Source organism: Nelumbo nucifera, chromosome 1 (assembly GCF_055504915.1).
Source record: "Nelumbo nucifera cultivar China Antique chromosome 1, China Antique-T2T, whole genome shotgun sequence".
Lineage (NCBI taxonomy): Eukaryota > Viridiplantae > Streptophyta > Magnoliopsida > Proteales > Nelumbonaceae > Nelumbo > Nelumbo nucifera.
Genome location: NC_142649.1, coordinates 105054683 through 105115630, shown reverse-complemented (window position 1 = coordinate 105115630; position 60948 = coordinate 105054683). Strand labels below are relative to the sequence as shown.

Sequence of the window (60948 nt, the reverse complement as noted above, 5' to 3'; positions counted from 1 at the left end):
CTAGTTGCAAATTCTTGCCCAATGCTTTATTGTATCCTAGGAAGCCCTACCCCACACCACACTGGTGTTCGTCTATTTGAAAGCCATTGGCCATCGGTGGCGAAGGCTGTAGCAGTATGTTTTATGGCATCCTCCTCCTCCTCTTCTTCTTCTTCTTCTTCTTCTTACAAAGGTTTTCTTAGTTTTCTTTTTTCAACGATCGAAGGTGACCCGAACCTCAGCTCACACCGGCGCTACGTTCTCTAATCCCAAGCCTCGGCTGACACGGGCGGTCATTCTTCAGGCGAATGAAGGTGAGCCGGTACTTCCCTTGGGGCTGCCTAGAGCAACAAAATCACAGACTGAGATGCCAAATCTGCAACTTGTGCTTTATGGGATGGGATCCACTCAACTCCATCAGCATACCAACACTGCTACCAAAGTCAGCTTATTCTGCTATGTCCCAGTTCCGCAATTCTACAGAATAGAACTCGTCACATCAAGGGACTTTCAACTAATAATTCCTATAAGACTTCGAGGATGCAGCCCACACGACAAAAGAAAGCCTTGGACTGATATCATTTCCTTTGCATCCATAAGCTCCAGCAAATTACAACCCTAACAAATTTCATCTAAGATTACCCTTTAATCTGCATTTTAGGACTAAATGTCAGACCCAGACCCAACCAAAGTTTAACAATGCAGACGCTTGCATTAAAGAGATTCATAAGAAGAAATTCAAAACATTATGAAACCACTTTTTGATGTAGAATATCTGAAATTTTTATGTAACTCACTAAGTACAAGGAGCTTGTAAGCATACATGGGAATAGGATCCTCATCCTCAATAAGAGGAAGTGAGTATTAAATATTAATTTTAAATCTTCCCTTCCCCTTTTTGTGATGGTTCCTTGAAGACTGAGCATCACATCCAAATACACTTTTAAAGCACAGAGCCCTACATATCCATATTTATTGTCATTGTAAAGCACACCTTCGTTCGCCTGAAGAATGACCGCCGGTGTGAGCTTAGGTTCGGGTCACTTTCATCTGTTGAAAAAATAAAAAACCTGATGAAGGCGGATTTGGCCCTCTAATGACATTATGACGCCTGGCACTTACAGGCAATTCGCCATAGACAGCTCGCCATCGTGTAGCTTGGCACCTTACAGGCAGCTCGCCACCATGCAGCACTTATAGGCAACCCGCCACAGGCAGGCAGTTCACCATCATGTAGCCTGGCAACTTAGACAACTCGGCACTACACAGGCAGCTCGCCACTAGGCAGCTCGCCACTAGGCAGCTTGCCACTAGGTAGCTCGCCACCAGGCAGCTCGCCATTTACGGGCAGCTCGCCTCCTAGTCAGACCGACCACCGCATGACAACCCCGAGGAGCTCACCACCGAACCCTGCATTTTACGGGATTGTGACTCGTAACGGCTGTATTAGCTCACCCACTCCCCGATTTAGGCAGAAATAGGCAACCTTACTGGTTGGTGGCTTTATGCCCACCTAACACGAAAGCAAGTCCCATCACAGCGGGAATATAGGAACTGCTCCACCAAAGCCACGAGGGCTTCAGTATATAAAGACCTCACCCCCTAGGGGAAAAGGGAGGCGAGAAAATGAGGTGGGAACCCCTGCTCTCTAGCTCTCTCATTCTCTAATATCATTCTCAGCTCACTACTAAGTGCTAACTTAGCCATCAGAGTGACATCGTCGAATATACACCCCCGGGCTCTCTGATTCAGTTCTTACAGGTTCCTCAGCTCCCGCCGCCTACAAAGATGAGCAAATCATCTTCAGCTCGGGAGTAGCCGGTTCAGTTCCCGTCGTTGCTGGTAGTCAGATCAGTTCCTGCAAGGAGCATCTGGGCTGTGCTACACAAGAGAGCTCTACTTCATTCTCTGAGTCATCGGCCACTTGAGAGCAGACGAGGTGATGAGGTACTTAACCAAAAAAATGATAAGTGATCAGAAACGGTCACATAAAAACCTTTGTAAGAAGAGGAGGAGGATGCCTATAGAACGTATTGCCTAAGCTCTCATCATCGATGGCTTCATGTACACATTAACGTATTGCCCAGACAACATGGTCGTCTCTCATTGATGCGTCTCGTGTACCCGGGTTCACAGAACCTAAACTCGGTTTCATGTACACATGAAAAGGATCAAAAGTTGATCAAGAAAACTAAAAACGAATACCTTGTTGGCGGGATTACAATTTTTTGGGTAGTTTGATTAAAAGAATCTCTTTTCAAGTTTTGTTCATTGTAATTGAATTTGATGAAGCCAAAAGCAGTTGGTAAAGCCGCAAAGGAAAACGCACAATCAGAAGTTCAGAACTATATACCAATGCTTTATGCTGAAAAAGACTTAAAGTCTAAAAGTATAGGTCTCATGAAACCTCTTCAACCGGTTTTATTTCACATTCTATGATGGCTTCTCGTTTAGGGGTGCAAATGGATCGGATCCTATTTGGTTGAATTTGGATCACCCTATCTAATCCGATATATGTTATATATTTAATTATATAAATATATAGAATATATATATATATATATTATTTATTTATTTAAAAATATATTATTTATATTTTATTTTTGTAAATTTTTTATAAAAGCATATATATATGATGAAAATAACTAAAAAATATTTTTATTTTTATTTTTTATTTAAATTGATATATTTTACTTTTTTAATAATTTATTAATTTTTAAAGAAAATAAATCAGATCGGATCAAATCTAAAGATCTGACTTCCCGATCGATTTCAAATTCGGATCCTTGCCTATCAGATCCGATCAAATCGAATCCGCCATAAATAGTGTATGATCAGATTTGGATATATCCTGAGTCGAATCTGACCCAATCCATTTGCATCCCTATTCCCATAACCTGGTCTAACAAGATTGTATTTGTTCAGGTCCACTGTCCGGTCTAGGAGAAAATTTTTGGTCTTTCACCCTAATGGATACGTAACCAGAATTATATTCAAGTTGAAAGTTTTTGTTTTGATCTGAAGTTGGAATTTATATTTCTTTCTCATGCTGACGTGAGAACAGCATACGTAGTATCCTTCCTGGAATTAGCGGAGTAGATGCTCAAACCATTTAGATCAGCCAGGTCCAATTCGAATCCTACCTGCCGACAGCCTTGCCTATGATATACGGCATCCTCAATCTTAAAATGCCTAACAGAAAAGGAATAGACTAGATATTAAAAAACGGTAATTTTTTAAATTATTCTTAAGGTTTAGTTAATTAAATAATTTTATCATTACTGTTTATATATTATCTTAAAGTATTCCTACTATTTCTGAAAATTGATAACGTGTTAGCTGTTAATAAAAAGAAATGAAATATTAAATTTGTCTTCCACTATTCTTCAAATTTTTAAAATAAAACTTAAATAATAAAAAATTTGCCCTCTCCTCTTCCCTTCCATCTTCCTCTCCCATTGTAAGGTCATGTTCATCGATGAACTTGTGCCATGATTTGATGGTCTAGAGGTCACAAAGAGCCGTGATGGAAGAAGATCTAACGCTATTGACGATGACAGAGGAGGTGTCAATCTGTACGGCATTGTTGCCGACAAAGTTGAAGCTTTTGGGAGCGGAGAAGAAGCACAAGTCAGCGGGAGGTGGAACAAAAGCTCCCGCGGGACAAAAGCTGTTAAATCTTTTATGATTAGAATAACTAAGAAGCTTTGATGGAAGTGATTTTTGTTCTTCTTCTTATGCAATAAGTATATAATTGACCATAATACATTGATCTAGTTCGTGGATTGCTCTTAGTTTAAATTTGAAGTGGGAATTCAGTTTCTCGTTATTGGTGTAATGCAAGTTATGGCAAAGTTGCTAGACTAGTAGCCCTACACACCTCAGCTCCAAGACTATCCATGATGAATCAAACAACTCATGGAAGAACTCTACTCCAATCTCCTCCGTTGCAGCTATGAATGCAACTTCAAATGCATTCCCCTAAATTGCTCCAAGATGCAGCTTGCCACATACCTCAACAATCAAACCTTATTGGGTTCCTGGGTTAAGCAAAAACAGATCAAAGGTTTCACTTTTGCACCTTTCTCCAGCAGAGCATCTATCAAGAAATAACAGAATTTGGTCAAGGGCCTCAAGGCTTGTGGATATCCCAACAGTTTTGTATTAGCAACATCTTCAATCTATAACCACCTGAATTTCCTCCTACTCATTATGGAACCACTCTTCGTTATAACAGCACTTCCTTATCTTAGGATGGCTCTCTGTATCATAATTGCATAAAGTCTGTACACATTATTCACACATTCAACTCCCTGAACTTTGCATTCATTCCATTTTTATTTTCTTCACCACACATTAGTTTTCAGAAGGAATCAAGTTTATTGAGAAGGTAAAAAGTACTTCTAGATGTATTTATGCAAATACATCAATCTAGAAATTGGATCTGCATAGCCTTTTCACCTCTAGTCATGGCATAAAAAGTTTTCTCATTACATGGATACCAAATGACTGCACAGTAGCTTTAGAAAAAATGGAGTTTGACCATTGAGTTGCTCCAGTTGAGGTCTTGAGGGGACAAAGGAAAGATGGAGATAGTGATAGGACAGAGAGGAATCGAAAGGAGAAGGGGTTCTTGACTTCTTGTCACCACCACTTTGTTCTTCATCTCAAGGTTGAGGATTATGAACAGTTCACAAAAAGGGTATTTTAGGAATTTAAAAAAAATTCTAATTACATGATGTTACATGTGAACGAAAATCTAATGGCAAGGGAGGTTTTAGACAATTGTCAAAAACAATAGGAATACTTTAAAACAATATGTAAACAGTAAGAGTAGAGTTAGTCAATTAACTAAACCATAAGGATAATTTAAGAAATTTAAACACGGAGGAGACTTAATGGATGCATTTACTTGTGTATCTCCCATCTTGGCATCTGCCCAACCCCCCTCCAATGGGTGGATTGGGTGATGAGAACACATCAACTGCCCTCCCAAATCTCTCTCTCTCTCTCGGGTGAGTTAGGTGGGTGGCTTGATCTTCAATCCCACCTAACCCAACCCAACCAGTTGCCACCCAATACACAAAACAACATAGCCATAGCCACCGAATGTATAAGCTCTGCATCTACTGTTACCAGTATCCCATTTTTTAGTGTTAATTTAATTCCTCGTACACTAACCCTGCATAGAAAAGGGTGGTCGATCTTGTTCCTTTAATACGTGAATCTGACCAAGCCCCTGGTCTACCTGTTATAAGGATTTTGCATATTTCCACGAGGCCTAGCCAAAAGCTATCTGGATCGAAAAGAATTTTCAGACCTATCAATTGAGTTGGAAGAGGTTGCACCATATGTGATGTGAAGATGTCAACGGTGTAAATTAGAGTCTTTTGCCCGCAAAAGGAACCAGAATCTCTTTTAAGAGGGATTTTAATGTCTAAGTAGGGACCATTCTGTAGTCTCAATTTGGGACTTACATTGAGTCTACCATGGATACCAGTTATTTTGGTTATGGATTCTTGTCTAGGCAAGAGACAAATGCTTGCGATTGTGAGAAATACTTCAGAACGTATCTTTCAATTAACAACGTGTTTTGAGAGAACTTTAACTCTTATCTGAACAATTGAACTTTCAAATACCACAAGCTTGACTACAACCACGGAACTATGTAAATGGTAACTTCCCTGAAGATTTTCAGAAACATGGATCGCTAAAATTCGGACCAAGATAGACATGATCAGGAATAAACTTTTTCTCTTCAAATAAAATGCATGCACCGGTAAAGTGCACCAAGACGGGTGAATGTGATTGAGCCTAAATTCTAAGATAGAGGCTTCAAAATATATTATTGAATTCCGTTTAATCCAAATTTGATTCCTTTATGTATCTGATTATATTCGAAATTCAGTAAACCTATACAAAACTAGCATAAATCTGCAAAATTAAATATGATACAAGAAACTATATATATATATATATATATATATTTGAAGTGGATAAAAATAAACTTATCTACATCCCAAATCCCACTTAATCCTAAATGATTTTAATTTAAAATTCTAAAAAGGGTCTGACAATTAGGGGTGAGCAAAAAAAAAACTGAACTGGCCAAAAAACCGACCGAAACCAAACTGAAAAATCAGTTAACCGAATCAATCGGTCCAGTTTTGGTTCAATATTCTTAAAAAACCGATAGTTTCAATTAACCATTTAAAAAAACCAGCGGTTAACCGAACCGACCTATATATATAGTAATATATATATTATATTATATTTTTTATTTTTGAAAATCAAATAAACAATTTTGGATATCTGAGACTTTCAAACTCTCTTTGAAAGTTTCAATTTGAAAATTGAAAGTTTGGCAGTCTACCTCTGCCAGTCTTTCAGTCTCAAAAATAAAAAATTCTCTCTTTTGTCACTTAAAAAATTTTCAAGCCTTTATTCTCTTTTGCTCTTTTGTCTCAGTGGTTTTCCATTGGCTTCTTCGAATCAGACTCTCACAGTCTCACTCTCTTAGACTCTCAGTTCTCTTCTTCCCCAACGGACCGACAGCTTCTAATGCTCCGATCATGCGACCAACTGTGCTTGTCTCACCTCACTATATTCTGTGTTCTCTCTCATACTCTTCTTCTTCCCCAACGGGCCAGACCTACTGACGGGCGAGCCTCCAACCGATGTCTGGCATCTCCTCTCAGATTCAGCCTTCACTCTCTCAGACCGGCATCTAGCATCTCTCAAATCTGAAATCTCAATCTCTCATCTCGCAGTCCCTTTCACTCGACACTCACTCAGCACTCACTCACTGATCTCTCTCAATATCTTCTCTCAGTCTCAATCACTCTCATCTCTCTCAATCTCTCTCTCTCATCTCTCTCGCTCCCAGTTCACAACCATCGACAGAAAAGGTTTTTCCCCCTTTTTTTAATATTAAAGGCATAAAAAAACTAAAAAACCAAACCACGATTAACCAGTTGCATCGATTCAGTTTCGATTTAGTTAAATTGAAAAACCAAACAGTTCGATTCAATCCAGAAAATCACCCCACGGTTCAGTTAACAGAACCATGAGCACCCCTAGTGATAATCAATATACATGCATATATATAATCAAATTAGATCCTAACATTTCGGATGAAGCAATATCCAAATTCAAGACCCCCGTTATTTAGCCCCCTTCAGAAGAAATATATATATAGATATATATATATCCATTTTCAAATCTTACGTATCTGGGGAGACACATGGATCTTTGTGCATGTAAAAGTCTCCTCCACTCCCACCTGCACCTGAGTTGGGGGATGGGCTACCCCACGTTGTGTAGCCCTTCAGAAGATACCAAAAAAAAATTATATGATTAAGCAGATATCCAAATCCAACATAAACAAACTGGATTTGAAATCCAATCCATTTTCAAATCTACATATCTGGGGAGACACATGAATGTTTGAGCATGTAAAAGTCCCCACTCCCCACCCTCTGACAAATTTAGCGTCGGTCCAAGGAAACAAAAGAATTGATCAGTGACTAACCAGGGGACGGGATCAAGTCTGTAGAAGTATACGACTCAGAAATGGATCACAGAAAATGTGAATAGAAAATAATATAAATAGCAAAACTACAAGATTAATTATTTTATTTGGGTTTCGTTTTCCCAAGCTACATTTATATTCTCTTCTTAATTTCTCAAAAAAAGAGTTCATGAAATGAAGGAGTGGATCAATATTGGTTCTCCTTTTTGCTTATTTAGCTGTATCAGTGGCCTCAGTAGTTTTAACTTCTCTTGGGCACTGAGAAACATATGGCTTCAGCTGCATCATATGGAAGGGATAGAATGATTAAGCAGATTGACATACAATATGCAACTTAGAAAGTTAGCATTCCACTACGTATCTAAATACAAAGAAACTGATATTTACACATCAAAAGTCAAAATAGGATCTTATTGATGTTAAAACCAAACTAGACTTCCAATATTCTCCTCTTTCTTTTTAAGCAACAATATATATATTAAACAAGCTGATTAAAAGGAAAGATGCAATATGATGCCAAAGTTCCCCCATAAAATGTGACCCATATCCAGACTTAAGATAGGACAAACCAACTAAAAGGCAGATATGAACAAGAAAACGTCCACTACCTTGGAACAGTATGATGCAAGCATCGATGAAGAGAAAGAAACCATGGAATAGGAAATCAATTTCTTCACATTCTCGCATCAATGGCAATTTCATAATTTTTGGGGTGATCTGACTTTTTGTCCATTTGCTTTAAATCTTATAGTTTGTTGGTGTTGTATGAGTAGGTTTAGTCGTGTTAAAGAGTCGAGCTAGTTTAAATGGTTATTTAGAGGTCTTTGAATTTTGAAAAGATACAATTTTAATCACCAACTTTTCTTGCAGTCCAAGTTTAAGGCGTTAAAATCAGAGAGTTTTGTATTAGGTATTAACAGTCTATTGTTATGGTTTATGGCATGGGAGATGAGGAATCATGCAATAAGCCCCTTGGAAGAGCTTCTGTGGTTGAAGAATGAAAAAACAAGGCAGCCTGGACTTATGAAGAAGTGGTGAAGCAGATCAAATGGGTATTGAGATGGAGGGGGAGGGGGAGAGGGGATTCAGAACCGTAGGAAGATGGAGGACCGAGGTGGTGATCGAAGCTAAGACCTTCAAGTTTGAAGAGGAACTGATCAAAGGTAAGGAAGCACTGAAGATTAGAGAGAACAGCAGGGCGACAATACTGGTACTAAAGGAGGTCACGGTATGGATGAAAGGTTTTATAGACGGGGCTATCAACTCCGGCAAGGTGAATGGCTGGAAGAACTTAATGTCAGTTCCAGGCAAGAAATATGTAATTGAACTGAAAAGATATTGTAAGGGGTGGTTCATCATGGTGGAGTTCTTTGGAAGAGCTGGGAAACAATTGTTCTGTGTGTTGGAAGGAAGAATGCAGAAAGGGTGGAGGATTTTTGTGAAGGTGTTGCAGTCCTTCCTTGTAGCATCGGAAAAAAAGAAGATAGGAGTGGAGGTAACTGGTCAAAACTCCAAAGACCAGGGTCGGATGGATCAGGAGGAGTCAGTTTCGAGTGGAACTACCGGGAGTGCAGAAGCTCAAAATACCTCAACCGCTGGTGTGGTGGTGGCTTGTTCTTCTGTGCATCGAAGAATTCTGGTGGGAGCAGGGACAGATGCTTGGAAGAAAAGAATGGTTCTGGTGGCTGACAAAGAAGTGTCAGACTGGAAGAAAGTGTTGAACGCAGTAGCCGGAGAAATTGGAATTGGAAACGAAGCATTGTTGGTTCCATTTACAGACTCGAAAGCCATTCTGGATGTTGGCGACCAGGAACTAAGTTTCAAAGCTGTAGAGATGGACGGAGGTCTGATACAGGTCCAGAATCGGAGTCCCATCTGTAATGAAGTTGCAGTACAAGATGGTTGTGTTCGGCTGAAGTTTGTAGGTCTCCCCTTCCACCTTTGGCGTGACTCTGTTCTTGAACACATAGTACAGAGTTTATGAGGAGTCTTGGTAGAAGGTGATAAATGCAGCTTGGTCGCCTCGAGGTAAAGGTGGCTGGGATTAAACACGAAGATATGCCTAGGTAATTCGAGATGCTCGAATGAAGTCTGGTATAAGGTGTGGGTAGCTACAGAAGTTGAACAGGTGTGGTGGGGAAGAGGGCCCAAGGTTGAAGACGATGGATGAGCTAGAAGGGTGGTGGACACGTGGAAGGAAGAGAGTGGGCGGTCAAAAAGAGGTGCAGGTGGAATTTAAGGAAAGGTTTAATGGGGTGGCTGGGGTAACCCAAACGACAAGTCATCTAATTAAAGGAAATAATTCAAATTTTTTTCAAAGGATTAAAGCTAAGGCGGGCTCTTTATCTTTCGCTGACGTGGTGAAGTGGAGTGGCCCAGGGTACAGTTTGGCTCGGTCCGAGCCGGTCGAGTTGATAGGAGGGTCGGGCGGACCGAAAGATAAACCAGGGCTGTTTTTAAGTGATCACGTGGGTCGAGATAAAGGAAGGAGTTTTGGACGGATGATAGACAGAAGTTTGGGTCAATCATCGTCCCAAATGGCAAGGGGAACTGAGAAAGGCTCGCAGCAGCGGCAAGCAACCAAACAAGGGAACCTCCAATGGGTCCCGCGTCGTAACAGTGAGGAGCTGAGCCCAGGGCGGCGCTTCTCAGAGAAGCCAAACCCAAGGTACGCAAGGGAGAGAGCCGAAGAGAAGGAGGCGGACAAAGGATGGGTACTGTGTAGTGTAGATGAAGAAGAATCAAATGACGGTACAGATGATGGTACCAGTATTGGCAGCGTGAATGATGAAAGCGGCTACGTTGCAGGTGACATGGAAGAGTGGAACATTGCAAGGCTGTTTCAGGGGGACTTAGAGAAAGAAAGGGAGGCCTGAATTAGGCGGCCAGGAAGGTCAGTTAGAGGATGAAAGAAGCTCGGGATTCCATAAAATAGGTGAGGCTAAAGACAGTGAACGGAATAACCCATTCTTAAGACTCCAGATTGGGCAAGCAACAAAAGAAAGGGCAAATCAGGAAAACCAAAAGCAGAGCAGGAACATACCAATCAGGGGTGAATTAGGGGTAGAGAGGAGCGATCACCATGTTGACCAAGGGACATATGGACTTCCCAACCAACTCAGGGAGACAGATTTTTACCAACCTCCGGAACTAGAAAGGGAGACCGGGAACAATCCTATCCCAACCTCTCTCTCAAACCCAGGTAACCTTGTGAATTTAGTTTATGCTACTAATGAGTCTTTTGTGTCCTTTGTTCCAGATTCTGTTCCCGATCCATGTCTTGCAGCACGTGTATGTGCAATCAATCAAGGTGGTGAGACTTCTAAAGCCTTGGGAAGGGGATTGGATGTTAGTCGAGAGGTGCGAGAAGGGAGGTATAGAAATGAGAAAGTATGGAAGATTATTGAAAGAATATTTAATGAAGTAGAAGGAAATATAAAGGAGAGAAGAGGGGAGGGGAGGGAAGGAAATGAGGGCTGAGGTCGAAAAGATAATATGGAGTGCACAAAGGAGGTGGGGGTATCATAAGGAGGAAGGATGGAGAGGAGAGAAGAGGGGAGGGACCTAAGGAGAGGAGGATAGGGTTGAAGGGGAGTGTGTAGGAAGGGTAGTGGGGGGATCTAAGTAAGAGGATTTGATAACGGATTTTGTGGGGAAGTTGGGATGCAAATTAGAAGACTTGAATGTGCTGAAAGATGGTCTACAGAAGAGGAAGAAGGAGGTTAAAACAAAGAAGAGAAAATTGAGTGAAGTTGAGAGATTGAAAAGAGATGTGAAAGGTGACAAGAAGTTCGGGGCAAAAGGAGAGAGAAGGAAAGGAGGAAAGTAGTGGTCAAGGGTAGAAGGGAATTAAGAAAGAAGTGAGAATGAAGATACTAAGTTGGAATGTGAGGGGGAAAGGAAGTGTGAGGAAAAGAGCAACAATAAAAGAGGTAATAAAGAGGTTCAACCCAGACATTGTTCTATTGCAGGAGTCCAAGAGAATGGAATTTAATAACAGGTGGGCAAGGAGTGTATGGAAAGCTAGGGGGATTAGTTGGGTGGCTGCTCCCTCTTGGGGTGCTTCAGGGGGGGGGGGGGGGGGGGGGGTAGTGACAATGTGGAAGAGGGAAGTGGTTGAAGGCTTGGAGGAACTGATTGGAAGATAGACAGTTTCCATGAAGTTCAAACAGCAAGAGGATGGATATGTGTGGGTGCTTACAAATGTCTATGGACCAAATGACTACAGAGAGATAAAGGAATTGTGGGAGGAATTGGCTGATGTAAGAGGACTGTGGGAGGGCCCTTGGTGTGTGTGGGTGGAGACTTCAATGTGATTAGATACCCAAATGAAACTAACAAGACCAATCAGAGGGGTGACAACAAGCATGAGGAAGTTTAACAGGTTTGTGGATGCCTTTGAGCTTAAGGAGATACCATTGGCCCAGAAGACATTTACTTGGTCAAATCTCCAAGCTAGACCCATATGCTCTAAGTTGGATAGGTTCCTATTTTCTGTGGAATGGGAAGAACATTAGGGGAACTTGACATCTAGAGCTCTACCTAAGGTGACCTCAGATCATTAGCCCATAGTGTTATGCAAGGAAGGAGTGGAGGACCTGCCCCATTTATATTTGAAAATATGTGGTTGTTCCATCCCAAGTTTACTGATAGAGTAAGGGAGTGGTGGAATGAGCGTAACCCATTGGTGGAATGGGAGGGGATGAGATTTCATAAGAAACTACAATTCTTGAAAATAAAGATCAAGGAGTAGAATATCTTAGAGTTTGGGAGGATAGAAGAAAGAAAGAGAGATTTGGTGGACCAACTTGAAAGCCTTGACTCTAAAGAAGAAATGGGAGAATTTGGAGAGGAAGACAATGAACTAAGAAAGGGCTTGAGAAGACAGTTAGAGGATTGCCTAGATAAAGAGGAAATAAATTGGAAGCAAAAATCTAGATGTAAATGGTTGCAAGAGGGAGACAGGAATACTAGGTACTTTCATTCTTTGGCAGATGGAAGAAGGAGAAATTTCATCTCCAAATTGGTTGTGCATGGAATTGAGTTAACTCAACAAGAGGAGATAGTTGGGGCATGTGTAGAACACTTTAAATCCATTCTAAGAAAGCCTGTAAATGGAAGGGTGTGGGTAGAAGGTTTGGACTGGCCAGATGTAGGGGGGACAATAGGAGGAGTTTGGAAAGGAACTTTGACTTGGAAGAGATTAAGGAGATTGTGTTTTCTATGGACAAAACAAAAACTCCGGGGCCGGATGAGTTCAAAATGGCTTTTTATCAGGACTATTGGGATATTTTGAAAGAGGACCTTCTGATGGTTTTTGAGGAATTTCATAGGAGATGAATTGTTAATCCAGGGGTGAATTCCACTTTTATAGCTTTGATTCCCAAAAAGAAAGAAGCTTCACATCCAAGGGACTTCAAACCAATCAATCTGGTAAATAGCCTGCAAGATTTTAGCAAAGGTGTTATCTTTGAGGCTGAAAAAGGTATTGCCAAACATAATTGAACACAATCAAGGTGCCTTTATAAGTGGAAGACAGATTATGGATCAAATCCTCATTGCTAATGAGAGTGTAGAGAGATATAAGGATAAAAAGAAGGGAGTGGTTTGTAAGCTGGATATGGAGAAAGCTTATGGCATGGTGGATTGGGAATTATTAAGGAAACTTATGACCAAAATGGGGTTCGGGGCTAGATGGTGCAAATGGATCATGGGTTGTGTTCGAAATTGTCATTATTCAGTGCTAGTGAATGGGACAGTGGTAGATTTATTCCCAACCATTAGGGGTATAAGATAGAGAGACCCCTTATCTCCTTTTTTGTTCTTACTGATTGCTAAGGTTCTGGGGGAATTGATCCATAGAGCAGACTCTAGGGGTCTCATTAGAGGCTGGAGGGTTGGAAGGGAGGACATCCCACTCACTCACTTATAGTTTGCTGATGATACGATCCTGTTTTGTGAAGGATGTAATGTGAGCTTCATTAGGAATCTGAAATTGGCGATCCATCTAATTGAGCAAATGCCAAATTTGAAGGTGAACTTTGGGAAGAGCTGTGTAGTGGGTGTGAATCTGGAGGAGAGAGAGATTAGGGAGAGTGCAGAAGTACTTGGGTGTGAAGTCTCAAGGTGGCCTTTGAGTTATTTAGGGTTGCCCCTAGGTGATAATCCTAAGAGACGGAGCTTTCAGAATCCGATGGTGGAAAGATTTGAAAAAAGACTTGTCTCTTGGAAAAAGAATTACCTCTCTGGGTGGTAGGATTACACTGATCAAGGCCACGTTAGCAAACATACCCATTTACTTCCTTTCAGTGTTTAAGATTCCAGGGAAGGTTTGTAGTAGGCTGGAGAGGTTGATGAGAGATTTCCTTTGGGAGCTGGGAGAGGAGAAGAGGGACCATAGAGATTTCCTTTCAGTGTTTATGGTGGTTTGGGGCTTGGGAACATTGGGAAAAGAAATTCGGCTCTTTTGGGGAAGTGGTTGTGGAGGTTTCCTTTGGAGCAGGAGAAGCTATGGGCTAAAATAGTGGCAAGCATACATGGGTTAGAGCAAATTGAATGGGATGTTGGAATCAAAGCAAAGACCACAAGCACTTAACCTTGGAAAGCCATTCATGATCTGCTTCCAGTTTTCTCCCCTCTTGTCGGGTATGATTTGAATTCAAGTAATTCCATAAAATTTTGGGAACAAATTTGGGTGGGGGATGCTCCTCTTAAGGACCAGTTTCCTTCTTTGTATGCTTTATTTTATTTTAAATATGAGCCAATTTATTCTTTCATCACCCATTCCTCTTCCAGTTCGGGGTTTGGGTGGAACCTGGGTCTGAGGAGGGCTGTGAGGGATTCAGACCTTGATAGTATTTCGAGCCTCCTTAAACTTCTTGATAATGTTTTCTTAGGCCCTTCTAAGGTGGACTCTAGTTGGACCCCTACCCCCATGGGCTCTTTTTCCTGTGCTTCCTTCTTCAAAGTCCTTTGCCAGTCCACCAGCCCTACAATCTCTCCTTTCCCGATTAATGAGGTTTGGTACAAACCAATTCCTCCTAGGGTTGGTGGTTTTTACTGGGAAGTCTATTTGGAAAGATTCAACACTGGGGATTTGCTCCAAAAGAAGAAACCCGATATTTGCTTGTCACCTCATTGGTGTGTTCTTTGCAAAGCGGATGGGGAGACTGGTTTTCACTTACTGGTGTCTTGCCAATTTGCAAAGTGAATTTGGGAGTAGGCTTCTCTTTGGGTGCAGGTTTAACCCTCCATTAGACTTGCAGAGCCTTTTTTCCCCTTCTTTTTTTAGGTGGCACATGAAAAGGGAAAAGACTATGTGGAGATGACTGAGGGCTGCAATATGCTGGTCATTATGGGAAGAAAGAAATTCTAGGATCTTCTCAGAAAAGGAGAGAGGCTGAAGAATTGAGGGTCGTGATCCATATAAAGGTTGTACAGTGCCTGAAATCACTAGATCTATTTACAAACTACACAATGGAAGACATGTTGAGAAAGTAGGGTGAGATTGCAAATTGCATACAGATCAAACCAATAATAAGGATGTCTTGGACTCTCCCCCACCTGTTGGCTTCTTAAAATTAAATTTTGAAGGGAGTCGTAGGGGGAATCCTGGACAATCAGGGATTGGAGGTGATTTTAGGGATGAGAACGGGATCAACTCTGCCCTGTTCTCAAGCCCAATTGGTGTGGAGGATTCTTTTAGAACTAAGATCTTGGCAGTTATGGAATGAGTTCAGAAAGCCAAGGAGATGAATGTTAGAAAACTCTAATTGAAGGGGACTCGAAAGTGGTGATAAGGTGGCTGATTAAAGACAACTGCGGCTTATGGAACTACAGAAATGAGAAGAGGAAATTCAGGTGGTTGGTGCGGGGGATACAAATCAGGATGAGTTGGGTTAAGAGATCAGCTAATTCTTTAGCTGATGGGTTAGCTAAACAAGGGATATAAAGGGAAGCAATGCTTTGGGCTAAGTTCTAACTTAACTGTTTCTTTTTTCCTTTTCCCTCTTTGGAGGGTTTAAGTTGTATTCGGAAGATAAGAGTGTTTGTCTTCCTTGTTGTAATTAGTATGATGCTTCAATGAATATAATAAATTTGTTATTGATCAAAAAAAAGTTTAAGGGGTTAAAAGTTGTCCATTTGACTTGATTTTTGTGTCATTTGGGAGATTTCTCAATTAGTCAATTACCTATCCAAGATACTAAGGGGCTTTTAGTTCCGATGGCATTTATTTAATAAACATTTGGTGGAAACATTAAAAAGAAGTTTCTCCCAACAGATAGCTCTCACACAAACTGAGACAAACATTTATTTGATAAGCGATTTAACCAAACAGCATTTCAAACTCTATTGGGGGAAACGCCTATGTAGCACCAAGCTGGCACCGTTTTTCAGATAACCAGCAATGGAACCAAACACCATCTAAGATATTGTAAATCCAAAGTATTCCAAAAGAGTTACAGCCATTTATCAATAACTTTTTAATGTCCATATGGGTTACCAATGGGTTTGTTTTAGGCAAAGTTTGGGAGTGCTTATTCTAATAAGCACTCATGAGTGTTTGGTGAAAAAGCACTTATTTCAAAAAGGGGTAGTATAGGTATTTTAGAATGATGTGGCAGGCCAAGACAGGCCAGAAAGGAAATAAGCACTTAAGATATGACCAAAATTTGGGCTTCTTGAATAAGTGCTTGTTCTCAGGAATACACACTTATTTGGGCTTATATCCCAAATACAATAAGTTCTTATTAGTGTGATCCTGGCCCAAAATAAGTGCTTTAAGCAGCCCCAAACTTAGCCTTAGTTTTAAAGCAATTAGAAGTTGCTTCTACCCAGTTTCCAGGTTAAAATTAGACTGTGTTTGGTTTGAAGGAATGTAGGGAAACCTTTACAAACCTTGTATAGGTTCCCTAACTTTCCCTTCCTTTCCCTACCTTTTTCCTTCAAACCTGTTGAGTTTGGGCCGATGTTGAGTTATTTGGCCCAGCATTCTTTTGTCTTGTTTTCTTTATTCAGATAAGAAGTTATTAGGCCTTAGGCCCATTAGTTTTTTGTTAAAGTTAAGTTGTGACTGTTCAGCTACTTCAAGTAGCCGACCTACTAAAGGCATTATTGTATTTACTTATTCTTTTTTATTAAGTATATAAATCAAAAGGAGGGGCAGATCTAATTCAATTCTGGTGACATCCCATTCTCTTCTACTTCTTCTCTTCTTTCCCTTGTTGAAACCTTTCGACTCCTTTTCTTCACAAGGATCACACTAAAAACAGCTTTCAGCAATTTCTACTTGGTATCAGAGCAGGCCGAAGGTTTCTTGAGCTGCTCCATCATGCAGCCCTAGATCAGCCGACTGCATGGTGAGGTGAGAGGCTGATCGAAGACCTCAGGTAAGCCCAGTTTATGGATTATTTTAGTGGATTTGCATTGCCTTGTAGCTGGTCTAGGGTTTCCCACCAAATTCAGGAAGAACAGGAGAAAGGGGGAGAGTCCTGTTTTTATAAGACTCTTCAATTTTGACCTAGGAAATGCCACCCTAGTTTTTTAGGGTTTCTTGGAGTTTTCTGAAGGGGGTGGTTCAAGTCCCACTTGTTTTGGAGGCCTCTGGAGGGAGTGGCTGCTGCTTCTTTCTCTTCTCCAACTCCCACGGAAAAGGAATCTTTTGTGAAAGGAGCTTCTAGGGTACCAGAAGGGTGTCTGTGGTGCCTGAAGGAGATTATCTCATATTTTTTCATCTTGAAGTGATTTTCTAACCCTTTTTTGGGAATAATGGAGGGTCACGGAGCTGAAAACAAACCGGGGAGTGAGATGGGACAAGGGGGAGGAGGTGTCGAAGACCTTTTCGGGGCTGGGACCATTACTACAGTTAAGTTAGATGGTACAAACTATTTAGAATGGTCACAATCTACAAAGATGGCCATTGGTGCTCGTGGGAAGTTGGGGTATATCACTGGTGAGGAAGTGAAACCCAAGACTAACTACTCCCGATGGGTACAGGAAAATTATATGGTAATGACTTAGTTGTGAAATTCTATGCTGCCCCATATAAGTAAAAACTTTTTGTGGGCTAATTCAGCTAAGGAAATTTGGAATGGGGTTGCAGAAACCTATTCACAGAGTAAGAATGTTGCTAGGGCCTACCATTTGAGAAACCAGATTATTGCTACTAGACAGGGAGATAAACCTATTGTTGTTTACTTTTTGGCCCTTAAAACCCTATGGCAGGAGATTGACCATTTGGAGGCTGTGGTTTGGGAAAGTAGCAAAGATGCAGCAACCTATCAAAAGCTCTTAGAGAAGAATAGAGTCTTTGAATTTCTTGATGGCCTTAACCCCGAGTATGACATTACAAGACAACATATCCTTTCTAGAGAGTGTTACTCTCTCTCAGGCATATGCCTTTGTATCAGGAGAAGAGAGTAGGAGGAATGTGATGATGAAGAATCCAGGTCTTGAGCAGTCAGCTATGGTTAGTATTGTGAAACCTAAACAGAGTAGAGACAGGTGGAAATGAAATCAGAAAGGAAGATAAGAAGGATTTGATCTGTGACTACTGTAAGAAGCCTAAACACATGAGAGATACCTGTTGGAAGCTTCACCCTCCCTCACCTTCTGTCGAATAGACTCAAAAACAAGGGAAATGTGAACATGGCAGTAACTGGTGACTTGCCTGGACCTCCTACTACAACTACTTTGGAGTCTGTTGTAGCTGTTGCAGTGAGGGCCGAGCTGGAAAGATATGAGTAGTTACTTAATCAAAGAGATACAATCAGCCCTAATCCATTATCAGATAGACAGCTAAGAATAAGTGGACTTGGTGGTGGACATTCTACTTCTTTTGCATACAGGTAGTTCACATGCCACTGCAAACTATATTTCTACTTCAGGTAAGAAGGGACATTCTTGGATTATAGATTCTGGAGCCTCAGAACATATGACCCATATTTCCACCATTTTCTCCTCTTACCAACTCTGCTCTGGCAGAGATAGAGTTTCCATAGCTGATGGATCTCATGTTCCCATTACTAGGAAGGGGCCTGTCAAGATAACCGATTCCATCTCACTACCCTCTATCCTCTATGTATCCAAACTAAGTACTAACTTGTTATCTGTTAGTAGTTTGACTAAAAATTTGAATTGCTCAGTGATTTTTTTCTCCTGGCCATTGTGTTTTGCAGGATCTGGTTTCAAAGATGACGATTGGAAGTGGTCGTGAGGTGAATGGAATCTACCTACTGGATGTGCTTCCCAATCATCAGAGTCATCATGTCAGCAAAGACTTTGAGTCAGAGTTTGCGGGTCAGATTATGCTTTGGCATAATCGGTTGGGACATTTGTTTTTTCCTTCTTTGTGTTTCTTATTTCCAAAGTTATTTGAGTTTGTTAATTCGTCCAATTTAAAGTGTGAAGGTTGTCAACTTGAAAAACATTGTAGACATTCCTTTAAAACTAGTAATAAAAGATGTTCATCTGCTTTTGATGTTATTCATACCAATGTGTGAGGACTAAACCATGTTCCTTCTATGGGTGGCTATCGGTACTTTCTTTGATTTGTGAATGATTTTTCTCAATATTCTTGGATTTATTTGATGAGATCCCGTGATGAGGTGCCATCCTTGGTTCGATAGTTTCATCAAATGGTGCTAACACAATTTGGGGTAAGAGTGAAAGTGTTTAGGTCTGAAAATGCCAAGGAATATTTTGAAAAGAACTTTGCTTCATATCTATCAGAGTATGGAGTAATTATCAAAGCAGTTGTTCTTACACTTCATAGAAAAATGGTGTAGCGGAAAGGAAGAACAGACACATTGTAGAGATTGCAAGAAGCATGATAATAACATCTACTATTCCAGTTCGATTTTGGGGTGATGCAGTTTTCATGATCAATAGGGTGCCTTCTCGTGTTCTTGGATATAGCACCCTGTTCAACCTTCTTTTTCCTAAGGGGGAAGGTGTTCCACATTTCTCTCAAGGTTTTTGGTTATATTTGCTTTGCTCATGTTCTTGGTCCTCACCGCTCGAATCTTGATCTGAAGGCAAAGAAGAGTGCTTTTCTTGGGTATGCAGAAAATCAGAAAAGGATATTGTTGCTATGACCCAGTCTCTGGGAGTCGATATGTTACTATGAATGTCACGTTTTTTGAGTCCACACCTTTCTTCCAAAGGGGTTCTTCTCAGGGGGAGTGTGTTGGGGAAGGAAGTGAGTAGTCTATTCCTCTTCCTGTTCCAGTCCCTGCGTCCACTACTATGTCTGACCCTCCTGTGTCAAATCCTCCTATGTCACCTACTTTACCACCTCCCTTGCATCTTGTTTCTCAGTGCTTCTCACGATAGCGCCTACGACTTCATAAGGAGGTTGATTCCACAACAAAAGAACCCACATCACTTCCTATCGGCTCCTTAGACTCCAGATTCGACTGACACTAACTCAGGTATTCCTCTTGCTCCATCTGATGTTTTAGTTCCTATTGATTCTATTAACCCCATTACAGATGACCTTGACCTTCCTATTGCACTTAGAAAAGAGAAGAAAAAGTGTATTGCTCATTGTATCTCACAGTATCTCTCCTACAATGGACTTTCTCCTTCTTATCGAGCCTTCCTTTCTTCCCTTGACTCCTTGTCTATACCCAAGGGTGTCAGTGAGGCTCTCTCCAAACCTGAGTGAAAGACAGCTATGCATAAAGAAATTGAAGCCTTATTTAAAAATTAGACGTGGGAGATTACGGATCTACCAGAGGGCAAGGAGACAGTTGGATGCAAATGGATTTATACAGCTAAATACAAGGCAGATGAAAGTATAGAAGGTATAAGGCAAGACTGGTTGAAAAAGGGTACACTCAAACCTATGGTATTGACTATTTAGAGACCTTTGCACCAATTGCAAAAATGAACTCTGTTCAGATCCTTCTCTCTTGCTACTACATACTCTTGGCCCCTTTTTCAACTTGATGAGAAAAATGCCTTTTTTAATGGGGACCTGCAAGAAGTATATATGGATCTTCCTGTTGGTTTCTACAGTGATGCTGAAAAAGGAAAGGTATGCAAATTGAAGAAGTCTCTTTATGGTTTGAAACAATCACCCAGAGTGTGATTTGACAAGTTTAGAAAAGCCTTGATTGCTTTTGGCTATACTCAGACTCAATCGGACCATACTTTATTTGTGAAGCAGAGGGGATCCCTGGTGTCAGTTTTGATAGTTTATGTGGATGACATTGTAGTTACAGGGAATGACCTAAGTGAAATTGATAGCTTGAAGAAGAATCTACACAAAGAATTTGAAATTAAAGATCTTGGGGAACTGAGGTATTTCTTGGGCATTGAGGTGGTAAGATCAAAGCATGGCATCTTTATCTCACAGAGGAAGTATGTTTTGGACCTTTTACAAGAGACAGGGAAACTTGGAACAAAGGCATCTAGTACTCCTATTGATCAAAATCATAGAATTAATGCATCAGAAGGTGAGCTGGTGAAGGACATTGGGAGCTATAATAGACTAGTGGGGTGGTTGTTATATTTATGTATGACAAGACCAGACATCTCTTATGTAGTAAGTGGTGTCACTACATGCATGCCCCACGAGTTCAACATTGGGAGGCCGTTGACAGGATACTTGCTTATCTGAAGGGACACCTAGGTAGAGGCATACTATTTGCTGACCATGGACAGTTGAAGCTAGAGGCTTACACAGATGCTGATTGGGCAATATGCCTAGATGACAGATCTACATTAGGAGTTTGCACTCTTGTTGGAGGCAATCTGATTTCATGGAAAAGTAAGAAACAAACAGTTGTGGCAAGGTCAAGTGCAGAAGCTGAATAGAGCCATGGCACATGAAGTTTCGGAGCTCCTCTAGATCCGTTCGTTGTTAGGAAAAATTGGGATTGAGGCAGAAGAACCTACGATGCTATATTGTGATAATCAAGCGGCAATTAACATTGCACACAACCCATTTCGGCATGACAAGACGAAGCATATTGAAGTGGAAAGACATTTTATAAGAGAAAGGGTGACTTCAGGGGAAGTTTGTCTTCCATATGTTGCTTTTGATTTACAGCTTGCTAATGTTCTTACAAAAGGTGTTGCAAGAAACAAGCTGGAGCATGAACTACGCAAGTTAGGAATGTGTGGCATTTACTCCCAACTTGAGGGGGAGTGTTGAGTTTTGCCGATGTTGAGTTATTTGGCCCAGCTTTGTTTTGTTTTGTTTTCTTTATTCAGTTAGGAAGTTATTGGGCCTTAGGCCCATTAGTTTTTTGTTAAAGTTAAGTTATGACTGTTCAGCTACTTCAAGTAGCCGATCTACTAAAGGCATTATTGTATTTACTTATTCTTTTTTATTAAGTATATAAATCAAAAGGGGGGGCGACCAGATCTAATTCAATTCTAGCGACATCCCATTCTCTTCTACTTCTTCTCTTCTTTCTCTTGCTGAAACCTGTCAACTTCTTTTCTTCACAAGGAACACACTAAAAACAACTTTCAGCAATTTCTACTAAACCAAACATAACTTAGTCTATAAAAGGAGACCTAACTGGTGACTGCTTTAAGAGGTGTTTGGTATAGTGTCATTATGTTGTGGTTCTATTTTGAGTTGATGAATACAAATTTGTGTGAGAGACTTTTCTATTTCAAATGTTTTCAAAACGTTTTGAGTTGATCAATACAAATTGCTATTTCTACCTAAAACATCAAATCTGATGTTTTTTAGCACGCACTTTTCTAGTTGAAATGATACTCATATATGATGTGGCAATCATAATTGTCAAGGCACCAAGGCGAACCTAGGCGATAGGGAAGCGTATTGTCGCCTAGTTGCCTAGGCGATGAGTGTAGATATATACACACACACACTAGGGTAAATCCCTAGGTTTTATAGTAATAAGTAGTATTTTTAACTAATAATCACCATAATTCTCATGAATAAGTATAAATCCCATAGCAATAGATAGAAAGTGAACATATTTATGAGTAGAAAAATAAGAAAGGAAAGAAACATACAAAACACAATGGTTGAGCCCTTGTTTTGGTCCTAGGAAGAAGAAGTCCTGTTGATTGTTCTTGTGTCTCAATTGGATAAAATCTTTTAACTTATTTTTTACTTATCAATTCAGGTTTTAAAGTCCTAAAGGGTTCAAGACTATGTAACTGACTTGTGTCTTGATTGAACCCAAACAAATAAGATAACAAAAAGAAACTAGTATAAGAATAACAATATCAATACTATAATAACCCCACAATATGAATAATTTAGTCTAATAATATCTATTGTACTAATATTAATAGCATAAAATAAAAATATAAAATATTGTGTGGTGTCTTACATATAATTTATAAATATGTAGGCACTTGGACGAGGCGACCCTCCAGGAACGCCTTATCGCGTCACCTCGATGCCTAGGCGGCAAGGCGCCCTTTAAGGCTTGCCTCACCTAATCGCCAAGCAGTTTTGTATTATGTATTGCAAAATACTTTTTTATTCTTTATTTTTTGACATTATAATTATAAAATAGGCACTATTAAACTAAAATATTCATTTTTTGTATTTATATACTAATTTCTTTTTATTATTTTCTTATTTGTTAGGATTTTATCAATACAAACATTGCTAAATGCTGTATTGAACCCTCAAAGACTTTAAAACCTGAACCAATAAGTAAGGAATATACTTTTCTTATGAAAATTATGAACAATTATAAAGGAAATATGGCTATGGTACCTAGGGAACTACCCTAGGATCTATGTTTTCTATATAAAAAAATCCATCGCCTAGGCGACTAGGTGGCAAGGCGCCCCCCTGACACCCAGCCTCACCTTGGCGCCTTGAAAGCTATGCTTGACAACTATGGTGGCAATACATATTTCTCACAAATTTGTGTTGATAAACTCAAAACACAACAGCAATGCAACACCACTATACCAAACACCACCTTAGTGGTCCAATAAATTAAGTAATTCTAATTGAAATTCTAAAAGAATAATGGCTTGCAATAGCTTGAAGCTTGTGTGGTGCCAAGGGTTTGTGTTTATGGAGGTTCTCTGAGATCTTCTCTTTCTCTTTACTATTTTCCATGGTTCAAAATTTTGATACGCCCTTGTGCATCAATAGGGGTGTATCAGTACTTAAAATAACATGCTTTTATGTTTTTTAGTTTTTTTTCAAAATTTGGTTCTTGGGCCTATTTTTAACCATATTTTTTATTAAAAAGAGAGGGGTTCCCAAAACACCTGTAAATAGGTGTATTGAGAAGCCACAGATACAATACAATACGCCCCGTATCAAAATTTTGAACCTTGCTATTTTCTGTTATATTTCGGATCTAAAACTTTTTTTCTTTCCTGTTTCTTGCTACTATAGTATATTTGATTTCTTTCTTTACCCACCCTGTATACCATTGCAGGACTTCCTATCGTCATTATATAGACTAGTGAAGCTCCCCAATATGAATAAGGTCTTCCAACCCCTCCCCATGCCATAATCAATACCGGATTCCTCAAATTTTTAATGGAACTCATCAACCTCCAAGGCCCAGGAAAAAAAAAGACTTTTTTTTGGATAAGTAACTGAAATTTTATTGAAAACATTAAAGAGGAGCAAATACAACAGAGCAAAAGGGGTAAAATCCCTTAATCCTCAAGAAAAATCTTATATTACAATAGTTGCACAAAAAATATTAGTTCTTCCCACCCCTTGTTTTGCAAGTGCATCCGCAAAGGAGTTAGCATTAATTTCAGATTGTCCTATGGATGACTTGCTAAGAAACTGGAAAGAGATTGCTTTCACTGCAAGATGCAAGAGGACTCTTTGTCCGTTCTGATCCCCTCCCCCCTCGGGCTTTTTAAAGCTGAATTTTGATGGCAGCAGTGTAAGGAATCCAGGGCCCTCTGGGATTGGAGGAGTCTTCAGGAATGAGGAAGGGATTGTTACTGCTTTATTCTCTGGCCCTATTGGAGAAGGTGACTCTCTTAGGGCTGAGATCCTTGCAGCGCTTGAAGGAATTCGAAGAGCAAAAGATCTAAATATTAGCCATTTGATTCTGAAAGGTGACTCGAAGGTGGTGGTTAATTGGTTGAAGACAGAGGACAGTGGTTTGTGGAACTTTTACAATGAGAAAAAACAGTTCTTATGGCTGGGTAGAGACATAGAGATTCAGTACAGCTGGGTGAAGAGGAGTGCCAACTCATTTGCGGATGGGTTGGCCAAGCAAGGAGTGAATAGGGAGGCTGTTTTCTGGGCTAGTTTTTAATTTTCTTTGCTTTCCCTGAGTTTTCTGATTTTGGGGGAGCTAAGTTATTTTATCTCCCTTTGAATTCCTTTCCCTCTATTCTCTTAATTTAATGAAATTGATGTTATTGATCAAAAAAAAAGAGTTAGCATTAATTCCTTTGCTTTCCTCATCCCTTCAAGAACCACTAAAACCTCAGCTCTTAAAGAATCCCCTACTCCAATAGGACTAGAAAACATAGCAAGAATTTTACCTTCCATATCCCTAAAAACTCCTATACCAGAAGGGCCCAAGTTGCCTTCTCTACTTCCACCAAAATTCAGTTTTGTGAGCCCAACAGCTGGAGGGGGACCAAAGCGAAATAGTCCCAAGATTTATGGGAGCTGAGTAAGCCACCTCTTTCCAATTTTTTATAATATCTCCTGCTGAAAAGCCTTCAAAGATTTTCATAATCTTGACCCAATGAAATACCCTAACAGTTATTGTTTCAATGATGGCATTCTTCTTTCTTTTTCATAGAAAATTCTTTGATTTCTTTCTTCCCGAACTGTCTAACAGGTGCTCTTACACATCTCCATAGTAGTCTACCTCTTTCCTTTATCCCTCTGCAGAAAAAGGAGCAAACAAGATCTGTACATTTTGTGGGGAGTCCACCTACAACCAAATAGAGAAAGAAACCAATTCCAAAGCACTAAAACAAAAGGGTATGAGATCAAGTGATGGTAACTTTCACCATTATCTTTATAAAGGATGCACTAATTCTGAAATAGACACCAATTAGGTCTTTTTCTTTGAAGCAAATCACAGGTGATGCAATTCTTTAGGAAAGCTTCCCAACAAAAAGCCCCAATCCTGGGAGGAATTGAAAAACCTCAAACTTCTTTAACTGGAAAAGATTGCATGGGGTCAGATGAGGGGTGCACTAACTCTCTGAAGGAAGAAGCACATTAAAAAATACACCCAAAGGAGAAAGAGTCCAAACCCAGTTATCCCTCCTAGAGGGATCCAGCACCACCCCTTCCAAAACTCTGGTCAAAGCAGATACACTGTTCAGTTCAGAATCTCTAAGTACCCTTCTAAGACCAGCCCAAGTTGGAATGAACCAGAAAGGTAGAGACAAACTCATTTTTAAACCTAGAAAGGGAATATACAGATGGAAACTGTTCTTTCAAAGGTAAATCCTCCACCCAAACATGTTCCCAGAATTTTACAAAATTACCAGAGCATGGACCGTACCTGATAAAAGAAAGGAAAGATGATAGAAAGGCATGGATAAACTTCCAAGGAAAAGCTCTTGTGGCCCTAGTTAATACTCCCGCATCTCATCCTTCAGTCGTTTGCCCATGAATACTCAGAATCACCCTAGTCCACAATTTATCCCTATCCACTAACATTCTCCATAACCATTTTCCCAACAAAACCTTGTTCTTCTGTAGGTTTCCTAATCCTAACCCACCAGCACTCTTATCCTTAGTAACCACCTCCCAACTAACTCTGTGATCTCCCCTCTCCTCCCCTAGTTCCCACAAAAAGAAAAAACCCTCATTAGCTTTTCCAAGCTCCTACACTCCTCAATTAGCCAGTGAAGATTTAATCAATGTAATTCTACACCCAAGGAAAGATAACCCTTCCATGAAGCTAGTCTCTTGGTGAATCTATCAACAACTAGATTCCAAAAGCTACTCTTATTTGGATTATCCCCTAGAGGAAGACCCAAATAACTCAATAGCCACTGAGAAACCATAGAACCCAACAAACCCTATCTTCAACTTCCCTATCACTTGTATTAACTCCAACCACACACCTTATCAAAATTGACTTTACGATTGGACATTTTTTCAAATAGATTAACCACCAGCTTCAAATTACTAACCTACCTGGCCTCATCTCCTTCACAGAACAAGATGGTATCATTTGCAAACTGTAAACGTGTAACTGGAACCCTATCCCTTCCCACTCTCCACCCTCTCACCAATTATCTAGAATCTGCCCTCTCAATTAATCTCCTCAAAACTTCAGCAATCAACATAAACAGAGTTGTGGCAAGTCTTAATACACCTCTTCACCCACTTACACCACCTCTCCCCAAACCCAAAAGAATCTAGCACTTCGATTAAAAAGACCAATCAACCAAATCATATTCCTTTTCAGGATCCGATTTGAAGACCAGTTCTTTTTCCCACTTCTCCTGAAGTCTTCCACACTTTCATTAGCAATTAAAATCTGGTCAACAATTTGTCTATTTTTCACAAAGGTGCCTTGATTTGGGGAGATGAGTGTAGGAAGCACCTCTCTAATTTTTCAGGAAGCACCTTAGCAATGATTTTATACACACTATTTACCAAGCTAATAGGACAAAACTCTCTAGGGTGACCGGTTACCACCTTCTTTGGGAATAAGGCAATAAAAGTAGAGTTCAAATCTGGATTAATCCCCTCTTTCAAAGAATTCAATAAAGACCTTTTGAATGTCATCCTAAAGAAAATCCCAACAGTCCTAGTAAAAAGCCATTGTAAACCCATCCGGACCCAATGCTTTAGATCTATCCATAGAGAAGATTGTTTCCCTAACTTCTTCCAATTCAAAACTCCTTTCCAACCAAACCTTCACATCTTCAAGTAACTTAGACCAATCCAAACCTTCTAACCTAATTCTGTTATTCAAGGGCATTCTATAAATAGATTTGAAGTGATCCACAAAGGCCCCTGCAATCTCATTCTACTGGGTTAAAGTTGTATCATTCACCACAAGCTTAGATATGTGATTCTTCTTCCTCCTTCCATTTGCCATAGCATGAAAGAATTTTGTATTCCTATCTCCTTCCTTAACCCACTTGTGCCTAGATTTCTGCCTCCAACAAACTTCTTCTTTGAAGAAGATATCTTCCAATGTCTTTCTCAACACCCATCTCATCTCGCTGTCCCTTTCCCCAAAATTTCCTTCTCCTTCCTTTGCATCCAAGATCTCAATTTGATTAATCACCTCTTGTTTTCTTTCTTCTATTCTCCCAAAATGTTGAATGTTCCATTCCTTGATTTTACCTATTAGCTCTTTCAACTTCCAATGAAATTCCAGCCTTCCCATTGTACCCTTGGGTTACTCTCGTTCAACCATTCTTTCACTTTCTCCCTAAACCCCAGATGAAGTAACCACATGTTTTCTCATCAAACTAATGATAACATGGGAATATCCTTCATTGGATGAGTGGTTAAGATTCTAGAGTTTGGGTTCTCAACCAATCAGGGTCCTCTTGCAAATCCTTTCTGAACTCCCTTGTCGCTACCTCCTCCTCTCCTTCTTTCCCTGTCAAGGAGGTCTGGTATCAGCCCATCACTCCTAAAGTCAGTGCTTTCTGTTGGAAAGTGTTCCATGGCTCCATTAACACTTGTGATTCACTTCAGAAAAAAAAAAAAAGACCAAAGTGGTGTTTGTCCCCAAATTGGTGCTCCTTATGTAAGCTACATGGTGAGATTGCCTTTCATCTTTTAATTTCATGTCCTTCTGCTAACTTCGTTTAGGAGTGGTTTTCCTCTCTATTTGGCTGCAGCTGGACTCCTCCTGTTAATTTGGATGGATTCTTTAGTTCTCATACTTTCTAGTGCTCTAAAATAAGAGGAAGAATCATGGGAAGGTGCACTAGAGCAGCAGTGGTCTGGACAATTTGGGAAGAAAGAAACCTAAGGATTTTTTATGACAAGAAAAGAAGCAAAGAAACTGTGATCGAAGTGGTAACTCTAAGGGTGGAAAATTGGGTGAAAACATTAAAATTGCTTGCTGACTTTAAGACAGAAGATTTTTTCAGATCTTGGGGAACAATTGCCAACACTGCTTCTAGAAAATCTAAAAAAAATGAGGTATGGTCCCCTATGGCTGGATGGAAGAAATTAAACTTTGATGGTAGCTGTATGGGAAATCCTGGCCCATCGGGTATTGGTGGGGTGAGAAGGGAAGAGAATGGGAATATTTTAGCCATGTACTCAGGTCCTATTCAGCATGGTGATGTAAGATCGGAACTGATGGCAGCAGTGTATGGTGTTGAAAAAGCCAAAGAAATGGAGATTAACAGGCTGATTATTGAAGGGGACTCAAAGATTGTTGTAAACTAGCTGAAAAAGGTGGAAGGAGTAATATGGAAGCTAAGAAATGAATTCAGGCGCTTCAAGCAGGTATCCAAAGACATGTTAATACAAATTAGATGGGTTAGGAGATCAGCAACAGTATGGCTGATGGACTAGTTAAACAAGGTATTCAAAGACAATCTATATTCTAGGCTGGTTTGTAATTAGTAGTTTTTTCTTTTGGGCCTCTCCTTCTGCCCACAATTTCTTGTTGTATATGCTTTTTTAATTTAATCAATTAATAAATTCTGAGTTGCTGATAAAAATAACACTTTCTCGTCAACCAAAAATAAACCCAATACTTAACCAAAGCTAAAGACCCAAGAAAATAGATCACCACACGGTTAAGAGACAAAAGGAGGCCAAAAAACTAGGTTGGCGGCAAAATAGAGGGAGAAGAAAATCTCCCAAAAATTGTTTAGGGCTTAGAAAATTGTGGGACCACTTCCCGTCATCCCCAAATTGTAAAATGACCTAAATGGTCTAGGTTTTGAAGAAACAGAACTCATTAAACATGTTGTATAAGGCTCGGCATCAGATTTGGAATTTCTGCGATTTTCTTCTTGAAAAATCCACTAAAAATCATAGAAACTTCAAACAGCGACAAGAGTCATTCAAAAAATCTTCTAAAATCAAGGTAAATCAAACCATGTAGGATTCATTGCCTGCCACCAACACCTGTACAGACTTCTGACGTCATCCGATGGCGGTCTGACATCAGCAGTTCCCAAGAGCCTTTACCCACTGTCCCACTCTAATACCTTGTAAATCTAGGGTTTATAGAAGAAGAAGAAGAAAAAGAAGAAGAAGAAGAAGAAGAATGTGTCAAAGAGGTGTGTTTTTGTATTTGTGTGTGTGTTCTACTGTTCACACCCTCAAAAATACTCTTTATATTTTGAAAGAAAAAATTACAAGAAAGCCCACACTTGGGCGCCCAAATACAAAAAAGATGAGGAAAAGACTAAAACACACTTGCCTAAACATTCTCAACATTTTTTTAATATAAAATCCATCTCATGCAAATAGCATTAGTTTAAACTCATCATTTAGTTGCTTCTGCTAGCAAGAAAGACCAAAAGAAATCATTATTTCACAAAGAATGTACCAAAACTTTGCCAGATGTAAATTGAAAGGGCATTTTTCTAAAGTCTTTTCCATCTAGGTTGGATTACTTTCAACTATTTACAAAAAGATAAGGTGGAAAATCATGCAATCAAATCATTCATGTGACTTATAAGTTATAATACCCCTTATAAGTTATAATACCCCTTAACAATGGGTATGACACTGAACAGAGCATAATGGTGGAACAGGATTCATGCAGGCTACCCAATAGTGGGGACAAAGTTTAGTTGAATTGAGCTGTATGAACCCCCACCCATATTCCATGCTATTAAGCATTTTGCATGAAGAGAGGCCAAAAATATTACCCTGCCTTAGTGCCCTTATGTATTTCAGAATTTCAGTGATAAATAAAGCATTTGACCATGAGATAAGATAATGAGTACCTTAAAGTCAGTCAAATCAGGAACAACATAATTTGGCAATTTTTCATTCATCACAACATATCCTCCTGCGCAAAAAATGTCATAGCATGTTATAAACAACATGACATTTCTTCTTCTAATACTCGCTAGATGTGGTGCATTGAAATCCTCTTGTGTGGGGCTCCCTTTTTTTACGACAAGAGTTAACTAGGAAAAGAATGAGAGTATATTAAACATGCCTTGGTAGAAATACCAAGCAAGAACAATATGCATGAACTTAGAACAGAAAAGGTTTACTATGCATAGAAAAAATGCAAAATATCCAATGAAGAGACAAGCTACCCAGCTTGTTTGCTGTTCCCAAACCCTTCCCCAGGATGGAGCCCCCAATAAAGCTCCATGCTCCCACCCCTCCCCTCACCAAGGATTTCATAAATTAGTTGGCTAATTGTTTGGGGTTCTCAACTAATAGGATAGGGTTTCTTTTGTATACTTGTATAGAACCCAATATTCTTCCGCTCGGTTTAACCCAATCACTTTCTTTGTATGTGTAACTTGGGGTTTTCTGTTTACCATTTGATGTTATTATCTTTTTTTCTAAGTAAACAAAAATGTTACTAATAAATAGATGGATAAAAAAAAGTCTGGCTAAACAAAGACTTTATGGTATACCACCCTTTAACCCAAAAGAGTGTGCTGGTAAAAAATAAATAAAATAAAAATATCTATGTTTCACTGAAATCACCAACAACCAAATCTCAATCCATTAAAAAAAATACTATCAATCTCCACGCATAGACACACCAAAAGCCTCTCGTGGATTTCAAAGGTTCTTTTGTTTCTTCTTTTCCTAGTTGCTAAACAAACAGCATAGGTCAAGAACTACCAGCAAACAAGAAACCTCACACATACATGCACAAAAGAAAGGGGGGGACCTCTACCAGCAGGGAACTAGTTCAGAGCAATTTTTAAAAGGTAAACAGGATGTCAGCTTGGAAAGCTGGGGTTGGGGATTTGGCAGTTCCTTCAAAACCACCAACAATCAGGGATCCAGTAAGCTATCTAGTAACTAGTTCACTGGTTTGACTGCCAGGATCATAGACAGGTGGAAAACACTGCTTCAGAGTCTCGTTTGCGATTGATATAAAAAGATTTATTGATGGTCAAAAGAAGATGGAAAAGAAATAAATAGAAGACAAAGCCATCATAACAAGATGGTCAAGAACCTGGGCCACCAAGATACCCAACAAGCTGAGTGGTAGCGAAGCCCCAATTATGCTTGCCTCTATCTATCCCACCCCTAGCCAAGCTGTCTGCTAGTAAGTTGCCTAAGCCCCAATAAAGCTCACTTTAGCATCCTGTATTATCTGTATTGAGAAATGACTGACTATAATCTAGATATAAGAACAAGTCAACAATCAAGAAAGTCACAAGTTTACCGCTAACAAGTCTTCCCACACTAAACCTTTACATGTTAAAAGAATATGGATTTAAACATGTTTTCCAATAAAAAATCTCAAAAGAAAACACTGATAGATGAGTTTGTAATATTGGTAAGGGACATGTTCAAACCTTTTCGAGTATGGAAACCAGTTGATTTGCAGTTCTTTCCCTTGTAGTAATCCCGTGGGCCCCGCTTTGAAGAGAGAATATCAAGGGATGATGTTCGTTTTCTTCTCATTGCCCTTCCCAATCCTAATATCAATCCCAATGGCATATCTGCCTCTTTAAGTCAAATGGGAGAATGTCTAAATCTTAAAAGAAAAAATGAAAAGGATCAGTAAGCCATATAAACATATTAGTTCCATCAAATTTTAAGGAAGAAAAATCTTTATGACAAGTATACAAGTGCATAAGATTAATAGAATAAAAATTCTTGTAGGGATACAAAAAGACAATAATGCTGGATACAATCAGCACCCAACACGGAATTGGAAAAATACTCTTGTCTACCACATTGGGATAAACTTATAATTTCTATTAGTAAAACTTTAAGGTGCCTATACACATGGATATCGAAGCTGGCAAGAACATAAAATTTCTATTAGTAAAATTTTAAGGTCCGGTCACCTCAGCTTGTTAATAGTATGGGTAAAGAAAATCAAAACTGGTAATGAGTTATGGATCTGTGCATGTCAAGTTGGCCCTCAAAGATTGACCCTCCAAAACTCTAAATAACTCAAGTCAAGTGGTGTTCCTCAACTTAAAATAAACATGCTTATTGAAGAAGACATCTTCCTTTGTTTTCTTTCTTTTTGTGGGATAGGAGGTGTGACTTTTTTTTTTTTTGATTGTTGATAGGAGGTATGATTTCATTTCTTTTCTCATTTTAATATTCTTTTGATGATCTTGTTAATAATACCAAAAGAAAAGTTAGACCTGTTAGTTCGACAATGCAATTCAAGAAACTTGCAAGAGACAAACCAAATAAGATAAAGGAAATAATGATACATTTCTTATGTGCCAAAGAAATATAATATTAAGGAAACAGATAAGGTTAAAAACAAGGAATTATGAAGGCATTCATGTAATTTCCATTGAACATGAGTTTCATGTTTTCATTAAATTGCGGGTCTTATCAGGTATATCTGTTTCCAGAGATAAATAGAGAACACGCAATGGAAAGTATCATGGGAAAGAAGAAACGGAGTTATTACAACCAGTAAACCGTAAACGCCTTCTCCGAGTGTATAGACTACAGAATCAGGGAAAAGAGAATCATATAGAGAAACAAAAAATAAACAAACAAACATGAAACAATTAAAACAAAAGAGAGAGAGAAGTCGAATCAAGCCCTAAAGGACTCACTGTTTTGCTCTGAGACTGAATCGTGACTTTCTTTCTTGGGCGTCTTTCTACTTCTCCTCGGTTGACATCCGGGAACAAAAGAAACTCTCCTGTTTATGATCGGTGCGAATCAAGGTCAGTGATTTAAAAGGAGCGGGCGCTCAGGAGAGGCGCATTTTAGGGTATGCACCTCGCCTACGGGCGGCAAATGGGTGGGTGCACCCATATTGATCCACTAACTCATTTACCAATTACCACCCAGCGTCAAAGAGTCAAAACCCTAACCCACCCATTTAACCCTTTAACTTAAATTAGATTTTTTTTAATTTCTCTCTGTTCTAATAATAAAACAAAAATGCATAAAAACACAAAAAGTGGTACAAGATATATATTTAGGATAAAATACAAAAATCACCGCTAAAGTTTCTAACAATCATAAAAACTTCCCCTATAGTTTCATTTTAGCAAAAACCTCTCCTTTATTTTTGAAAAATTAACAAATACCTCCATTCCGTCAATGACCAAGACGGAAAATGTTAAGAGATTATCATTTTTTTAAAATACCTATTTTACCCTTTCTCGAACACTATTTCTCTTCTTCCCCGTTCGAACCCAGAAGCAAAGGCAGCGGCGGCACCCCCTCTAAATCCGATCTCTTCCTCTTCTCTCATCTTCTTTGGCTTCTTGTTCTTCCCCCTTTTCCCTTTCTCTGTCCCATTTCTGTTGCAGCAGTGGATTCGAACTCAACGTCGATCTGCCTTCTCCCACCGTCTTTCTCCCCCTGTCTGTGCTCCCTCTCTTTCTTCTCCATCTCTTTTCTTTTTCTTGTTCCTCCTTCCCCTCCTTTCTTCTCCTTCCCCTGTCGGCATCCATTTTCGGATCACTTTCCATCACTGTTCTCTAATCATCACCAAGCTGGGTCCATCACATTTCTGTTTAGATTTCTGACTATCTCTCACCATTTTCAATTGCCCTTCTCATCCCCCATCATACATACCTCGTCTTTTAGTATCTTGGCTCCCCAGATCTATAACGCAACAGAGCCGGTCACTACAAGTTTCATTCAAAGTTGTTGCTCTCTCTCAACTTCAAGTGACATTCACATTGGAAAGATCTCCTTCTCTCGCCAATCTCCCATTTGTATCCTCTGAGAACCATTGCTATCTGAGATGGAAGTTAGCTCAAGCTCCCTATTGCAAAGTTAAGTTTCAGGCCAAAATCCCAGTCGATGATCAAGGTTGGTGCCGCCATGGCTGGAACCATTGTTGTTGACGCCATTCTTCTCCATCTACCGAACACACAACAATGCACCTCGGAGCGAATACAACATGTATTGCCTCGATTGCAGTTGTGACGCATTTTGCTTCTATTGTCGGGGGTCAAGGCACAAGGATCATCGAGTAATTCAGGTGGGTAGTAAACTCTTCTCCTTGTCTGTTTTTCTTTTGTTTCAGATTACCGAGCTCATTTCTTTAAGGGTGGAGTCCTGAGGAGATGATTGATTAGGGAGAGGAGGGATTTAATTGGGATTTAATTGACAGATAAGGCAATCATCTTATCATGATGTGGTGAGGGTGGCCGAAATTCAGAATGTTCTTGATATCAGTGGAGTTCAGATGTATGTGATCAAAAGTGCCATTGATGAAGATTGAAGAATGGGAAGGAATAGAGTGTCTGGTTTGGAAGCCTTAGACAGAGAAAGGAAGAAGAAAGGGAGAGCAAGAGGAGACATATAGATGCCATTGATGAAGATTGAAGAATGAGAAAGAGAGAGAGAGAGAGAGAGAGAGAGAATCAAAGGGAAATTAAAGAAGAGGGAAGGTTAGAGGGGGGGAGTGCACCGCCATTCTACCATTTTGCGTCGTGAGGAAGAAGATGAACAATGTTCTAGAAAGGGTAAAATAGGTATTTTGAGAAAAATGATCATTTCTTTAACGTTTTCCGTCTTGGTCATTGACAAAAGGGAGGTATTTGTTAATTTTGTCAAAAATAAAGGGGAGGTTTTTGCTAAAATGAAACTATAGGGGAGGTTTTTATGATTGTTAAAAACTTCAGGGCAGTTTTTGTATTTTACCCATATATTTAATGTAAAACACCAAAAATTGTAGAAAATACACGAAAATTCAGTAAAATGCAAAAATTTAAATGAAAATATATAATTCGAATAAACAACAAAATTTGTAAAAATATAAACAATTGTAAAAATTGCAAACAATAAAAAATTAGAAAATATAAATTGTAGAAAACAACAAAAATTATAAAAAAACACTAAAAATTATTAAAAAAACACAATGATCTGAATTATTGGCTTGAGTTACCTATGTAGATGATGTTAGACAATGTATGTCCTTAGCACTAATCAGATTGATGTGTATATACATTTATTGTAAATGAATAAAAGTACATTATTGTTTCATGTTGATATTGGTATGTTTCTATGAAATTACCCCTTAAATTGGACACTTATGAGACTTGTGTTAGTTTAGAATGTTCCCAGTCGTTGGATAGATTTTGGGAGTTTATCCTGACCAGGTTGACACTAATGTGTTGCCAAAGAAGTTGGATCATCTTGTCTCAGTTGCCAGGGTTAGACACAAAGCACATGTAGTGTGTGTTTGGATGAAACACTGAATTCGGACCATTTTTCAGTTATGCCTTAGACCTTGAAAATTAATGGGCAAAGCTGGAAAGTTACACATAACCCTTAGACTTAATTATGGTACTGCACTAGGTGCCGGATTGGGCTGTCTTTGATATGCTAATCAGTGAGATCCATTGAGGTCAAAACATGGGTATGTTGGGGCAGTCTAAGAGTTCACTTTAGTGGGTGATCATAGTGATAGGATCGGCCCCTTTGTCAGACAAAGTGAATGATAGGGATTGCACTCTCTTTGATGGAAACCTAAACTGCCAGTAGTAGGGTAGTGGATTTCAACTGTGTTTGAGATTTGGTATTACAAAATATATATTTATATGACATACACACACACACACACATATATATTATGTTTAAGAAAAAAATTTTGCAAAAGGTTTTAATTCCCGGGATCCATCTGAGCAAAGAGTGTGACACTGTACCTTGCAGCTAGGAGAGAGGTCTCTCCTTGGTGGGCAGTGTTGTGATCATTATGGATCGAGGGGTTAAGTTTAAGAGACCATTACAGGGTTGATTACCTTATGTTCTTTATTTTACTTAAGTCCATTATCCTTGAGTCTTCATAGGATGGTTGAATTCAATGACCATTTAAGTGTAAATGTTGAGCCCATATTGAACCCATAGTGATATGTTCAGGGGTCCACTACATTTAGCAGTGAATTTGGCTAAGCCTTTTCACAAAGGCATGAAAAGGCTGAACCGAACCCATGTGGACTTATGTGAGGTCATTGTGGGGTCCCACACACAAATAAGGCCTAAGTTGGCCATGCAACATCTTGCATCGTGAGCCTTTGAAGAAAATGGGCCTAAGGCCCACAATTAATAAGATTAAGTAAGTTGTCACATGACAATTTAAGTTGTCATGTGCTCTAGGTCAAATCTGGGTTTGGAAATGGGTATGGAGCACCCATCCTCTTGAGAGGATAAGACTTATCTTTTGATAGTGTCCAAATCCAAATTAGATTTGGATAATCTCATAATTTGATTGGGAGAGTGCTCCATAAGAAGATAAAAGAAGAAGAAGGCGAACCATACTAAAATACCACACTCTCTCTTGCTCTCTTTTATCTCTTAAGAAACCCTATCACGGCCTAGGCTTTCAAGGACTGATTGAGATCAGCTTTCTTCTAATTTTTGCAAGAAAAATTCAAAGGAATTTCAGGCCCACCTTCCTGAGTTTGATCCAAGCAGTTGGGTTGTAGTTTTGCTGAAAATTATGTTGCTAAATCAACTTCACCTATAAACTACGCCATTTTCAGTGGAGGTTGATTTTATGACTGATTTGGGTGTGAACTTCCACCTTGGGATCTGCATTTGTGGCATCCGTATAATGTACAAATCTCCTTCTTTGTTTGGTTTTAAATCTAGTCCGATTTAGTGCAAGATTGATCTTGAAAAATATAGTTTTTTCAAAACATAGGGAATTCAATTCTAAGAAGGATTATGAAATTTTTGAAAATTTGCCCAGCCATCTAGCATGGTTCAGCCATCTATATGATGAATCCTAACCCTTCCAACAGATGTGAGAGAGAGAGAGAGAGGTTAAAAGCTAAAGCAAGCAAAGAATTGTTCGATTTTCAAACCCTAAACATCACTGGTTCACTATACTAACCCTATGGGTACCCATAACCAACCTAACCCAACCCTTTTCTCCTGACCCAAATGGGTTACTCAGCCCATATTGATCCACATGATATATGGGTGGGTTGAGTGAGTCAAGTGGGTTGGGTAAAAAATTGCCACCCCTAACCCGGCCTAGGCCTAGGTGTAGCAATTTCAAAGGGCGTGTGCTTGGTGTGCCTTGTGCTTCAACCCACATGTGCAACCTTTTTATATTTTGTGCTTTTTGTTCTTTTTTGAACCCACTTGATGCCCTCAAAGGCAAGCCCAAACAACTCCATGTTAGGATTTTAAATTCATAATACTTGAAAAAAAATATAATCTTTATTTTACTAAAATGAATGATCGAACAACACTAGCAAATAAGGGGTATAGCTTATAGAATCAAGAATACAAAATGTTTTACATCACATTAGATATTTGGAGTAATGCAATTAAGGAAAAAAAGAAATTACGGGTTTTACATGCTTGAAAATGTTTTATATGTTAGATTTTATTTTTAAACTTTTATTTAAATATGCTTTACATGTTATGTTTATGTATTTTAATTTTAGACTAGGTTTTTTTTTAAACATTTATTTTAAAATTTAAGTTTATATTTTTGTTAATATTATGTTTAGATTTTGATTTTTTTGTATTTTTTCGCCTTGTTTCAAAAAGGTGTGCACCTCGCCTTGCACCTTGTGCCTCAAGCACAAATTGCCCCTTGTGCTTTTTTTAAAAGGCTAAAGATAGATGGTCAGGTCTTGGAGAGGCAGGGTGTAAGCTAGGCCTCAAGGTGGTTTGAGACGTAATAAATTAAAATTAAAACTATGAGCATAGTCCATAGAAAATAAAAACAGCAAAAGAAACAAATAACTAAAGTTTATGTAATTATGTCTAGCTTATTTAGTATATTAATGGTTAAATGACCAACAATAGTATATGTAAATATTGCCAAGCTTTAGGGTTGACTAGACTCCACCTTTGAAATGCTTTATAAAGTTGAATAGGCAGCGTAATCCTGGCTTGTCAAGAGTAAGTGGGGTCTTGAGAAATGAAGAAGGCCTTATCTTGTCCTTGTTTTTAGGGCATGTCAGTACAAGCGACTCTACTAGGGGCTGAGTTTATAGGTGATGTACAAGGCATTCATATTACAAATCAACTTGGTGTGAACAATTTAGTCATAAAGGGTGGTTGTAGGGTGGGTGTTGGATCAGGGATTTTGTTACTTGGAAGTACATGGATCAAGTAAAGAAAGACAAGTGGATGACAATGCATATGACAATTAGGATACAATGGGTGAGCAAATTGGATAATGCAATGGTAGATTTTTTAGCCAAACAAGGGGCTACCGGTAGGGATCCTCTTTTTTGTGATGCGTTGTAATTTTTAGTTTTTAGTTTTATTGTAGTAGTACAAGTGTATGTGCGTTGCACGTGGCAATATCAAATGATGATGATGACAATAGTTAACAACAAAATGACCTTACTGGTTGAACCATTAACCTATTTAACTAGGAAAATGGACTATTAAAATAGTAATTCATTTTTTTCTTTGTATTTTAGGCATTTCTATCTTTACTAATATATTTTCCAAACATATTTTTGTTTAATATGAAGAATGTATAATATTAATGTATATGTCCAAAATTTTCTATAAAATTTATAAAAAAATCTATATTTTTTTTATTATTAATTACTACTTAATTTATGGGATAATAAAAATTACTTATTTACCAAGAGGAAATGCAATTCCAATATATTGTTTGAATATTGGATTTTAATATTGTGGTCAAATCAATTATTTATATAATATATATGTTATTTATTATTTATTTATAAATATATTATTTATAATGCATGTTGTAAACTACTTATATGATGAAAATAGTTGAAAAAATACTTATATTTTTGTTTTTCTTTATTTCAACTATTATATTTTCTTTTCCTTTTAATAATTCATTATTTTTTTAAAATTAAATTGGATCATATCAGATTCGGGTATTCAACATCTTGATCGGATTCAAATTTGAACCAATATTTATGAGATCTAATCAAATCTTCGGATCAAATTGAATTCGAATATACCCTGATTCAAATCCAATCCGATCTATTTGCATCCCTACGAAACCACTTTCCTACAATGACCTACCTAATTAAATCATTGAACCATTTGACATGGTTAGTGGGGTCATGTGTTAGACATTAATGCTCTTTATTTTTTATCCTAATTTTATCACATTTCTATCATTAATGAAAATAAATCTCATTAATCACACTTTTTTTTATGATGAATATATAATATTATAGAATGTACCCAAAATTATCTACAAATTTCTATATTTTCTAGAATTTTATGTATTTTATTATTTAATAATAACATCATGTGTTGATCCATTTGACATGGATAGTTAAACCACTAACCCACCACTTGGATGGAAAAACCATTTTTTCTTTTTTGGTTGATTTTAAATCATGTAATACATTTTCATCATCAATAAAACTAAATCTTATTTTCGTATTTATTTTTGCATGTGGCAGTATCAAATGATGACAATGATAATAATCAGTAACCAAAGGACCTTACTGGTTGAACCGTTAACCTATTTAACCATGAAAATGGATTATGATTAAGACATTAAATCATTTTTTCTTTGTATTTTAACCATTTCTATCTTTACTAATAATAATTCTCATTTTTTCGAACATATTGTTGTTTAACATGAAGAATAAATAATATTAATGTATGTTCAATTTTTTTATAAAATTTATAAAAAATTCTATATTTTAGTTTTTATAATTTAATTGATGAGATAATAAAAATTACTTATTTACCAAGAGGAAATGCAATTCCAATATATTGTTTGAACATTGGTTTTTTATATTATGGTCAAATTAATTATTTATATGTATAGTATATATATTATTTACAAATATGTTATTTATATTGCATTTTTGTAAACTTTTTATATGATGGAAATAGTTGAAAAAATACTTATATTTTTCTTTTTCTTTTAATAATTTATTACTTTTTTAAAAAATTAAATCAGATCGTATCATATTCGAATATCTGACATCTTGATCGGATTTGGATTCAAATCAATATTTATGAGATCTAGTCGAATCTTTGGATCATATTAGATTTGAATACCCCCTAATTCAAACCTAATCTGATATGTTTGCATCCCTACCAAACCACTTGCTTACGATGACCTGTCTAATTAAATTATTGAACCATTTGACATGGTTAATTGGGTCATGTGTTAGATATTAATGCTCTTTATTTTTTATCCTAATTTTTATCACATTTCTATCATTAATGAAAATAATTCTCATTGATCACATTTTTTTATATGATGAATATATAATATTATAGAATGTATCCAAAATTATCGACAAATTTCTAAATTTTCTAGAATTTTATGTATTTTATTATTTAATACTAAGATCCATTTAACATGGATAGTTTAACTAGGGGTGAGCATAATTTGGTTAAAACTAAAAAACCGAACCAAAATTTTGGTTTCGGTTGAACCGGTTCGGTCTAATCAGTTTTTCGGTCGGTTTCAGTTTTACTATTTGGTTATTTTGTATTTTAGTTTTCAGTTTCGGTTATTATAGTTGATATATCGGTTAACCGAAAAAACTAATTTAATTTTATAACTATATATTTTTAATATTATTTATATTATAATTTATAAATTTATATTAATATTTAATATATTATGCAATATACATCATTATTTCATTTAATGCCAAGTTTCCAAAAAAAGTAAAACTAAAAAGAGTGGAAGACAAGTATAGAAAAGAAAAATTCAAAAGAGTGAAAGACAAGTAAAAACTCCTCTCTCTATTGGGCATTGGCTAGCATGATAGTCTAGTTTCTCTCTAAAGAGTGAAAGACATGCAAAATTCAATCATCTCTCTCTCTCTGACTCTGACTCTCTGTCTTTTTGACTCTCTCAGTCTCTATAGTTTCTCTCTAAACTCTAAAGACTCTATGCCTCTCGTTTTTCCTCCCTTAAGACTCCCAACTGATGCTGATCTAATTCTCTCACTTCTTTATAGTCATCACTGATGGAGTATAGAAGTAGTGGCGACAACAAACGATCCCCGACATCTCTTACTCTCTCTCTCTCCTCTTTCCCTTTTTCTTTCTTCCTTTTCTTCCCCTTCTTCCACCTTCCACTTGTTTCTAGTCAAATGAGATCACCACCACTGCTTCGACTTCCAGCAATGGTGGTTGATCTCCTCTCTCTCTCTCTCTCTCTCTCTCTCTCTTCTCTTCTCTTCTCTTCTTCTTCTTCTTCTTCTTCTTCTTCTTCTTCTTCTTCTGTGTTTTTGATAGAACACGAAAGGCTTGACTTAATTTTGGTTTTAACTGAAATAACCAAAAAAAATTTTGGTTCGGTTTAATCGTTTTTACATATTTCGGTCTTGGTTCAGTTTGCTATTTTATTAAATCAGTTTTGAAATTTTTGGTTTTTTTGGTTCGATTTTGAACCGAAAAAACCGAATGATCACCCCTAAGTTTAACCACTAACTCACCATTTGGATTGAAAAACCATTTTGCTTTTTTGATTGATTTCAAATCATGTATTCTATTTTCATCATTGATAAAAGTAATTCTTATTTTCACATTTATTTTTGTTTAATATGGTGAATATATAACAATAGAATTGTATCAAAATACTTTATACAAAGCTTATATTTTTCTTTGAGTTTATATGTGTGTGTGTATGTGTATGTATGTATGTATGTATTTAATATCCGTTACTTAGTTATGACATCATATATTGACCCATTTGACCCGGAATGTTAGATCATTGACCTACCTACCATCTAGATATGGAAATGGCTTCATTTTCAAAGTGGTTTTAATTTTGCATTTCATTTATATCACTGATAAATAATTATTATTCACCATACTTATTTTTGTTTAATATTATTAGTATATAATATTATAGATGCGCCCAAAATTGTTTCTTTTTTTGTACTATTCTATTTTTAAAATTTATTTTTAATTATACATCATGAGTTAACCTATTTGACATGAAAGGTTGAATCACTAACCCACCCCCTAGATAGGAAGATGGTTTAATTTCCCATTAGTTTTAAGTTGTATATTTGATGTCCATCATTAATAACATTATCTCTATTTTATCATAATTATTTTTTAATATGACAAATATATAATAATAGAAACATGTCCAATTTTTTTTTCCAAAATTTCATTTTTTCTATATTTTTTTATATTTCTAAATTTATATTATTTATTTATGACATCATGAAATTATTCATTTGACCCAAATGGTTGAAGTATTTACCTAGGACCTAGATGGAAAATATAATTTCATTTCTAAGTTTATTTTAAAAATATAAAATTTCATTCTATTAATAATTATTATGTATAGATTTATTAGTGGAATTCAATGATGATAAACAAAAGTATTTTTCATATTTCTAAATTTGTATTATTTATTTTTGACAAATGGAATTATCCATTTGACCCAAATGGAATTATCCATTTGACCCAAATGGTTGAACTACTTATCCACCTCCTAGATGAAAAATATGATTTCATTTCTACATTTATTTTAAAAATATAAAATTTCATTCTATTAATAATTATTGTGTATGGATTTATTAGTGGAATTTATTGATGATAAACAAAAGTATAAATTTTGGATTCAATGAGAAAGAATGTGATTTATTTAGTGACTTAAATGTGATGCTTAATGAGAGGTAATTGGATGTACTTAATGGTATTCTTTTAATTATATTTTCTGCCCTTTCAATGGAGATGGACTAAATTCAAGAGGAAGGGTATTTCAGTAAAAAAAAATTCTAGAAACTAATACCTCCTCATTCACACTTTTATAAGTAGTATAGATAAGGGTGTGGTTGCATCTCGTGCTTGATGCCCCCTTTAGGACGCTTGTATCAGTCTATATCTTTTGAGAATAAAATCTAATTCAATTATAAAAAAAAATCTTGCCAAGGTTTTTATTTCTAAAAATCTAGGGTAAAATATGAAAACCTCCCCCAAGTTTTCTGACAATCATAAAATCCTCCCTTATCTTTTCACTTTAACAAAATCCTCCCCTGTAGTTTTGAAAAATCATACACTTACCACCCTTGCGTCGTTGTCCTATTCGGAAAGTGCTGTCCTAATGTGTTTGTATTTTTTTAAATACATATTCTGCCCTTATATCTATTGATTCAGATATAGATTCATTAAAATACCCCAAAATACTATCATCTTCTTCTCTAAAAACTAAGAGCTAGAGGTGCCAAGACAACCTAACTATTCATCCCTCCATCTTTTCAATTCCCTCCCGAGTTTTTACTTATTTCCCTTATCTTGAACCAAGCATTGGTGCATTTCTTATGAGCAGTAGCCAACTCATCCTTGCAAGAACAACCTGATTCAATAGGAAATTCAGATTCCTCATTAGTACTCTTCGATCTCAAATGACAAACCCTGCAATCCTTGTCCACTTTAGTTGAATGCACCTAATTTCTGGTGCACCACTTTACAAATCTACCTTGATTGAACAATATGACGTTGAAGATTTCTAGCGGTGGCCCGAAGTCCCCCAATCTCGAGATCAAACACGTTGGAGAACCTATGCTCTTCATACGACCCACCAGTAGTGAAACCAAACTGGGAATGCCACAATCTCAACAACGGAGAAGCATATGCTTCCCTCACTCCTTGTGTTGCTTGCAACAACAAAACGACAATGACCTCCTTCTTCTAAATCAACATGGGAGTGAGGCTTCTCTACGGTTGCCATTTCCAAAACCTAAGACCTGAAACTTCATGTAAAAGCAGTGATGAGCTTGAGACTCTACCCCAAAGGGAGAGCATGAAAGCCCTTCAAGTTTTAAGTTTTAGAGGTCTCATCCTCAAACACTTGTTACTTTAGGAGCAAGATAAAGGCAAAAAGAAAAGAAATTCAAAAAAAAAAAATTGGACTTGCAGAGATTATAACAAGTAGGTATGTGAGCAGGTGATATCTTTCTCACCTCTCATATTGTCGTTACCTGGTAACAAATAGAGAAAAAGATGTGCAAGAACTTCAATTTCTGCAACAAATAAATACTAGAGGATTTAAGGAGGCAAACTTTAGTATTTTTTTGTAGAAATTCATGATGTGCTTTGTTCTGATTTCTAACAAAGAAATTTGGATTTAAGTTAGGACACAAACATTGTAAGATGTGGCTGTATTGCCGGAGTAACTGCAAAACTACGGTGAAACCAGTAGCAATGATCTTATAATGGTTGTATCTGGCCTAGCTTGACATGCGAATCTGGTTCTGATGTATCTCATGATCCTTAGCTTGGATTAAAACCAATGGAAGTTAGTTTGTAAATTTCATTATTCTCTTTTATTAGATGATCAGTCTAAGTGTCTATATCTTCCTAGACAGTTCTAGCTATCTCCCTAACTATTAAATATTATATTTGTTCTCTCTCTCTTTCTCTCTCTCCTAGTGTAAACTCGTAATTAACCCTACTATGTGATTTTAATCTCTAGGGCAGCACGTCCCCACACTACTTCGGTTCATGAAGGATCCTTTTCTCACTGTTGGTGAATAGTTTCTACAGGAAAGGAAGTCAGTTGTTCGGAGAAGCTATGGAAAATGGCAGACCAGAAAGGAAAAGGAAAGATATGTGAAGACCAGGACAAGGCTATGAGCATCCACTTGGCTCAAATGCTTGCAGATAAAGTTGTGGTAAAAGGGATGCATGTGGAATTACCGATGGAAAAGTGCCATGAGGCAAAGGACGTACTAAAACACCTAGTAAAGGGAAGAATCTTTCCTCGCATGCAAATTACCAAAGAATTTTTTGAGAAACATGTGAAGGCCATATGGAATCTTCACCATGAGGTAAGCATTAATTTCATAGAAGGGGGGGGGGGGGGGGCGCAGATAGAGATATTTATGGAGGACTTCAACGAACAACAAAGAGTATTGAAAACTTCACCTCATCCCAAGATCTCTTGTGGAAGATATGCGAGTCAAAGCTCTTGGGATGATGGCTGGGGAAGTGGTTCCAAATCAACCACAGATCCGAAAAGGGCAGTTAATCCGAGGGCTTTACATGTAGACCTGTTCATGGGTCGGGCCGGGCCGAGCTCGGGCTGGGCTTTTACTCTTCATTAATGAAAATTTGTTAGACCCGAGCCCGAGCCCGACCCCGAAGCCCGATTGCGTTCGTCGGTGAATGTGTTCGTCGGAAGTGAGTTCGCGGTGACTGTGGTCTGTGAGCTGCGAGCATGCGACTTGCGATTTTAAGTTTAACAGTGATCAATTCGCATCAGAGAGAGAGAGAGAGAACTCTCCGTCGCAGCCGATGCTTATATTCGCCGCCTCGCCGTCGCCGGTGTCTGAGATTTGAAAGAGAAGTGAGATTTGAGAAGAGGAACGAGAGAGTCAGAGAGAGAGAGAGAGAGAGAGAGAGAGAGAAGGAGAGGAGTGAGGACTCACTGCCGGAGTTGTTGCGCCGGTGAACGTTCGCCGCCTCGCCGATTGTGTGGCTGCCTGAGAGTGTGAGGATGAGAAGTTGAAAACTTTGGAGGATGTGGAGACTAGAGAAGAATGGTTCGACTGGAAAAAGAAAGGAAAGAGACAAAGAGGGGGTCTTCAACTAGGGTTTTTAGGTTTAGTTATAGGTCGGGCCGGGCCGGGCTCGGGTCGGGCTATTTTGGCAAATCCCGAGCCCGACTCGAATTTATTGCGGGCCAGGCTTTTTGGCCCGAGGTTAAGCCCGTGGGTCCATATGTGTGTTCAAGCCTGTTCGGGGGCTAGGCCGGGCCGGCCCGTCGGGCCACCCGGCCCATGAACAAGTCTATTTACATGAGAGTCCAGATTATCATCGATATCCACAGAGCCTTGTTCACAGGAATGTTTGTCAACGTGGATGGCAAACAAAAGTGGATCAGATTTTCCTATGAATCTCTCATAAAGGTCTGCGCTTACTGTGGCCTTTGGGACACCGTTGGCACCGTTGTAAAGCATCCCTTGAAGTGGCTAAACAGGAAATGGATAGCAGGGAGATAGACCACCTAGGTGAATGGTTAAAAGCGGAATTCAAACCCGATACACCACTAAAAATCCCACAGTACAAAGGAAATCAATAGAACTGCTTGCTACCCATTCTTCTGGAAAAACGCCGATGCCTGCTGGACCGATCGCCAGCAATAGTAAAAGTTGATGGCAATCAGATTGATTGTCCAAACTCGGAAGGCCTGAATAACTCAGACGGCTCAACCTACGGGTCAAAGAAAAGGCAACTTGGAGGAGGACATGTGCAGCAACGGGAATGTGGCATCCATGCTGAACATGCAAAGATTGCATACACACCACATGGAAAAGACAAAACAATAGCTGAACCAGAAAGCCTCCTGATGAAGGGAAATTTGGCCCGACCTCGCGTTCGCCCGACACGTGGCAAAGGCAAGCAGCTCGGGACAGTAGAGCACCCAAAGCGAACATCAGAAGCAAGTCAAAACTCACTACCGAACCCCAACTCTAGATCGCTGTGTTTAGTCCGAGCTCCTTGTTAAACCCGAACTCCCTAAGTCCTAGCTCGGTACCAGGAGCCCGAGCTCCCTAAAGAACCCGAGCTAAAGGACCCGAACTCCCTAAAGAACCCGAGCTAAAGGACCCGAACTCCCTAAAGAACCTAGACCTCCCAAGTCCAAGCTCCCTACTAGGAGCCCGAGCTCCCTGATAAGAGCGAGCTCCCTCCTGAGAACCCGAGCTCCCTGCGAGGAGCGCGAACTGTACTGGGCCCCAAGCCTCGCGAAGCTGACCCGAGCTGACCCATGGCAGCTCGAAGCATTCCAAACCGAACTCAAGACACCTCGCTCGCCACTCCACCACCAAAACATCAGGCCCGCCAGACGTACCCGATGCCAAGGACGTCCCCATCCAAGGGCGGCGTACCTGACTGATTTGGGATCTGACGCCTGACAACCGCATCTCAACGGCTTCCTACCACCGCCACCTGCAACCGTCGTCACTAGCCGCAGAGACGGCTCCGATAGAAGGAACAGTGGCGGCTCTGCCCGACCAGAGGAAGTGACACCCGAACTGGCCGGAGTTCAGAAGTAATCATGCCCGACCTGACGGAGGCCTGGAAGTGAGTGCGCGAGGTGGTTATAAAAGGATTCTACCCCCTAGGGAGGAGGTATGCTAACTCTCACGCTATCTGGTTACTCTTGCCTCTGAAGGATTCTAACTTGAGCTTCGGAGCCCTTACGCCGGGTTCTCCCCGGAGCTTCTCTTCTCCCATTTCAGGTTCCTATTACTCACTCCAGAGGCAAGATCGTCAACAGCTAAGACCGGCCAGATTGTGCATCATCAATTGGCGCCGTCTGTGGGAACACGCTTCAAAAAGCCTCCCTCCAAACTTTCATATCCTTTCCTTCTTCTCTGAAAAACTCATTACTTATGGCCTCATCCAGCAACGCCGGACGCGGCACAGAGACAAACACCACCGGGGAACAGCTCCAAGTTCCCGTGGTGTGTGTAGGGCAGTTCACCATCCCCCTCATGGTGGATGGAATCCCCAATCTGACTACGCCACAAGCAGTGGCACCTGTAAGCCTGCCCTCTGCAAACATCTTCCCTCTTCCCATCGAGACCACCTTCACTGAACCGACCACCTTCCCCCTGGCAGTTAACTAGAATCGGTTGGACAACTTAATGCAATGCATGCGGGCAATGCAAGCCCAGATGCAGCAGTTCCAGCAACACCAGCTTCACCAACACCAAGTGTTGCACAACCTCTCCCAATACCACTATCAACAGCAGTTTCCCCAACTGACACCAAACCAACCACCGCTTCCACCTCGCCACCCCGAAGCCAGTAAAGGCATCTCCGCAGGATGGGCGCCTTCACCAAGGAAAGGCCTCCAGGCCCCAAAATCCCCCAAACAGCCAGGCCTCGTCCCCAGGCCGGAGACAAAGAAAAGTCATCCCTGCCTCGCGGCTCGCAGGCGGATCAGGAACCTCGCCCGCAAGGTCAGCACCTCGGGTCTCAAAACTGGAGTCCCCACTGATGGAAAACCGATTCGGCGCACTGGCAGCAGCAGACTACCAGAATTCCGAGCCCATCGAGCTCGGCAACACGGAGGCCAGCAGCGCCAGCACAAGGCCCACTCAGCAGTGAAGACGCCGTCGAAGTCGACGAACCGCCACCCGCGTCCTATCCGAGCTTAGAGGCAAAGGCGAGACGAGCTCGGACGAGGTAGGAATCGCCCCGGTTCTCTCAGTTCCTTCCCCCTTCGCCTCTGAACTCCTGGCAGTCCCCTTGCCTAGAGATTTCAAGCTCCCGCCCCTAGACAAGTACGACGGATCCTTCGACCCCAATGATCACGTGGACGCTTTCCAGTCCCAGATGCACCTCGCCAGGGCCAGTGAATCATGCATGTGCGTGGCCTTCACCACCACCCTCAAGGGGGTAGCCCGCACTTGGTACAGGAACCTAGCCCCCGGATCGATAAAGTGTTGGGCTCAGTTCGTGCAGGTCTTCACTGCACACTTTGTTACTAGCAAACGGTGCCCCAGAGCAGAGGAAAGCATCTTCGGAGTGGTCCAAAGGGAAGGAGAACCCATACGGGGCTACATCAAACGATTCAACGAGGCATGCTTACAGATACCTCGGTTAGACCCCGCAGTACAGCTCGCCGCAGCAAAAAGAGGGGTGACGCACAAGGAATTCAAGTGGCACATGGTAGCTAACCAGCCCACGACCGTGGCCGAGTTCCTCAAGCTCGCGGACAAGTTCATGAGGACGGAGGAGGAAATCAACCAAAGAACCGAGGGCGGAAACGAGAAAAGAAAGAGGGACGGCAAGCCCTCTAGCTCGGCCGATCGGAAAAACACGGCCCGGGACCCGAAACCGAACCAGTCGTTCCGAGCTCCCCCGCCAGCTCGAACGGATTACACGCCACTGAACACAAGGCGGACCGAGATCCTAATGACGATCAAGGACGCCCCCTTCGTGAAATGGCCACCTCGCCTAAAGGGAAATCCGAACGAAAGAGACAAGAACTTGTTTTGTAGTTTCCATAGGGACCACGGTCACAGTACCGAGCAGTGCAATAACCTCCGAGACGAGATAGAGGGGCTCATCCGTCGCGGATACTTAAGGAACTTTGTACAGCACAACAATAATAACAATAAAGCGGATCAGCCGGGCGAGCACTTAAAAGACGCCTCGGAGACTAGCAGCAGGCCTGCCGAACCGATGCAGCGACACCCTCCGGCAGAAAGGCCAGTGCGGGGAACCATCCACGCAATTGTGGGAGGTTCGGTAGTGGCGGGGTGCACATCATCGGCAGCTCGGACCTCAGTTCGCGAAGCGGTCCTCGAGGAGCGGAACCCCTCGAAGAGGTCGAAGACCGAAGAGCCAATCCTTTTCACAGAAGATGACGCGCGGGGAGTCCGCTACCCTCACGATGACGCACTCGTCATTAAGGTCAGGATCAGCGACTTCGAAGTTAGGCGCGTACTCGTAGATTCAGGCAGCTCGGCGGACATCCTATTCAAGTCGGCATTTGATCAACTACAGCTGCCAAGGAGCGAACTAAAACCTGCGAGCACTCCCCTGGTGGGCTTCAGCGGGGAGGAAGTCAGGCCCCTTGGGAAGATAACGGTGTCCGTGGAAGTCGGCACATGGCCTTGTGCGGTCAGACTCAGCCACGATTTTCTGGTGGTCGCGACCCCCTCCCCGTACAACGCCATAATAGGATGGCCAATCACGCATATCCTGCGGGCGGTGGTCTCTACCTATTATTTGGCAATGAAGTTCCCTACGGACTTCGGTGTAGGGGTAGTGCGGGGCGACCAGCTCGAGTCCCACAAGTGCTACGTCGCCGCCCTAAAGGGCAAGTCCAAGCCGGCCGGTGACCTCAACCTGGAGCGGCCTACGGAGCAAGGCGAAGAACGAGCCTCGCCGATAGAAGAGACAGTCGCGATCCCGACCTCACCTACGGACCCATCTTGCGCACTCCAGATTGGTGCTTCTGTCGAGGAACCCCTACGGGCCGAACTGGTAAGTTTTTTACTCCAAAATTTAGATATTTTTGCGTGGTCCGCGGCCGAAATGCCCGGTATTGACCCTAGTCTTATAACTCACAAACTCAACACTGACCCTTTAGTCAGACCCGTTAGATAGAAGAAACGGAACTTAGCCCCGGAGCGCTGGAAAGCGGTCGACGAGGAAGTCGAAAAGCTCCTCGCAGCAGACTTCATAAGGGAAGTCCATTACCCGAGCTGGGTGGCCAACCCTGTGCTGGTGAAAAAGGCGAACGGCAAGTGGCGCATGTGCGTCGACTACACTGACCTGAACCGAGCTTGCCTGAAAGACTGCTTCCCCCTTCCTAGGATCGACCGTCTAGTGGACGCGACCTTGGGACACGAATTGCTAAGTTTCCTGGATGCCTACTCAGGCTACAACCAGATCCGGATGGACCAGTCCGACGAGGAAAAAACCAGCTTCATAACCGAATTCGGTATATACTGTTACAAGGTCATGCCCTTCGGGTTAAAAAACGCCGGAGCGACCTTCCAAAGACTTGTAAATAAGCTATTTCGGCCCCTAATCGGCACAAAGATAGAGTGCTATGTAGACGACATGGTCGTCAAAACACAGTTTTCACAAGAATTAATACAAGACTTAGATTCTGTCTTCCAAATCCTGCGTCGGTATAACATGAAATTAAACCCCAACAAATGCGTCTTCGGCGTCACCTCGGGCAAGTTCCTGGGCTACATTGTCAATCGACGTGGCATCGAGGCCAACCCAGACAAAATACAAGCCATCCTAGATATGAGACCACCCCGGAAAATAAAAGAAGTCCAAAGGCTGAACGGCCGCATTGCCGCCCTGAGTCGCTTCATGTCCAAATCGGCAGACCGCTGCCTACTCTTCTTCAAAGCGATCAAAGGCCAAGGGTTCGAGTGGACCCAAGACTGTCAGCTCGCGTTTGACGAGCTAAAAGGCTACCTCGCCAAAGTACCAACCTTAGCTCGGCCTGAGGAAGGCGAAGTCTTGGAGCTATACCTCTCGGCCAGTGACGAGGTGGTCAGTTCGGTACTAGTAAAGGAGGCAGACCGGGTCCAACGACCCATATATTATGTTAGTAAAATCTTGCAGGGAGCAGAGACAAGGTACCCGCAGGTAGAAAAGCTAGCGTATGCTCTGGTGATAGCAGCACGGAAACTCCGCCCGTACTTCCAGGCCCACACCGTCATCGTCCTGACCAGCAAACCTCTGAGGCAAGTCTTACTCAAACCCGAGGTTTCCGGCCGGCTGACGAAGTGGTCCATCGAGCTCAGCGAGTACGATCTCCAGTACAAGCCAAGAACTGCCATCAAGGCCCAAGCCTTGGCAGATTTTATCGCAGAATACACGTTTAGCCTCGAAGCCCCTGAGCCGGTAGAGCCCGAGATCCCCAGTTCGGGCGAACTCGGAGCTCCCGAGCCAAACGAGTCCGAACCCCGCGAAGTAGCAGCCAGTATGGCATCCCTCCTGGTTAGACCAAGCGCGAACTGGGAGGAGGAGCCCTGGATCCTTCACGTAGATGGCTCCTCGAACCAACAATGCAGCGGGGTTGGAATAGTGCTACGCGGCCCGGGCGGAACAAAACTGGAATACGCACTACGCTTTGAGTTCGCGACATCCAACAACGAGGCAGAATACGAGGCACTGATAGCCGGGCTAAACCTAGCGCGCAAGGTCGGAGCAAAGCACGTGGTTATCTGCAGTGATTCCCAGCTCGTGGTCAACCAAGTTACAGGCGAGTACGAAGCACGCGAACTCACTATGATTGCGTACTTGGCAAAAGTAAAGGAAGCTCTGCTCAACTTCCAATCACACTTCATCAAGCAAATCCCGAGGTTAGAGAACGCTGAGGCCGACGCCCTGTCCCGACTGGCTAGCACGAGCCACAACGCCCGGAGAACCGTGTACATAGAAGACTTGCCTCGCCCCAACATTCTCGGTGGAGCAGAAGAGGTCGCTCCCGTCACCGAAGCAGAGCCGAGCTAGATCGACCCACTCGCGAGCTTCCTGTTAGACGGAACACTCCCCGTGGACCGCAACACAGCCAAGAGGGTGCAGCGCCAGGCAGCCAAATACGTCATGATAGACGAACGGTTGTACCGACGATCCTACACGCTCCCCTATCTGCGATGCTTGCGCCCAGCCGAAGCCGAGCTGGTACTCCGAGACATCCACGAAGGCTTGTGTGGCGGACACCTGGGGGGCAGAGCCCTCGCCCAAAAGGCACTTCGACAAGGGTACTACTGGCCAACGATGAAGGCAGAGGCAATCGAGCTCGTCAGAAAATGCGGCAAGTGTCAGAAGCACGCCAGCATCCACCATCAGCCCGCTGCCGACCTCAAATACCTCACCAGTCCATGGCCCTTCGCCCAATGGGGCATCGACCTCCTGGGGCCATTCCCACCAGCGACAGACGGGAGAAAATTCCTAGTGGTGGCAGTAGATTATTTCACAAAGTGGATAGAAGCCGAACCCCTAGCAATAGTTACAGCCCGAAACATACAAAACTTCTTTTGGAAGAACATCGTATGTCGCTTCGGGCTACCTCGGGTACTGATCTCCGACAATGGCAAACAGTTCGAAGACATCAAGTTCCAAGAATGATGCCAAAGTATGGGAATTAGTCAGAACTTCACATCGGTCGCACACCCGCAGGCAAATGGCCAAACAGAAGTAATGAACAGAGCCATCCTCCGCGGACTAAAAACACGATTGGACCGAGCCAAAGGTTTATGGGCAGATGAACTACCAAGTGTTTTATGGGCACACCGAACCACGGAAAAGACCGCCACGGGTGAGACCCCCTTTAACCTCACCTATGGCACCGAAGCAATGATCCCGGCGGAAATCGAAGTGCCTACGTTACGACTGGAAGCGTACGACGAACGGACAAACGAGGGCAAGTTGCGCACCAACCTTGACCTACTGGACGAAGTGAGAGACCTCGCACACATCCGAACTGCGGCTTACCAACAAAAGGTAGCTTGGTACTACAACGCGCGAGTAAAAAAGAGGAACTTCCGCTTTGGCGACCTGGTTCTCCGTAAGGTCATGGTGCCCGAACCCGGCGTAGGGAAACTAGGACCGAACTGGGAAGGACCCTACAGAGTAATGAAAACACTCGGTGGGGGAGCATACGAGCTCGGAACCCTAGAAGGGAAACAAGTACCCCGAGCATGGAACGTTGTCAACTTGAGAAGGTACTATCTATAGGCCACCAAAGCAAGTACGCCGAAGTCATTTCATTAAACAAACTGACGGACCAAAATGGTCAGTTCGGCAAAAAATATAAGCTCGAAGACGCCAGTACACGAACAAAAAGACGTTTCATTTCAAAACAGATGTGTACATTTCATTTCATTTCATTTTACAAGCCCGGAGCTACTTCATCGTTATCAGAAGCCTCTCCGACAACGCCCGAAGGAACTGCCTCCCCCTCGGAGTCTGGTTCGGCATCCGCGGCATTAGCCATCTCCGGAGTGATGCGCGAAGTGGATATGGCGCTGGTATCGAGGTCGGGGTACGTATTCCGGATCATCCACCGACTTAGCTTGAAGCCCCTCCTGTAGGAGTCTACCATCAGGTCATCGAAATCCGGCGAAGCAATGTAATCGCTGACAGCCTTCTTCTTCGCGTCCTCGATGCCCTGAGAGAAGATCTGAGTCCTCTCCCTGATATCCTCCTGAAGATATTCGACCTGGTGCTCCAAGTCCAGCTTCATTTCCGCCATGCGCTGCACCACCACCCCCATGGCCTCGACATCCCTCTAAGACCTCGCCTGCCTAGACCGCGCACGGCGAGCAGCAGCATCAGCAGCGCGAGCATTTTCCTCGGCAGTCCGAGCATTCTCCTCGGCAGCTCGAGCAGCCTCTTGGCAGCTCGCGCCTGCCGCGAGCATTTCTCCACCTGGTTCGCCAAGGCGTGAATGGAGGAGTTCACCTATCAAAGGAAAAGGAGATAAAAAAAAAACATATATATAGAAGCTAAACTCGGAGGCAGGCCACTTACCACCATGGCATGAGTAACGGCACGGCAGGCCACTTGGTGCAGAGGGAGCTCGGTCCACGCCGCGACTTCCTTAGGAAACGTCGCCTCCTTACTCCGTTGAAGAGCATGCACGGGCGACAGCACGCTCCTGAAGTCCCCCGGGGCCTCCGAGCCCGACGGCCCAGCTCGCATATGAGCGGACTCGGAATAAGCGGGAGCCCCCGTGTGTGTGGTTTCAGCATAAGGAGCCCCCGCCGGCCCCTGCATGGGAGGAACCATCTTGGGCTCCTCTGCCGGACAGTCCGGCACCTCGGGCTCCGCAGCTCGGGATGGCTCGGCGCGAGCTCGCTTGGCCACCCGCTTTCTCCTCTTCATCCCCTCGAATAAGTGCGCACCTCGTAACCTTCGTGAATCCATTGTACCTGCGAAAAGGAGTTCGGCATCAGTAAGACGTAAGCGAAGAACAAGACAAGATCGCTAGGGAAAGAACCTACCCGAACTCAGGCCCGCAACAATAAGCTTGGCCTCCGTCAGGTACCATTGGCAATCCAGCCCAAGCCGCGCCCATTGCCGAAGGCCCTCTGCCGTCTCCTCATCAAGTGTGATGCCGGAATCAGGAGCGGCCACCCCCCAACCGGTCTGAAACGGCCACCCCATCGCACTTCGCACCCCGAAATAGTCCCGCTTCCACGCCGGGACCTTATTGGGGAGTCCGTGTAAGAGCTTGAAGCCCGGGCGAGGGGACAGGTAGTATGCCCGCCTACGCCCAGGGAGGGGACCCACTTGCTTTTTCAACATCAAGATAGAAGAAAAAATCTCCAGATCCAGAGGGAAGTTCTCGTCGCAAAATAAAGAGATCGTTCCCACTAAGTTCCTAATGGAATTCGGGTGAAGCTGGCCAACCGTCACACCGAAGTGGTTTAGGACCTCGACAACAAGAGGGTGGAAGGGCAGTCGCAGCCCCACGGCGAGCTGTTCCCGGAAAATCACCATCTCATCAGGGCCATGTTCCCAAGGAAAGCTCCCCGTAGGGATAAAATAACCGTACTCACTAGGCAAATTATAGTAGTCTACGAGGGTTTGAAGTTCCTCAAGCGTCATGGTCGAAGGACCGAACTGATCTACAACCTGACCACGGCGGGAGGTGGATGCCGACCTACCCGAAGCACCTCGGGTGGTAGGCCCAACCCCTCCCTCAGGACCTACATCGGGCTTGCTTGAACTACCGTGGGACGCAAACTGGTTCGTAGAACCCACATCAGACCCGCTTGAACAGTCTGAACCCTCCAAACCAGACATCGCGAAACGGAACGGGATTCCAAAAAATACTCACCCGGGAAGAAGACAAGCAGACCGCGAGAACTCGAACAAGCAAGACCTGGGACGCGAGCTGAAAAGCCTGGATGCGAGCTGAAACTTACGGCGCGAGCTCAAGATATACGACAAAAGCAAGGATGGGCCCCCCCCTCTCGCACTATTTATATCCACAGCGTACGGAAAGCGACGGCCCAGATCGAAGCCAATCCAACGAACCACAGCCGCGTTAAGGTGCACGTCTTCCAAAACCAATCGGCGCATGTCTTTCAGAGACTGACGAAGCGTCGCGCACGTCTTGTCAGAGGACAGGTGTCGGCCCGCGTCTTCCCGAAATGGACGGAGCAACGGCGCACGTCCCCTCGCAATAAAAGTGTCTGCAGCGTAACTCCCGAACAACTGACGCCACGACTTTCGAAAGCGCGCCCCTTTTTGAAAATCAAATTGGAGCGAGCGCGCTCAGCACGGACCAAAACCCTCCCGCTACCTTGCAACTCCCCGCGCCAAGACGGAACCATTGTCACAGGGAGTGGGGGGCAATTGATGAAGGGAAATTTGGCCCGACCTCGCGTTCGCCCGACGCGTGGCAAAGGCAAGCAGCTCGGGACAGTAGAGCACCCAAAGCGAACATTAGAAGCAAGTCAAAACTCACTACCGAACCCCAACTCCAGATCGCTGTGTTTAGTCCGAGCTCCTTGTTAAACCCGAACTCCCTAAGTCCTAGCTCGGTACCAGGAGCCCGAGCTCCCTAAAGAACCCGAGCTAAAGGACCCGAACTCCCTAAAGAACCCGAGCTAAAGGACCCGAACTCCCTAAAGAACCTAGACCTCCCAAGTCCAAGCTCCCTACTAGGAGCCCGAGCTCCCTGATAAGAGCTCCCTCCCTCCTGAGAACCCGAGCTCCCTACGAGGAGCGCGAACTGTACTGGGCCCCAAGCCTCGCGAAGCTGACCCGAGCTGACCCATGGCAGCTCGAAGCATTCCAAACCGAACTCAAGACACCTCGCTCGCCACTCCACCACCAAAACACCAGGCCCGCCAGACGTACCCGATGCCAAGGACGTCCCCATCCAAGGGCGGCGTACCTGACTGATTTGGGATCTGACGCCTGACAACCGCATCTCAACGGCTTCCTGCCACCGCCACTTGCAACCGTCGTCACTAGCCGCAGAGACGGCTCCGACAGAAGGAACAGTGGCGGCTCTGCCCGACCAGAGGAAGTGACACCCGAACTGGCCGGAGTTCAGAAGTAATCATGCCCGACCTGACGGAGGCCTGGAAGTGAGTGCGCGAGGTAGTTATAAAAGGATTCTACCCCCCCAGGGAGGAGGTATGCTAACTCTCGCGCTATCTGGTTACTCTTGCCTCTGAAGGATTCTAACTTGAGCTTCGGAGCCCTTACGCCGGGTTCTCCCCAGAGCTTCTCTTCTCCCATTTCAGGTTCCTGTTACTCACTCCAGAGGCAAGATCGTCAACAGCTAAGACCGACCAGATTGTGCATCATCACCTCCCACCTATCCTGCATGCAACAGGAAAAATATCAAGATGTCCGTACGCAAATACCTGAAAAACGAGAGTTTGGAGAAGTTACATAACCAAATCCGGTTCTGGATTTGTGGATCCAGAGCTAGGTCTAAAGAAATTGGGCCGACCACGTAAAACCATTTATGACCTGGATCTAAAAGCGATGGGTTTTTGAAGTGCCTTGCTGGGGACGGAAACAAGTCGATAATACCTCTCAACATGCTGTTAGGGACAGTGTGCCTATTAACCCACCTTCAGTTTGAGGAATGGCTTAAGACAGGGAGACCCTCTGTCCCCTTATCTGTTCATCATTAGAATGCAAGTCCTATCGGGCTTAATTGAAAAGGTTGAATAGGAGCAAAATTTGAAGGGTTTTAAGCTATGTAGGGACAGTTTGCCTATTAACCCACCTTCTGTTTGCGGATGACTGTGTAATCCTCTCTAAGGCTGATCCAACACAACACAGGTAAGAAAAGTAAAAGGGTTGTTAAATGAATTTGAACAGATGTTAGGACAAAGTATAAATCTAAAGAAGTCGGGGGTGCAATTCAGTAAAGGTGTTCACAGGAGAAAAACAAAGCTCTTGGCAAGCTTACTTGGAGTTAAATGTATGGGCATGGAAGACAAGTATCTGGGAGCTCATATCCACTTTGGCAAAGAAACAGAAAATGAGAGTAAAGAACTAGTAAAAAAAAATGAGCTCTAGACTATCCATGTGGAAAGGCAAACTCCTATCCCAAGCTGGAAGAACTACAATGGTCAAATCCGTAATGCAGTCAATGCCAACATACACTATGGGAGTTTCCATATTAAAGAGAAAAAGAAGGGGGTCTAGGTTTAAGAAGAATGAGAGATTTCAACAAGGCATTATTTGCCAAACATTTATGGAGACTGTTAACATAGGACTCAAGCCTATGGGTTAAAGTCATCAAACAAAGGTACTTGAGGAATAAATCTCCTTTCTCTCTCACAAAAAAATCAGCCGATTCACCTTGGTGGAAAAAAATAGTGGAAACAATGGAATTGCTGAAGAACAAGTTCATTTAGCAGATTAAGGATGGCTCCAATGTTCACATTTTGGATCCTTGGATCCCCTCTTTTCATGATGGGTCTCACAAATTAAGAGAGGAAAACCTCAGGTTAGTCCAAGGAATGAAAGTAAAAGACTGTATGGATATTTCTGGCAACTGGGATCTACAAAAGCTAAGAACTCTATTTTGTGCAGATTGTGTTGAGCACATTCTGCAAACTCATGTGTTCTCTAATATAGTCAAAGAAACACTTCTGCGGAAGGGCCCCAAAGAAACAACGTACGATGCCAAGCCAGGGTATAGATTTCTCAGTGGAAATGCTCCCTCTACCTCAGGACCTTCAGCAAATTGGAACATAATCTGGAAACCTCATACCCCATTGAGATTCCAAATTTTTATGTGGAAAGCCTGGTGGAATGGGATTTTGACAAGAGACAGACAAACATTCCTGACCGAGTTTGAAGGAAAGTGTCCACTATGCAATAATGAGACTGAATCGTGGAGACATTTATTTTTTACATGTCACTACGCAAGAGCAGTATGGCTATCAGCCCAGATAGGGGTAGTTCCCGAGGAAATCTATCAAAATGAAATCCACATTTCCATAGCAAACTGGATAGTACAGAAGTTATTCCATCTGTCCAAGGAGGAACAATCAAGATTCACTGCCCAATTTCTAGTATTATTTCGCCTCATCTGGGACATGAGGAATGCAAAAACAAATGGAGCTCAGGTGCTGAACCCTGCTCAACTCCCGAGTCTTTCTCTCCAATACATAATACCCCAAAACTCTGAAAATATCAATACCCCCAACCCATTCAGGATAAGTCACTACAAATCTCAGGCTACAAATTATTTGTGGATGGCTCCTTTAGTGCAGGTACTGGTATTGCTGCAACAGGCTTGGAATTATTTACTCACGATAACAAATTGTTTTATGCAGCAAGTAGAAGAGTTCACGCCGCTGGAAGTTGGCAAGCTGAATGGTGGGCTGTCTTCAATGGGATGGAGAAGGCAAAAGAACTAAATATATTATCTATTACAGTTTTATCAGATAGAAAAGGAATAGTAGATAGTCTATCTGAATGCCAGGAGGTGGAATGGTCCGTCAAGCATATAAAGGAAGAGATTAATGAGCTGATGATGACTTTTGAATCAGTTACCTCCAGCTATATTCCTAGAGAGCAGAACTCTTGTGCTCATAAATTAGCTTATGATGCTTGTAAATATAATATAGTAATGGACCAGTATGTAAATGAATTCTCTCCTTGTAATCCTCCTGAAGCTTAATGAAGTTTCGCTTTTTTGGAAAAAAAAAAAAAAACATTGTAAGATGAGAAAAAGTTAAAAAAAATGGGGTTTTGTAGAAGATTGCTAATGGATGGTGGGTTGGTTCCAGCATGAGTAGCCTTAATGCCTACCTCAAGAAGTTATAGCTATTTGATGCATTGAACAGCCTAGGCATTTCACTGCAAAATTTACTCAGAAAGTTGTGAACTGTGGAAAATGAAGTTTGGCTTTGATGCAGATGTTGATAGTAGATATTATTTATACTAATGTTCCCCTTGTTTAAAGCTGGGCATATTTGTCAGTTACATTTTCCCTCAGTATATTTCTGGGTTTCTTATTAAGGTCAATTAGATTAGGATAATGGATTTAGATAAATGAGGGAGCCAAAATCTGGATAGCAGACTAAAGAGAAATTGTTTCTCTACATTTCCTTTTTCCATTTACGAGCCCATAAAAATAGCAATATTGGCCCATTAAGCCCATTAACAATAGTTGCTCGGTAAAACTTTGGCTGTTTGGATAAAAACGGCCAGCCAGGGATGTTTTGATTATTTGAAACTGAGATGTTGCATTAGAAAAAATAATGATGTTGTAGTATATAAAAACGGATGTGGTCTTTTGGTTGGACTTTTGCCATTCTTTCAGTTCAGGGTTAGATTTTCAGATGGTTTTAAGATCCAGTAGTTATTTGAGCCCAAATAGTTAAAGCCCATAACTTGGTGAACACCCTGAGTAAGCATGTGCGGCACCTGTCCCATAAGTATGCCACTGATGACCCAACCCAGTCATGCAATCAGTGTAACACACTTGTAGGACAGGTGTCACACAATGATTGTGTGCGTCCCCTGTATGCTTACTAAGTGTGCCTACTTGGTAATCCGGTCTGGTCTATTATACAACTATAGATGTCGCTAATGACCACTCGGCATCCTTCTGCGAAGGTCCAGGTCCGGGACTTGTAGGTCAGTGGATTTATGAATAGGATAGGACAGTAGGGGGTGATCATGGGCTGGGCCGGGCTTGTATATATTCGGGCTGGGCTAGACTGAAAATGATCATCCCTACTGGGCAGTCCGTTGACAATGACACCCTAACCGGTTACATCTATTTGCTGGCCCATGAAGTTTATGATGGAGCTAGACAGGGTCTGCTCGAGTGCATTCCTAGAGGCTAGGACGAAGTTGATCAGATAGCAGTCCCTCCATAATTTGATCCCGATTTTTTTTTTCCCTTCTTTGGACCCAGACTGGAACCAGATGGCTCCAAGCTATATCGTGAAATTACATGTCTTTGTTCCTTTTTCTTTGGTTTAGGATTTACTAATTACTTACT

At 41.4% G+C, this 60948-nt stretch overlaps 1 protein-coding gene across 2 annotated transcripts; it reads right to left on the bottom strand.

Annotated features, from left to right (window-relative positions):
- Window positions 1-7554: 7554 nt before the first annotated feature.
- Window positions 7555-33353, bottom strand: LOC104608637 (uncharacterized). Of its 2 annotated transcripts, none has more exons than XM_010274678.3 (4): window positions 33149-33342; window positions 31913-32094; window positions 30362-30426; window positions 7555-7789 (listed from the first exon to the last, which is right to left on the bottom strand). In XM_010274678.3, exons 2-4 carry the CDS (start codon window positions 32055-32057, stop codon window positions 7721-7723), a joined length of 279 nt encoding a protein of 92 aa, XP_010272980.1. In that variant the 5' UTR covers window positions 32058-32094; window positions 33149-33342; the 3' UTR covers window positions 7555-7720. The 2 variants fall into 2 exon arrangements, with proteins under 2 accessions (XP_010272980.1, XP_088747207.1); XM_088891081.1 differs by lacking the exon at window positions 7555-7789 and adding an exon at window positions 29576-29623 and having other exon boundaries at window positions 33149-33353.
- Between the last annotated feature and the right edge of the window lie 27595 nt (window positions 33354-60948).

What these genes read in the sequence shown, in the direction of transcription:
- LOC104608637 (XM_010274678.3), bottom strand. Translation starts at nt 32,057, where the DNA reads ATGCCATTGGGATTGATATTAGGATTGGGAAGGGCAATGAGAAGAAAA. An exon ending in TGGTTTCCATACTCGAAAAG is followed by an intron (nt 30,427 to 31,912) that starts GTTTGAACATGT and finishes TTTTTTGCGCAG; the next exon opens with GAGGATATGTTGTGATGAAT. An exon ending in CTGATTTGACTGACTTTAAG is followed by an intron (nt 7,790 to 30,361) that starts GTACTCATTATC and finishes CATATGATGCAG; the next exon opens with CTGAAGCCATATGTTTCTCA.